Source organism: Triticum urartu, chromosome 7A, assembly GCF_056163025.1.
Source record: "Triticum urartu cultivar PI428250 chromosome 7A, HENAU_Tu73, whole genome shotgun sequence".
NCBI classification, from domain to species: Eukaryota; Viridiplantae; Streptophyta; class Magnoliopsida; order Poales; family Poaceae; genus Triticum; species Triticum urartu.
Window position 1 is genome coordinate 269,960,447 of NC_141879.1, and position 71,406 is coordinate 270,031,852.

Consider the following 71,406-nt stretch of genomic DNA (forward strand, 5'->3'; position numbering starts at 1 on the left):
CGTAATGTGATAGATAATGCATCGAGGGAGATGGGTATGAGACCCATAATATGAGTTGTTCACAGTGGTAACCTATTCTTTGTGATCGGAGATCCCGTGAATTAGATGTGGAAGACAAGCTGATGGTCAACTGAGAGGAGAGTATCCTTACTATTCACAATACCACTCCATGAAGATGCAATACTCTCCTAATCTGCATGGCAGGTTGATATATATCTTAATATGTTCTAAGTGGCTCATTAAAGCAGAGATGTTATCCTGCAGAACATCTTTTGAAGAACACACCTACATGAGTCTGATTGTCAAACGCCGCAATCTATGAGAGTAGGGTTCTCTCTAGTAAACTCATGAAAGGTCACGGAGTATGACGTATAAGCTCCACCCGCGGGGAAGACCCACGGTAGCCACGTATCGGTCAAGGCTTTACGTGAAGCTAGATTCGCAGAAAACTTGCAGTTCAAGGCTCAGTCCACTGTTCAAGTTGCTTACTAGTGTAGCATAGAGTTCTAGGTGGAAGTTCAACTTAACAGTCTCCACTGCAGTACCGGTATATAAAACAGTGTTTTGGAACCAAAGGCAATTTCTGTGTGCCTCTGGGATCTGGTGGGGGATTGCTGGAATTTTTGTCTATTTTGGGCCTAACCCAATAGCAGTTTCAGAAATTCCTAATAAATCCTAGAGGCCCACTTAGCCCATTTGTGCAAGGCAAGGGATACTACTAAAGTTTAGTCCCACATTGCTAGTTGAGTGGGAGTTGGACCTCCTTATAACGGAGGTTCTTTCCCCACTTGTATGAGCATGAGAACAAGAGGGATATCCACGCGCGCTCCTCCTCCGCCGCCCGCCTCGCCTCGTCACGACGCGCCGCGCCGCGGGAATGAGCCGAGCCGATATCTAAATTTTTGCCACGCACTACGGGTATACGAAAGGTCACACGAAAGCTGAAAAGATTTTTGCGAAAGTGGAGTTCGAATGCGAACGGTGCAGCCCTTCGACTGCTGGCTGTTCGCTTCGTCTCTGTCTCTTCGTTTCGCCTCCCGTCGTTGCCCTCTCGCCTCCTTCTCTTGCGCCTATAAAAGGGAGGTCGCTCCTCCCAGAGAGACGCACCAGAACCTCTTCCTCCTCTCGCCACAAGTTCCTGAGCACTGCGCTGCTGCTACAATCTTTCCCATCCCGGCTTGCGGCGTGCACTGCAGGTCGAGACAGTAGGCCTCCGAAACCTCACCTTTTGAGTCATGTACAGAAGAATAGTGATAAGGTTTTTGGGGAGCGCTCAGCGCGACTACTGGCTGCTTCATCACGGACGATCCGGTCGCCGACGACTACTTCCCCAACGTCCACGATCTCCTCGACGACATGGCAGGCGAGGACACCGACCCCAAGTCCAACACTTCCACTGCTGCTGTCCCGTACGTGTTCTTACTCTTTCTGTTAGATGTCATGACACAATTCTTTGCTCTACTTTCCGTCCTACATGCGTTAGGTTCTACTTTATATATACAACTTCATCTAGTGTCTGTTCTAGATGTGTTTAGTTCATTGAACATATAAAACACGCTAGGCAACCCGCCCTTCTAGCGCGTTTGCATCGTGCGAGCGATTGGGTTCGCACGATTGCCTGCCGTCTGTACCTTTTACAGCCGTGGCAACTGTTCAGCCGTTCTCTTTTCTTTACTTCTCTCTTTGCTTCTATGTGCATGACAGGTGGGCCTTATTTACCCACAGGCTCTAAAAGTGTAATTCATTTTTGTGTTTACTAGATGACCCATTGCGCCAATGGCGCGAAGGCCGAGAGCGAAACAAGTTTTCAAACCATGCAAGTTAGAATATTTATTATTTAGAGACCAACACCTACTTATATTGCCTTGTGAATGTTACTATACTACGGAATTAGGAGTGATAACATGGTGTATTCTTTGATAGCTATTTCCCCCATTCCCTCCTATTTATAGAACTGTAATACTTACAAAAGTACATTGGTTAACAGATCACACTTCTACACAAACAAGTAAATGCATAAGATGTTTATATCAGGGAATAACCTTTGCAACGTTAAGTAAAAAGTTTCATATGAGATATATTGATAAGCGGTAACATATGACCAATAAGCATGTGATGTGTTCCACTATTTAGTTTCAATCACAAGAAGTTCCAGGTACCCATCAATTTCATATAAGCATTTTATAATAGAATTTTGGACAGTCTCAAAAAATGTGCACCACTAATTAACACATGCAACCATTCTTACATAGCGAAGGCAAAGCTTCAATTACTTTCAGTAGCTTGAAACTCAGAAACTCAGAAAGCATAATTTGTTATCAGTCCTGTACAAGACTCATTTAATTTTGAAACCTTCTTATGCTTGAAACCATCTATGTAGAAACTGAAACATCACTGTGCACAGAGGTTATCGTTCTACTGAGTCACCGGACGAATAAACACATCACCATGATCAAGGCCTCGACCAAGCGACATGTCTTTTAGAAAATATATGTAGAATCTCCCGTCGTCGGACTTAGTCCCCCGAAATGCGGAGACCTAGAGACATAAAAACAAATTAGCACCACATAGTTAATGACAAAGTTTTAGGATGCCTTTTCTAATTGAAGACGTAAAATCCCCGCTTACATCATGGACTATAACAGTGTCCCTTTGACTAATATATATGTAATAATATAATGTATGAGCATGTATATCATACCAGTGTGCCTCTGCTAGTTAACTACCCTTTATTATAAGTGTGCAACAAGCATTACCCTTTGCATATATAAATAGTAAGCAGGCGATCTGTTGGATTCTATAACCCATATATTAAAAATAAAATCCTTTATCGTAAGCAGCTACCATTGGTTTGGGCATACGTAAACAATAAGCAGGTGGTATACACTGAATTCTGGAACACCCGCATTAATTATCTGTGCACTTAGCCTTCCCTTATCAGCAAGCAGCAAATATTCTCTCAAAGAAGTAATCTCATGTATTGCAAAAAGCTAAGATAACTGGGCACATCCCACACACGTTGATATTAACCAACATGCACATATTTGTCCTAAAGCAGTAAGCATGAAGCAAACCAATCATAAGCACTAACAGGAAAAACCTTCTCATGTCTCCCAACAGTTCAAAAAACCTTCAGGAATGCCTACTAATTAGCAAGGCCATGTTCTAGCGTACAAAAAAATTATTTCCATCCAGTATATAATGCAGAAGCAAGTATTCTCTGGAAGGATATATATATTCATATATACCAAATAGTCATACCTATAGCAGAGACATAGCCTCAAGAAACGCTATCCATAGTAAAAAAAACCATTGCAGCAGAAACCAGAAGCCAACATCAGTGTGGTTCGCAAGAAGAGGAAGCCATCCTGTTCATGCCTAGCACAACAGCAAATTGAAGAGAACCTACATTACATGGCATAAAATCCAGTTAAGAAGAAAATCTAATGTGATATGTAACCATATGGATACACTCGAGTTGTTATAATTACTTAGGAATTTTGAATGGAAAATTTAAGAAAATAATTCAAATTATTGCTTTTCCTATAGGGGGCCTATAACCAGAATATAGCTGCACAGAAGATCATCAGGTAAAAAAACTTTAGTAGATTCATGAAAAGCAAATGCCAAGATAAAAGGTCTGACATAACTGTCCAGATTTTGTATCAACCAGTCATATATATACAAGCATTTTACCTCTATAAACAACATTTTAATGGTGGAGTAATCAATCTAAACAATTTTAAATTAAAAACAAAATATCTAAAGACTAAGCTCTAGTTCATGTATTTTAGAGAAGTTCAGTTCGGCGAAACTACGGAAGCAAAGGTCTGAAGATATCGATACACGTCGAACTATGTATTTCCATCAGCCTAAAAATTCTGAGAATTACATGGTACCGATACACGTCGAACTCTGTTAAAGCGGTACAGTTACAAGGCCAGAAAGACGGTTCAAGTAACGATGCAGGGTGCTGAACAGACCTGCTTCAACTTCTTCAGAGATTCTTCTACATCTGCTAGCTTCTCTGAAACTGTTTTCTCAAGATCAGAAGAGTAACCTTTTCCTTCTTCCATGTTTCAGAGGTAGTATTTGAGTGTGAGCAAAGTGCCTTCCACACAGAATAACTGTTGAAAAGACAAGTAACAGCAAGATCTTTCCTACACAAGCAACAGCAAAGAATTGTTGAGAGTATCGTCAAATTTAAAATTTCTGAGCTTTTATGACAAATTTTGACCCAAAAAAAGTTATCGGAATTTTTAAAATTTTCACAGATCATCAACCATACCAGGTGTAGCAATCTGGGTAATTTTCACAAATATACCTACCAAATGTACTAACCTGGGAAATTTTACACAAAAAATATGAATAATTCCTAGAAGGAAGGCAGTGGTAAGCGAATAAATTTCAGTTCAAATCGGCATTGTTCCAAATACCGGCCAGTTAATTGGCATCTCGGTCAGTTAATCGCTACTCGGTTGGTCAGCGAATTCGCCTATTTATCCCTACTCAGCACCCGGCCAATATGGTACCAATTACCGATATCCTGAATGTTGCAAATCGGGTATCTAAACTATTCTCTCAGCAGTATAATTGCATTCTTATAGAAAGGAAAGCAAGTAAAAAGTAGGAGGTACTTTCTAGAAAGCAGCAAGATTGAAGTATACACTGATTTATTTGTAAGATGTATCTTTATTATATTCAGCATATAACATGGTTGACAACAATAGGGGGTAGAAATAAGTATTGCTAGAGCTTTGAACAAAAGCTAATTACTATAGCTCTGTATTGTTGCATGTTGTTATCTGAATTCAGTAAATCTACTATGCTTGTGCTCTTTAGGAAACATCTCCAAAGATTTGCAGCAATTTCAGTATAACATCTCCAGGTTTTTGAAGTCATGTTCATTATTATTCTTTCGTATAGAGTTGTTTACTAATTTCAGTTCTTCTTGAAACATCACACATCACTGATTTATTTGTAAGATGTATCTTTATTATATTCAGCATATAACATGGTTGACAACAATAGGGGGTAGAAATAAGTATTGCTAGAGCTTTGAACAAAAGCTAATTACTATAGCTCTGTATTGTTGCATGTTGTTATCTGAATTCAGTAAATCTACTATGCTTGTGCTCTTTAGGAAACATCTCCAAAGATTTGCAGCAATTTCAGTATAACATCTCCAGGTTTTTGAAGTCATGTTCATTATTATTCTTTCGTATAGAGTTGTTTACTAATTTCAGTTCTTCTTGAAACATCACACATCACTGATTTATTTGTAAGATGTATCTTTATTATATTCAGCATATAACATGGTTGACAACAATAGGGGGTAGAAATAAGTATTGCTAGAGCTTTGAACAAAAGCTAATTACTATAGCTCTGTATTGTTGCATGTTGTTATCTGAATTCAGTAAATCTACTATGCTTGTGCTCTTTAGGAAACATCTCCAAAGATTTGCAGCAATTTCAGTATAACATCTCCAGGTTTTTGAAGTCATGTTCATTATTATTCTTTCGTATAGAGTTGTTTACTAATTTCAGTTCTTCTTGAAACATCACACATCACTGGCTACTGCTTCTTTTCCAAAATGGGAATGCGGCAAAAATACATAGCCTAAAATTACATAATACAACCTTGATCGACAGTTTGCAAGAAGAACTTCAGAAAAGAAGGGAATATTAAGAAAAAAAGAAACAGAGAAATATTGTAATGGTTACGAAGTTGTCTTTCTGAATGTGATCAGCCCTTCTAAGGTAATATTGCAATATGCAAGGTGCACAACACCTTGTAAGTTGCAGAAACACATATAGGGATCTTAAAAAAACTCAAACCTTCGAAGCACTGTCACTATCTAAATAGTAAATTCTAATTCTTGGGAACTTAGAAAGATAAAATCAGTGCTGACATGCTAGTGGAGAGCATAGTGAACACAATAGTGCTTAAGAAATTTGTCTGCGATCTTCTCTAGATATGGTTATAACATCACCTTGCATGAATACATCATGGCATAGTTGAGGGCATTGGACAATCTCTACATGCACTGGGTGGTCTATTTAATATTCTTAAAGGATCCATGTCAAAAGATAAGAATTTGACGGTATAAGTAGAAGAACACATGTGTAGTTATTGACAGAAACAGAGAAGTAACTATAATCCAAACAATGCTTCAGCAAGAAAACATACTTGCTCTTAACTGGACAGCAGTCATTGCTCGCGAAGTGTTGTTGGCCATCTGAAGAGCAGGTGCAGGAGAGAGACGAGTGGCGGCCTAATTTTGGCTGTCATAAGGGTCGGGATCCGCCTCCCTTAGCTTCTTCACATCAAGGACTGGCCTGAACTTATTTGGGTGTCGGTACCCTGACTCTTGGAATGTAACAAAGGATCAATGGATTAGTAACAAAACTAACTGATTGTAGCTTGCATACGTTATATGTACTCACTATTTTACTGAGACATATCAACACTATAATGTAGAAAATGCATGCAGATCAACATAACTGCACAAAAACCACCCATGCATGACACTGAAAATTGTACGAGAGGCTAGAGCTATTTTGTGCTGATCGAAACAATATATATTCAAGGAAATCTGTATTTATACATGGATAATATCTAACTTGAAAGGCCAAATTAGATTTAGGACATCAAACTATGGCCTGTTTGAGAACACCAAACTGAACTCCTGCCTGTTCAATTCAGAAGACGAAAAAGCTTCAGCTGGTACAACATCAAAGCGATTTTTGCAGAGTTAGAGAATTTCATTGTCGTGAATTAGTGGACAGCGAGATTTAGGCATTTTTTCCATTGGAATTAACGGCACTCTTTAATCCTCACGGTCATCCAGATGTATATAGTACATACCAATCTAGCATACAACTGTATGGCCCAGCTTGAATCACATGGGATGATGAAATACATAGGCTATGGATATGACGAACCTGAAAAAGATAGGCAAATAACACAAATGATTACCTGCAGGCTGCATCGTCATTCATACTTGACCACTTAAATCTTGGAGGCCGTCGTCCATGCTGATGCTTGGCCCTTGCCATCCAAGCCGTCTCTATCTTGGATGGCCGACATGGAGAAAGGGGCTGGAGGAAGAAGATGGAGAAGCCGTGGATCCGAGGCCTAGATTGGGGACGAATTAGCCTTCCTATATTAGACACCAATTCATTGACTAAAAAGAAAGTGGCGAGAGAAATCCATACCTGATGGATAGTACAGAATGGGATGAAATCATATGTCCCCAGCAAAGCATCTCCATAGAAGAGGTAAAGAGAGTGGGGCGGGGGCAGATGGCCGTCGCTCCCGCTCCCGTGGTCTCGACCGCCACCTATTTAGGCTATTGCAGCCCGCATCGCTCGATTTCGCTGCGTCCCTTCTTCCTCCTTCAGACCACGGCCAGGCAGAGAGAGATCGAGGAGATGGATGACGAGGGTAGCCAAACCCTAGCCACATGAGCTCCTTCCTCCTCCACGGCCAACACAGCATGGCCAGCTGCTGCTCCCCTCCTCCTGCCGAGTCTGGATCGAGGCCGCGCTCGTGGAGGCAGAGCACGGGACGACCGCATCTGGGCCACCACGCGACACGGACGAGGCGCGGCTGGCTGTTGCCCCCTCCTGCCGAGCCGCTCCTCTGCTCGAGCTCAAGGTGGCTATGGCGACGAGGCGGAGAACAAGGGTTGGAGGTCGCCGGTGGCCAGTGAGGGCGAGGCGAGGCCCTGGCGCGGCGGTAGCGGGAGAGGAGGCGGCGGCGGGGGTCGCGAGGGAGCGGAAGGAATCGAGGATGACGTGAGAGGGGCTGACGAGGGAGATATTTTCATCTTCGTGGCTAATTCAATCGCACCGAAACAAGGCGAAACCCACCTCATGAGGCCCACCCGCCATCGACTCTTGAAGCAGCCCCCAACGTAAAAAAAGACCAACGGCTGACCAGACGCCAGCAGTCAAAAAAAAACACTGTTACTGCTCGAGTAACTCCATCGTGTGGTCAAAGACATCGTGCACGCTGCCTCCAGAACGGCGGGTTGTCTAGCGTCATTTATATGTTCAATGGGTGAAAGGTGAAAGAAGGATAAGCGTTGCGAGCAGCACGGTGAAAACCTAATCGCCAATCCCCTTCCGTCCTCGCATCTCGCCCACTTTCTCCTCCCTTCGCCGCCGCCTCCTCTCCTCGCCTCTTCCCATGCTCTACACCACCACCACCACCACCACCACGCCCCTGCTCCTACACCGCCTCGCCGCCGGCCGTCTCTGCGCCTGTTCGTCTGCCCCCTCGGAAGGCACCGAGTTGCGGCCAGCCCGTGCTCAGCCTCCGCCCATGCGCTCGAGAAGAGGGGAGGGGCAGCCGCAGGGTAGGAGCAGCCACAACAGTCGCCAGTGCTGCCTCATCTACCGCCCTTCACGCCACCATCCATCCACCCGGTGAACTGGAGAGGCAGATGATGAGCGTCGCCTCGTATCTTGGGGCTGGATCCCGATTCTGCCGCTCCACGGCATGCCGTCTGCCTTTTCCTCCACCTTGTGTGGCTGCTCTGGTCGACCTCTTCCTCATCGTAGGTGCTCAACAGGAGAAGCGCGAGCAGCCGGTGCAGCCGAGAGTTCGCCTGGTTGCAGCTCGACTTCAGGTCCCTTCTCTTCTTACTGATTTATTCTTCCCCCTTTCTTCCAGTCCCCTGCTCCGAGAGCTTCTCATTTTGTTTGTACAAATTTAGTTTCTCCGTGTCTACAAGTTGTTTGATGAAAATCCAAAAAGGCTAACAGGGGAGGATTAATCTATGTTAGTCATGTGATTTGATTTTTCTGTAATTTAGTTCCAGTAAAAGATAACAAGTTGAGTAGTTGCATTTTAAGTATTGAAGGAGATCAGGATGCTTTAATTTCTATTTACCTCATGGCCTTTATTGTACAATAATCATAGTCGAGAAGATTATCTCATTTCTTTTGGATGATTTGGTTTAGTAGGCTATTACGCATGTTGGAATGAATTAGCAAGTATAGAAATGAAAACCTGTAGCTCCTTCCTGATTAGGTCGGGTTAAATGCTTCCCAATGCAAATGATCTCAGGAAAAAGGAAAATATGTAACCATTTTGTGTTGGTTCATAGAGTGGGTTACTGCTAAACCCCATGAGTAGTAGTCATTATTTACTTCTGTAAATTGAAATCCATTTGTCTGTTATTATGTGTAGGCATAAAGTTGGATCTTGGATGCTTGGCATCGCCTTACTATGTTGTTTTCCTATTTATTTTATTTATTGTGCTTGCCTGTTTTGTACTATAATGTACTGGGAGGTGAGAAGAAGAGTTTGAACTATATATTTTCTTTTCAGGTATACTAGAAGCTGATGAGTCTCCAATACGTTGTTGTTCTTAATGATATGAAAGTGCAACCGTGTTTTTTGCTACAAGTTGATGCATAATACTTTGCTTGCAGCCAACATCAGCCTTTGTTGCTGTTACTGTCCCATTTTGAGAACCAAAGAAATACCGCCTTTCAGCTAGATGTGTGTTAGGTGAATGCTGCAGGCCATTTTGTTCATTGGCCCGGCATGATTTGGATTGCATCACCTACAGAGGTAGGTTTCATCACCTCATGGATTACTTAATTTCAGCTTCATTTGCAATTGTATACCAATTGCTTGATGAAATTTTCAAATGTCCACTTTTTTTGGTTGTAGGTCTGTGTGATTGATGAGCTGGCTTAGGAAGGCACAGTCGATTATTATTGCCTATTTCTCCATTGAAAGCTGCTACTTCTTTCATCTTGGAAGGTACTTGTGTGTACAATGGATACTTTTATTGTGATTTTTCTTCTTTGTCATGGAGAGTTTGAAACTACTATACATATTAGTCTTTTGCGATTTCACTTTCCTAAGCTCGAGCCGCAGCGTTGGTCCACGACGCCGGCACCATCGTCGTCCGTAGTAAGAGTGTGGGCTACAGAGACGTCCAGCTCCGTCCGGCTCTCGCGCCACCGTCTGTCCACCCGAGAGGTCAGTCCTCGCGTCCTAGCCTCCATCCTCTCTTGCTGTCACACACACCCTCTCCTCCATCCTCACGCATGCCCTCAACAGAAGAGAAGATGGAGCTGGCACGTTTTGCTGGTTCAGTTAAAAGAAGAAGGGCCTTTGTTGCCTGGAAAGCACTGCCGAGTCTTGCTGCCATGTTTTCCTCTGTTCTTCTAAATGGTTCATTCTGTCCAAAGAAATAATAAGTTGTGTACGGTATTAGTTCAAACTATCCAAAGAAAATGCTTATTTAGTGCATTCTGACCAAGGCTGGCATGTATACAGGGTTGGGGGCCATTTTACTTGGTCATCCATTTCCTTAAGTAAAAGCTGCTCTTTTCTGTCAGATATTTGCTGTGTGGATGACCGATCATGCAACTATATAGTAAGATAGTGTTCTTGTTTTCTGTGACTGTATAAATGACGAAATAAATTAGTAACTAAGTGATTCATTCTGACGTTTTAGTAAAATACACCATGTATGTCCTGTAAGTAAGTTAGGCTTCAATGCGATCTCGATTTTTTGTATTAGAATCTGATATTTTATCTGCATGTGTAGCACTCAAATTACGTTTTTCATTTCTGTTTTCTTTTCATTTAAGATGTTACTTTGAGTTGCTAAAGTTGATGTTTCTCATTTCCAGTAGGATATGCATTTGATCCAGTCCATGTCTTGGTCTCTTTTTGAAGTGTGTTTAGCCATGTTCTTCCTACATGTGTTCAATCCATCGGTAGCTAGCGGATGTTGTGCTGTGACAAAGGTTTGCTACCTTCCTCTTCTACTCCGTTTGGTTTTATGGGCAATTCTTACAGTAATATGTCCTTGCTCTGTTTGGCTGTGACATGTGAATCTGATGCTTACCAACTTGAGATATGCAGCTATTGTCTTTCTTATACTGGTCCATTATGTGATTTTTTATTAATTTCTTTGTATGGACTACAACTTTTGAATAGCATTTCCCAGTTCATTACTTTCCAGTTTTCGAATATCTATTGACACCAACAATCTAGCATTTTCTACAACAAACTTACAAGGATCAGCTGTTCATCTCTAAATTAAATGGAGAATAATTATTTTTACTTCAGAGCTGCAAGACCTTTTTTTGCTTGGAATATATGGTTTAATCTAAGACTGAATAAAAGATTTTTTTCTCTTCTTTAAGAAGTGCCATGTATTACCTGTTTACCGAAAGGAATTCATCTTCTGGCTTTCACTAGACATTGATTGCTATTTATGCTTCTTTAGCAGTGAGATCAGTCAGACACCAATAGAAATGATTCTGACCTTTCATCTCCCCAATTTTTATTGTGTTTTCTAGGTGCACTCCAGGAAAAAATTATTCTGCAAAGAATCTTTATCAACAAAGCGCATAGGGAAGATTGTCAGTGTCAGCGACCAATTATTTTGTTCAGCAGGTGTTCCCTTCAAATGAGGCTCCAGCAAGGGGATGCTAGCAGATATCAACCGGTTGGTTGAATGTGTGCACATTCTGTAAAGTCAACTTAAAGCTTCAGCAAGTGTGTTCATTGTCCTCTCCATTTCAAACAAACCATCAGCTGGTTCTTTAATATTTTATTACTTAATCATACTGTAGAATTTGTTTCTTGGTGATCTAAAACTTATAGCCATTAAGGGAAGCCCTTGGTTTGTATTAGGTAATTGTGCCATTGGGTGGAACTGTATGAAAAATAGTGAGAGAATGCTGGTAGAAATTAGCAGTAATGTAATTACATAGAGAGAAGGTACTCACATGTCACATCATATTTCCCCATGCTCCTCTTCAATTGCAACAACTATTGAATTTAGTTTTAGTTCAAGCATCTTTTTTATGCTGTCAACAGTGTGTCAGTTGGTGCAAGAGAAATCAGCCTAAGAAACCGAGATCCGCTAATATGTATTCTGTAACAACACTCAAGTCCTTGAAATAAATAAGATGATAATTTATTTAAACATGAAAGGATATTACCTACTTTAAATTCTCTGATATAATGGTCAACATTGATGGCGTAAACATTCGCTCATGGATAGTTTCAACAGAATTGTTTTGAGCTGCAAAGTAAATGGATAGAGCATCAAACCAGGCAAACTGCAAGTGCAAAATCTCCATGCAATAAATTTCATCATACAAGCAATTGAAATAAGTCAGACATTGCAGGCAAGATATAGACTTTCCCCAATGCTTCTCAACAAAAACAACAATTGGTTTTCCTTTCTTGGCTGCCCTATCCGCGGGTGCCATAGCATTGTATAGGATGTCCATAAATCCTACTCAGAACTAAACTGGAAGCCACCTTGACCCTACCTAACCAGAAGGTGCAGCTATCATCGTGAATCTCTAAGTGAGAAGTAATCTCTAAGCGATAAGTGATTCAGACGGCCACGCATGATTTGGAAGAAAAAATTTCAGTCAATCGCAGACTAACAAACCTTACCTCCCACCACCACAAGGCACAAGAACGTTCACAACAAGCACAGACAGAATGTAAACAGTAAAGGGAGACGAACAAACCGGATCCATCGGGACACATGGAAGATAGCCACCGAGCGAAGCCGAAGAAGCGCCACGCCGTCCCCAAATCGTCTCTCCCTTTGTACAGAGCCGCCACGCCGCGCACACCAGGTTGGGCCAGATGAAGACCACCGCTCCTTCCTCTGACCAACAACAACGGCCTGCAAATCACAACCAGACCCTACTCACAAAAACGACTAACAACAAAAACAATATCACCACCAAAACCCAATGACTGAATCGAAAGATGCCACCAGGCCCACCACAACCTACTGACCAAATTGAAACATCCCAATGAATGCCACAACATCACCACACAACAGCGGCGGATAAGTGAACCGCAGCCAGCAGCGACGGAGACCACCCGGACAGACAAGCCGCGCACTCTCGCACCCACCGGCCACGCTGCAGCAAGCCGCAGCAAACCCCAGCCCGGCGCAAACCAAATCCCTCCCCAACAGACCCCTTCTCCTCTGTAGACAGCATTGTTCAGGCAATGGAGCGACACGTGCTGGGTGCCATCCTCCTAGCCACCATGCCACCTCCAGGAGAAACATGGACCACTCGTTTCACAGTGACCGACAGCCGGGGCCTATCACACCAACCGCTGAAAGAAAGGGCCAAAGAAATGGGCCAGCTCACTTGGGAGGCTAAAAAAACTTGGGCCGCGCTTGGATTCCAATTTTCTAGCGGTTTACACGTGTAACATATACACCCTAAAACTAGCTCAAAAAATACACCCTAAAATTGGCTGGATTTGTTACTCAAAAGAAAAAAAAATGAAACCGACTTGATTTTATTCACCTGATTGGTTAGTAATTTTTGAAATGTATTTTTTTATTTCTATTTTGGATGCACTATTCAACACGTCGGTTTTGGACGAGTTGTAGCGTGGTCAGACGAGATGCCCCGTATGCGCGTTGCCGCGGCAGTGCCGGATGCGCGCCACCACGGCTGCCCCATACGCGTCGTCGCCACCATGCCGGAGTTGCGCCACCACGCGTGGTGCCGCTGCGGTGACACAGATGCGCATTGTCGCTGCAGCGTGGGAGGAGGTCCTCAGAAAGGCGCGCGCCACCCTCCCTCCTCATCTCCCCCGTGCCCTCCTCCTGATTCGTTGAAGTGCTTCCCGTGACCGTGACGGCCAACATCCGTCACCGTCAATGTGCTCCGACGGCCATCTATGGGAGGGGGTCTTGGACTACAACGGCTGGACACCGATTCGAAGCCAGGGCTAGCCATCAGCCGGTCATCATGGTCCCGCTAGCGCAGCAAGAAGGAATGGTGTGAAGCAGAGGCTTCTGTGCGGGTGCTGCCTGGTTGTCTGTATGTTCTATCAAAGCGGGGGATATAGCCTGACAAAAGGCACCCCTTAAAATACTAGCTTGTTCTCTGGGATGGTAAAACACACCTGTATATTTTGACATGCTTATCTGGTTACCAGGCTTCCAATGAGGGGCATGGGAGGAACGTCAAAATTGAAGTCGTAAATTGAATTCGCTGCGTGAATTGTTCCCAGGAGTTTTAACCCAGGGAACTTAGTGATTTAGGTGATTTTTTTACATGAAGGTTGAAGATAGTTAGTGAGGAAGACCTTTATGTTGGCTACATATGAACTTAGTGCTAATCTATTCGACTCTTTTTTAGTGCTTTACATATAATTTTTACTAGCTTCATTCCAGAATCAACTGAAGACAACGATCTTAACCATACTCTCATAAGAAATATATGTTGCAACACACCTTGACGAAACGCTTTACAATCCAAAGACATTACAGCAGGATCAACGTCCGAAGACAACAATCTAAACCATACTCTCTCGCAGATAAGATATGTTGCATACCATCTCAACGATAAGATTGTACAATTAGAAGATATTCTAAAACAAACATATAGGTATTATTGGGGGTTCGATGATGATATGGGAAGGTATTTCTGCTTTGGCAATGGCAGCCCACCAAACACACCCACCATGAAGAGATGCTTAGACGATGAATGACTCTACCAGATGTTCATGCGTACCCCCCCCCCCCGGTTAAGCTAAATGACCAGCGATATCTATATGATGCATCTCTGCCTATGTAGCTTACTTGCTAAAAGCAATGACGCTATGTATCAACATCATACCTAAGTATCTATTTCCTTATGTTCCAATCGGTGTCTAAATATTCTTACATGCATGGTTGGCTCTCGCCCTTTGCGCCATTGGCGCAACGGGTCATCTAGTATATGCAGATGCTCTTTACCTTCTCTCTGTCCGAACGCATGACTTGTTTTATCTCTACTATATTAGTCATGCTTTATCTAGTATTTCTGTTAATAAAATCATTCGGTAAATTGCTCATATTTCCAACTGTTACGGCATATCTCTCTCAAGGTAGTTTTGGTGATTGATGACAACATGGTTGCGGACTAATCTTGTGCTTTGAATAGTTCACAGATTCACCCCTGGCACGAGACGTTTTCTTCCCTTCGGAGTGTCTTTCAAGACGGTGTAGCTCTTTCATTTCTCTCTCGGTGGACTAGTTGCGTAGAGGGCACCGTACTATCAAGAGGGGGTCCGCTGGGGTATTGCATGGGTGGAATCAACACGTACACATCAGCTTCTCACCCTCCGAGCTTGTCCTTTCCATTGAAGAGATCTCGCCGCTTTTCTTTGTCCTGTCTGGGTCCCAGCGGTAGTACCACGCAACCCAGCCGTAGTACCGCTGAGGAGCCACAAGCAGCAGTATCGCTCCACAGCGGTAGTACCGCCCGTGACTCCACAGCAGTAGTACCGCTGGGGTGCCTGGCACCACCGCCTCGTCATCAGCCTCTTTGGAGAGATTCTTTCTCTCTCTTCAGTGTCCCAGCGGTAGTACCGCACTACCAGCGGTAGTACGGCCGAAGGGTCACAAGCGGCAGTTCCGCTCCACAGCGGTAGTACCGCCCGTGACCCCGCTGCCGTAGTACCGCTGGGCTGTCTGGCTCCTACCGCCTCGACTCGAGGGGTCTTTTTCTCGTGTCGGGTTTTGCGGCACTAGTTGCGGTTGTAGAGGCGGTAGTACCGCCCCTACCACCGCGGTAGTACCGTGTTGGGTCCTATTCCCTACTAGTCTCCTCTGCGCGGCAGTGCCGCTGGCTGGTGCGGCAGTACCGCTGACCTAGCGGTAGTACCGCCCTGTGCGGGGCTGGTTGGTGAGGGGCAACGGTTGGATTGTTGCCCCCACTATAAAAAGGGGTCCCCTTCTTCCCTTTGACCTACCTCTTCCCCCTCAAGCTCCATTAAATGCTCCAAGCTCCATTTTCGCCCGATCTATCTCTCTAGCCAATCAAACTTGTTGATTTGCTCGGGAGTGGTTGAGAAGGCCCCGATCTACACTTCCACCAAAGGATTTTCGATTCCCCCACTCATCCCTAGCGGATCTTATTACTCTTGGGTGTTTGAGCACCCTAGACGGTTGAGGTCACCAAGGAGCCATAGTCCATTGTGGTGAAGCTTCGTGGTTTTGTTGGGAGCCTCCGATTAAGTTGTGGAGATTGCCCCAACCTTGTTTGTAAAGGTTCGGTTGCCGCCTTCAAGGGCACCAATAGTGGAATCACGGCATCTCGCATTGTGTGAGGGCGTGAGGAGAATACGGTGGCCCTAGTGGCTTCTTGGGGAGCATTGTGCCTCCACACCACTCTAACGGAGACGTACTTCCCCTCAAAAGGAAGGAACTTCGGTAACACATCCTCGTCTTCACCGGATCCACTCTTGGTTATCTCTTACCTTTACTTGTGCAAGCTCTTTAGTGTTACTTCTCTTGCTTGCTTGTATGCTTGTTGTTATTGCATCATATAGGTTGCTCACCTAGTTGCACATCTAGACAACCTACTTTGATGCAAAGTTTAATTTGGTAAAGAAAAGTAAAAAATTGGTAGTTGCCTATTCACCCCCCCTGTAGTCAACCATATCGATCCTTTCACCAACAATATATAGTATCAATCCTGAAATAAGTTATGCCGTATATAAAAATAAAGTTAGTTATGGTGTAAGGTGGAAAGTTTGGCGAAAGACTAATGAATGCTCAATCAGTACAAGTAGAAAGTAATGATAGTTCTATAAGAGATGGATGTGAAGGAAAAAGAAATTTAGATAGAACTATGGTAAAAAATACATGCATGGATGAGTAATTGGAGGATTTGGTAGGTTGACATATATGAATCGATGAACGTCGCCAGTGATAGCGAGTCACATTTCTTTATCAACTCAGAGGTGGTATAGTTTCAAGAATTGTTTCCAAGACTTGCCAGTAAAATAGATTTTCTCTCGTTCGTTGGTGACATCCTCAACAAAAGTGCACCCTTCTTCTGTCTGAAGTAAAGTTGTAACTTGAGTGAAAGCAGATTTTGTAATGCCAATCTTTTTTGAGAAATCTTTTCTTGCAAAGCAGTGGATTTCCTGGCAAACATGAAACCAAAGAAAGAACTATTATAAGACATGGATATGAAGTCAGTATTCATAGAGAAAGTATAGTGTATCTCAGTGACATTATTATCTTCAAAGAATGTATTTGAAAGAAGGATCTGTAGCCTTAATTTTGCAATGGAAGAATAGTTACTATGCAATTGGTATAAAGAGCAGAATTAAGGTATCACTATATATGTACTGATGCATCAATAGTTAAAATGCCACTATGGGTTGAAAGGAAATGTGTGTTGGACACATCAGGGGAAGTCTACAATCATGAGGAAGAGCGAGTTGATTTGGACATAAGTTGGACCTATATTTTGTTTAATGAACATGTTGTTGAGTGAATAAGAATTGAATTGGAGATCTTGTTGACCCACATGTTTACGAATAATGTATAGTCCGGTAAAAGATAAAAAGGGTCATGCAGAAGATTTCAACTAGAATTGGAAACTTGACATCCTTTCTTTGTAGTCTGCTGGAGAAAAGAGGGACAAGCACTTGTTCCTAACAACATGGTCACCACTGCACAAGCCTCTGAGGTTGTAACAGATTGGGCACTAATGCATGAACAAGCAATTTAGCCGGAAATAAGATTGGGCGGCTGATTTGGAGCAGATTAAAGAGAGATAAGGTGGTAATTTACCTCCATTTCATGAACCCGATGGAGCTCCATTAGGGTTTTCTTGGATGGGGGAAGTTGGGGTAGAATAGAAAGAACCAACGCAATACTTGTAGTCCCTGTCGATGGTTGAGGCCGTTGAGTTCCGGCAACCGGTGGGAGGAACACTGAGTAGGAGCCTCAATAAAGTAGATATATAGGATCACAGTAGAAATGAAGTAGACGGGTGAAAAAGAGTAGACACAAAGAAGTTGAGACGTCGGTGCACTGCGCAACCCAAAATAGATGTTCAGTAACTTGGAATGACTTGTTTGGATCCGCTCAGGAATAAAATATTATCTCCATGCGCGCAGTCTAGGTAAGTTTCAGAAAGCAGAACGGAAACAAGTTCTGATGGACAGAATTGAATTGATGTTGTATGTTTCGTACAAAAGAATTTGACAGAACAAGAAGTAAAACTGTAGGAGTGAGATGAAATAAAATGTTAGGGAACTCACTGCAGTTGGATGAACGAAATATGGGAAAGATTTTATATAAGGAAACCATTGAACAACTCCCAAAAGTTCAGATTTGGCCGTACAAGGGTAGAATTGGCTAATCGAAAGGTAGATATTTGACAAACGATTCATGTATCGTAGGACAATAAAAAGTAGGAAAAAGAAGTGTGGGGAAAGGACATAACAACATGAACTGATGAGTTTAAATTAGGTAAAGGAAATAAATTAAATAAAAGGAAAATGAATAGAGAATGAAGACTGTTGAAGGTTGAAAGTAAGAACGCAGGTGACGCGAAAGAGAAGAACACAAAGACGTTGGACTGGAACAAGGGAACAAGGAAGAAGAAGGTGAATAGTGAGAAAGAATGGTCAGACAAGAACGGGAAGATGGAGCGTAATCGATAGGTACAGGGACATAGAAGTACACCTGGACAACCTATTTATACAGAATAAAATGTATATTGTCTCGTATTCATAGGGTTAAGAATTTGCATCCATTTTTCAACCAATTTTCGTCAAAACATCTGTTTGAACCACAACGCAAATCGCCGCAGGTGCGTGCCCCCGCGCATGCGTGTCTGAATTTTCATCTAGTTGAATTACGATAATTGTTCATTCATGTGACACATTTTTATTGATGTTTGCTTATGAGGTGCTCATGTTATTTAAAATATTACAAACAATTTGTTTAGTTAAACTTTAAATTCTACGATCATCGATATGTGCCATTGTAAAGTTAGCATGTCCGATTTAATATAGCATGTTTTTATGGTTTACTTCCACACAAACAACATTCAAGGTAACAAGATATGTAAATTCTGGTGTAAAACAAAACAAAATAGATGTCAACGGATTTTGTCTATATTTTAGTTATACTCCATTAGTTAAACATGCTTTGTACGTGAGTGGTCACTGTTGTAGCAGAAGTGCGCCTTGAGTAAGTGTGAACTGAGTTTTTACCGCAATAAAAGAAGTGAACTGAGTTCGGTAGAAATCAGTTTTTTCCTATCCAAGAACATAAAAAATGTTTCTTGGTGTGTTCAGTTGACGACCCAAATCATGGGTTCCGATCTCCAAGAATCAAACTCACACAAATATGTCTTCCCGTAGCACTCACCCATCAAATAGTTAATGTGGAACAAAGCGCACGACTACTCAAAAACAAAAATGGTTGCATGCTGGTGTCCAAAAACAAAAATGGTTGCATTCAAAAGAAAGTTGCATGCTGGTGTCCAAAAAGAAAAATGGTTTGCATCGGAAAAAAATAGTTCCATGCCGGTGTCAAAAACAAAAATGGTTGCATTAAAAAACAAAAATAGTTCCATAACGTGTTCCACGAGGTTAACACTAAAACATCGAGTAGTATGTGGTTACCAATTTTTAACATACTACCCCGTGCTTGAGGCGGCTACCGCTTTGGACTATAGTTAGTACATACGTATGCAATTACCAGTTTCAAAGGATATAATGATGAAATGTGTATGTGTGTAAAAATTTAGGATGAAATACCTTGAAATGCTGCATGTACCAAAAAAAAGATCATGGACTTTAAGAATGAATAGTATCATGTATTGAAAATGCTTTAGAATACGAACTTGTGGCCATCGGGGAAGGACTGTACTTGTTTTGCAATGGAGTGAGCTGCCTATAGTGATTGAGTCAGATTGCTTAGAGGCTAGAAATCTTGTGAAGAAGGGAGAAAGGGATAGATCAGCGCATAGCTTCATGGTTCAGCAGATCAAGGTACTCATGGATCAACGAAATACTAGTATTACTCATATTTATAGGAGTCAAAATAATGTAAGCCACTTGTTACCCGCAAAGAAGCAAAGAAATTCTAAGCCACTTGTTCGCATCTTATGGTAGAACTTCAGGCCGCACCATGGTGTGGCTCGGATCTAGACCGGAGGGGGTCGTGAAACTTTGTAATTCTGGTGGTAGCCCTATGTGAGTAATACAAGTAATTTCCCGCAAAAAAATGTAATGAAAAGCCCTAGATATTTTTTGCGCAACTCTCATTTCAATGTATTTCGTCCTAAAAAATTACGCACAGGTACATTATGCCTCAATGTATATCCGTATTTTTTCAGATTTTTTAAAAACACAGAAATATGAATTTAAAAATTTGCAAAAGGAGGCATCCATGAAGCTGGGCCTCCGGAAGCAATTTATGATTTTAAACATTACTCCCTCCGTACCAAAATATAAGACATTTTTGTAGTTCGATTTTGAAATGCAGAGGTAGTAGATATACTGTCACTTAGGCCATCTCTAGCTGATCCCCTAAAAGTTAACGGAGTAAAACCCTTAGTGGAGTATATATACTTCACTAATTTTTGGCCGTTTCTAGCCGGTCCGCTAAACTTAATAGAGATAAACTTCAATTTGATCAAATTCAAAGCAATTTGAACCGAAAGTAGTATGCATTCAAACATAAACATCGATAGTTTTGTACAACCGAACATAAAACATAAATTTAAACTAAAGTAAGCAACTAAAACTACTTTCGTTGAAGTGGAGGTCAAGTCAACCCCTCCTCGTCAGGTACGGTGTGCTGCGAGCCGGGTTCGGGCCGGTGCCGTCGTTGGGGTGGTTGGGAAAGACACTCATCCACTCGTCGACGTCGATCTCTTCGTCATCGCCGCCCACCATGCCGCCGTCCTTGCCACCTTCGACCTTGTTAGAGGAGGAGATAACGATAACCTCGCCGCCGGCATCGGCAAAGATCATCCGCTCTACCTCCACGAGCTTCGGGTGCTCCCGGCAGAGCTCTTCCATGTAGGCCTCATAGGCGGCCTCAGCCTCGAGGCGCTCCCTCGCCTCGCGGTCCTCCCGCGCCGTAGATGAGCTCACCACCCCTGGCTCCGGCGGGACGAGGTGGACAGGACGTGTGCCTGGGGACAATTGAGGCGAGCCGCCGCGCCATGGAAGCGGACCTGCCAACGGTCGTACTCCATGGCCGCGAGCTTTGCCGTGTGGAAGGTCCCGAGCCACCGCTTGTTGTGGGTCTCCCAATCCGTGATATTGGCCACCCACGTCCCCTAGTGCCGCTGCCGGACCCGGAGGTAGGTCCTCGTCGGTGGTCGGCGTGGAGGGAGGACGGGGAAGTCCTCGAACCGGCATAGGGGCGCGACGACGGGCAGATCGGGCAACAGCGGCTTGATGAAGATCCCGCGGAGGACGACCCACGTGCGTAGCGGCGTGGATCCACGCTGCGGATCGGCGGCGGGGACGGGCAGCCACCACGTCCGGCCATCGGAGGGGTGGGGTGGGGGCGGGGGGCACGCCGGTGATGATGCGGGGGGGGGGGGGAGAAGAGACACTGATTTTACTCGACCGCGTAAGGATGGAGTAAATATACTCGAATTTTTAGGGAAGGAGTAAAAAGTTTACTCCACTAAGCCGTATAGGGGATCGGCTAAGTCAAACTTAGTCAAGTAAAAAGCCAAATTTACTCTACTAAGAAGGCATAGGTGACCAGTTAGAAATGCTCTAAGAGCATCTCTAGCAGACCTGTATAAGTGGTCAAACCCGTAATTTTTTTACGTTTTACAGTTTTGGTTGAAAAAGGTGTCCACAACAGAAATCGTAAAAGTGGTCCAACCCGTAAAATTTTTAAGGGCCACCAAAAATGAACACCCGAAACCCTTATCTTTGGAGGTTGGAAGGCCGAATCTAGGGAGCCCCGTATACCGGTTAAACCTTGTCGGAGCAAACACGCCGCCGCGGAGTTTGTCAAAATCCGCCCTAAACTCACCGGAATTCATCACCGCACATAAGAAAAGGCCGCTAGACGCCGCACTCGATAGCCGCCGGTTCAAATTGGACAAGCTCGACATCGCCGTGGCCTCCCATGACCTCAGCCTGGCCGCCGAAATCCTCCCGGCGTGGCAGGCAAAGGGGCACGGCTCGGCTGGCAATAGAGCAAGGCACGGACGGCGGAGGCGCCGCGGCGTGGCCGACGAGGCTGGGCGCGGCCGGCGTGGTGATGGGGCGCGGTCGGCGTGATGATGGGGCGCGGCCGATGGGCGACGGGGCATAGCCGGCGGGCGACGAGGCGCGGCCGGCACGGCCGGCTAGGGGAAGGGGTGGCAGCGGCCAGACTGAAGGAAGAAGCTCTTTATCCCAATTTTACAGTTTATTTTACAGTCTGTTCGGCTGTAGCTAAAATGAACCTTTAAAATGTGTTAGAGTTGTGTCGAATATTATGTACAAGGTAGGTTACAGTTGGACTAGGAGTTGTATTGTGTTTACATAGGATGTGGAATCGTGTCCAAATAGGACACTTGTATCCTAGGCCTCTCATATATAGAGGGGATAGACACACGATGTAACCTATACCAACATAATAGCACAGGCGCGCAAGGGGGAGCCGGCGGCATGTGCCGGCGCCCGGGTGGCCGGTGTGCGGTATTGTGACGGTGTCACGGGGAGGAGCGCCCGTAGTCAAGCCCCGGGGATGTAGCCATATCGGTGAACCTCGTTAACAAATCTCGGTGTCGTGCTCGTGTGATTGCTTGGTCCTCGGATGATCAACGGTATGCCTTGAATTTATTCTAACAAGTGGTATCAGAGCAAAATCCAATCGGCAGAAGAGAAAAATCCACCAGATATAGTACAAGGGCTACGCATCCATTGGAAAGCAAGGGCTGAGGCAAAGCAAGTTCGCTAGCATCAGGGAAGTTGGGCCAAGACAGGAGCTACTTCACGTGAAGACCAGCTAGTTGAATCGCTAGTAGTACGCGGAGGTTCTGTTCGTGTACTTGGGGATCACGGGAAGACTGTTCGGTTATTTTTCACAGGGTCAGCCGTACAAAGAACTATGGCGCCATCGGGTACCAGGTTTGAGGTGGAGAAGTTCAACGAAACTGGAAGCTTTGGGTTATGGCAGACAAGGGTGAAAGATTTGTTGGTGCAACAGGGATGCTTGAAGGCGTTGTTGCAGGATGCCAAACCAGCTAAGATGGAGGCGGATGACTGGGAGGAGTTATAGTTGATGTTGGGGATTGTAGCAGAAATTAAAAAATTTCTACGCATCACCAAGATCAATCTATGGAGTATTCTAGCAACGAGGGGAATAGAGGTGCATCTACATACCCTTGTAGATCGTGAGCAGAAGCGTTCAAGTGAACGGGGATGATGGAGTCGTACTCGCCGTGATCCAAATCACCGATGACCAAGTGCCGAACGGATAGCACCTCCGCGTTCAACACACGTACGGTTGGGAAGACGTCTCCTCCTTCTTGATCCAGCAAGGGGTAAGGAGAGGTTGATGAAGATCCAGCAGCACGACGGCGTGGTGGTGGATGCAGCAGGATCCCGGCAGGGCTTCGCCAAGCACAAGCTGGGAGGAGAGGTGTTACGGAGGGAGAGGGAGGCACCAAGAGCAAGGTGCCGCTGCCCTCCCTCCCTTCCACTATATATAGGGGCTAGGGGGCGCATGCCCCCTTGGAGATCCCATCTAAAAGGGGCGGCGGCGGCCCCTGGGGGCAACGGCCCCCTTAGGGTTTCCAACCAAGGGGCGCATGCCCCCTCGGGGGGCAACGGCCCCCTAGGGTTTCCAACCCTAGGCGCCTTGGGCCCTTGGGTGGGGCGCACCAGCCCATCAGGGGCTGGTTCCCACGCCACTTCAGCCCATGGGGCCCTCCGGGATAGGTGGCCCCATCCGGTGGACCCCCGAGACCCTTCCGGTGGTCCCGGTACAATACCGGTAACCCCCGAAACCTTCCTGCTGGTCGAAACTGGACTTCCTATATATAAATCTTTACCTTCGGACCATTCCGGAACTCCTCGTGACGTCCGGGATCTCATTTGGGACTCCGAACAACTTTCGGGTTACTGCATACTAATATCTCTACAACCCTAGCATCACCGAACCTTAAGTGTGTAGACCCTACGGGTTCGGGAGACACGCAGACATGACCGAGACGCCACTCCAGTCAATAACCAACAGCGGGATCTGGATACCCATGTTGGCTCCCACATGCTCCTCGATGATCTCATCGGATGAACCACGATGTCAAGGACTTAATCAATCCCGTATTCAATTCCCTTTGTCAATCGGTACGTTGCTTACCCGAGACTCGATCGTCGGTATCCCAATACCTTGTTCAATCTCGTTACCGGCAAGTCACTTTACTCGTACCGTAATGCATGATCCCGTGACCAACCCCTTGGTCACATTGAGCTCATTATGATGATGCATTACCGAGTGGGCCCAGAGATACCTCTCCGTCATACGGAGTGACAAATCCCAGTCTCGATTCGTGCCAACCTAACAGACACTTTCGGAGATACCTGTAATGTACCTTTATAGTCACCCAGTTACGTTGTGACGTTTGGCACACCCAAGGCACTCCTACGGTATCCGGGAGTTGCACAATCTCATGGTCTAAGGAAATGATACTTGGCATTCAGAAAAGCTACAGCAAACGAACTACACGATCTTTGAGCTAAGCTTAGGATTGGGTCTTGTCCATCACATCATTCTCCTAATGATGTGATCCCATTATCAATGACATCCCCATGTCCATAGCCAGGAAACCATGACTATATGTTGATCAACGAGCTAGCCAACTAGAGGCTCACTAGGGACACATTGTGGTCTATGTATTCACACATGTATTACGATTTCCGGATAATACAATTCTAGCATGAATAATAGACAATTATCATGAACAAGGAAATATAATAATCATTTTATTATTGCCTCTAGGGCATATTTCCAACAGTCTCCCACTTGCACTAGAGTCAATCATCTAGTTACATTGTGATGAATCGAACACCCATGGAATTCTGGTGTTGATCATGTTTTGCTCTAGGGAGAGGTTTAGTCAACGGATCTGCTACATTCAGGTCCATATGTACTTTACAAATTTCTATGTCTCCATTTTGAACACTTTCACAAATGGATTTGAAGCGACGCTTGATATGCCTGGTCTTCCTGTGAAACCTGGGCTCCTTGGCAAGGGCAATAGCTCCAGTGTTGTCACAGAAGAGAGTCATCGGCCCCAACGCATTGGGTATGACTCCTGGGTCGGTGATGAACTCCTTCACCCAGATTGCTTCTTGTGCTGCCTCCGAGGCTGCCATGTATTCTGCTTCACATGTAGATCCCGCCACGACGCTTTGCTTGCAACTGCACCAGCTTACTGCCCCACCATTCAAAATATACACGTATCCGGTTTGTGACTTAGAGTCATCCAGATCTGTGTCGAAGCTAGCGTCGATGTAACCCTTTACGACGAGCTCTTCGCCACCTCCATAAACGAGAAACATATCCTTGGTCCTTTTCAGGTACTTCAGGGTGTTTTTGACCGCTGTTCAGTGTTCCTTGCCGGGATTACTTTGGTACCTACCTACCAAACTTACGGCAAGGTTTAGATCAGGTCTGGTACACAGCATGGCATACATAATAGACCCTATGGCTGAGGCATAGGGGATGACACTCATCTCTTCTATATCTTCTGCCGTGGTCGGGCATTGAGCCGTGCTCAATCGCACACCTTGCAATACAGGCAAGAACCCCTTCTTGGACTGATCCATATTGAACTTCTTCAATATCTTGTCAAGGTACGTACTTTGTGAAAGACCGATGAGGCGTCTCGATCTATCTCTATAGATCTTGATGCCTAATATATAAGCAGCTTCTCCAAGGTCCTTCATTGAAAAACACTTGTTCAAATAGGCCTTTATGCTTTCCAAGAATTCTATATCATTTCCCATCAACAGTATGTCATCCACATATAATATGAGAAATGCTACAGAGCTCCCACTCACTTTCTTGTAAACGCAGGCTTCTCCATAAGTCTGCATAAACCCAAACGCTTTGATCATCTCATCAAAGCGAATGTTCCAACTCCGAGATGCTTGCACCAGCCCATAGATTGAGCGTTGGAGCTTGCACACCTTGTTAGCATTCTTAGGATCGACAAAACCTTCCGGCTGCATCATATACAATTCTTCCTTAAGAAAGCCGTTAAGGAATGCCGTTTTGACGTCCATTTGCCATATCTCATAATCATAGAATGCGGCAATTGCTAACATGATTCGGACGGACTTCAGCTTCGCTACGGGTGAAAAAGTCTCATCGTAGCCAACCCCTTGAACTTGTCGATAACCCTTAGTGACAAGTCAAGCCTTATAGATGGTCACATTACCATCCGCGTCTGTCTTCTTCTTAAAGATCCATTTATTTTCTATGCCTTGCCGATCTTCGGGCAAGTCAGTCAAAGTCCATACTTTGTTTTCATACATGGATTCTATCTCGGATATCATGGCTTCTAGCCATTTGTCAGAATCTGGGCCCGCCATCGCTTCTTCATAGTTCAAAGGTTCACCGTTGTCTAACAACATGATTTCCAAGACAGGGTTGCCGTACCACTCTGGTGCGGAACGTGTCCTTGTGGACCTACGAAGTTCAGTAGGAGCTTGATCCGAAGTATCTTGATCATCATCATTAACTTCCTCTCTAATCGGTGCAGTCACCACAGGAACATTTTCCTGAGCTGCGCTACTCTCTGCTTCAAAGGCAGTACTTCATCAAGCTCTACTTTCCTCCCACTTACTTCTTTCGAGAGAAACTCCTTCTCTAGAAAGGATCCATTCTTGGCAACGAAGATCTTGCCTTCGGATCTGAGGTAGAAGGTATACCCAATGGTTTCCTTAGGGTATCCTATGAAGACGCATTTTTCCGACTTGGGTTCGAGCTTTTCAGGTTGAAGTTTCTTGACATAAGCATCACATCCCCAAACTTTTAGAAACGACAGCTTAGGTTTCTTCCCAAACCATAATTCATACGGTGTCGTCTCAACGGATTTTGACGGAGCCCTATTTAAAGTGAATGCGGCAGTCTCTAAAGCATAGCCCCAAAATGATAGCGGTAAATCGGTAAGAGACATCATAGATCGCACCATATCTAATAGAGTGCGATTACGACGTTCGGACACACCATTACGTTGAGGTGTTCCAGGCGGCGTGAGTTGTGAAACTATTCCACATTTTTTAAGTATGTGCCAAATTCGTGACTCAAGTATTCTCCCCCACGATCTGATCGCAAGAACTTGATTTTCCTGTCACGTTGATTCTCAACCTCACTCTGAAATTCCTTGAACTTTTCAAAGGTCTCAGACTTGTGTTTCATTAAGTAGACATACCCATATCTACTCAAGTCATCAGTGAGGGTGAGAACATAACGATAGCCACCGTGAGCCTCAACACTCATTGGACCGCACACATCAGTATGTATGATTTCCAATAAGTTGGTTGCTCGCTCCATTGTTCCTGAGAACGGAGTCTTGGTCATCTTACCCATGAGGCATGGTTCGCACGTGTCAAATGATTCGTAATCAAGAGACTCTAAGAGTCCATCTGCATGGAGCTTCTTCATGCGTTTGACACCTATGTGACCAAGGCGGCAGTGCCACAAGTATGTGGGACTATCATTATCATCCTTACATCTTTTGGTATTCACACTATGAATATGTGTAGCATTACGCTCGAGATTCATTAAGAATAAACCATTCACCATCGGAGCATGACCATAAAACATATCTCTTATATAAATAGAACAACCGTTATTCTTGGATTTAAATGAGTAGCCATCTCGTATTAAACGGGATCCTGATACAATGTTCATGCTCAAATCTGGCACTAAATAACAATTATTGAGGTTTAAAACTAATCCCGTAGGTAAATGTAGAGGTAGCGTGCCGACGGCGATCACATCGACCTTGGAACCATTCACGACGTGCATCGTCACCTCGTCCTTCGCCAGTCTCCGTTTATTCCGCAGCTCCTGCTTTGAGTTACAAATGTGAGCAACCGCACCGGTATCAAATACCCAGGAACTACTACGAGTACTGGTAAGGTACACATCAATTACATGTATATCACATATACCTTTAGTGATGCCGACCTTCTTGTCCACTAAGTATTTGGGGCAGTTCCGCTTCCAGTGACCACTTCCCTTGCAATAAAAACACTCAGTCTCGGGCTTGGGTCCATTCTTCGGCAGCTTGCTTACCGGGCGCGGCAACTCCCTTGCCGTCCTTCTTACCCTTTCCTTTCTTGAACTTAGTGGTTTTATTCACCATCAATACTTGATGTTCCTTTTTGACTTCTACCTCTGCTGATTTCAGCATTGCAAATACTTCAGGAATGGTCTTTTCCATCCCCTGCATATTGAAGTTCATCACAAAGCTCTTGTAGCTCGGTGGAAGCGACTGAAGGATTCTGTCAATGACCGCGTCATCCGGGAGATTAACTCCCAGCTGAGTCAAGCGGTTATGCAACCCAGACATTTTGAGTATGTGCTCACTGACAGAACTATTTTCCTCCATCTTACAGCTGAAGAACTTGTCGGAGACTTCATATCTCTCGACCCGGGCATGAGCGTGAAAAACTATTTTCAGCTCTTCGAACATCTCATATGCTCTGTGTCTCTCAAAACGCTTTTGGAGCCCCGGTTCTAACCTGTAAAGCATGCCGCACTGAATGAGGGAGTAATCATCAGCACGTGTCTGCCAAGCGTTCATAACGTCTTGGTTCTGTGGGACGGGTGTGTCACCTAGCGGTGCTTCTAGGACATAATCTTTCTTGGCAGCTATGAGGATGATCCTCAGGTTCCGGACCCAGTCCGTATAGTTGCTGCCATCGTCTTTCAGCTTGGTTTTCTCTAGGAACGCGTTGAAGTTGAGGACAACGTGGGCCATTTGATCTACAAGACATATTGTAAAGATTTTAGACTAAGTTCATGATAATTAAGTTCATCTAATCAAATTATTAAATGAACTCCCACTCAGATAGACATCCCTCCAGTCATCTAAGTATAACATGATCCGAGTTAACTAGGCCGTGTCCGATCATCACGTGAGACGGACTAGTCAACATCGATGAACATCTTCATGTTGATCGTATCTTCTATACGACTCATGCTCGACCTTTCGGTCTTCTGTGTTCCGAGGCCATGTCTGTACATGCTAGGCTCATCAAGTCAACCTAAGTGTATTGCGTGTGTAAATCTGTCTTACACCCGTTGTATTCGAATGTTAGAATCTATCACACCCGATCATCACGTGGTGCTTCGAAACAACGAACCTTCGCAACGGTGCACAGTTAGGGGGAACACTTTCTTGAAATTATTACGAGGGATCATCTTATTTAAGCTACCGTCGTTCTAAGCAAATAAGATGTAAAACATGATAAACATCACATGCAATCAAATAGTGACATGATATGGCCAATATCATTTGCTCCTTTGATCTCCATCTTCGGGGCTCCATGATCATCGTTGTCACTGGCATGACACCATGATCTCCATCATCATGATCTCCACCATCGTGTCTTCTTGAAGTTGTCTCGTCATCTATTACTTCTACTACTATGGCTAACGCTTTAGCAATAAAGTAAAGTAATTACATGACATTTATGTTGACACGCAGGTCATAAATAAATAAAGACAACTCCTATGGCTCCTGCCGGTTGTCATACTCATCGACATGCAAGTCGTGATTCCTATTACAAGAACATGATCAATCTCATACATCACATATACCATTCATCATTCATCACAACCTTTGGCCATATCACATCACAAAACACTTGCTGCAAAAACAAGTTAGACGTCCTCTAATTGTTGTTGCAAGTTTTTACGTGGCTGCTATAGGTTTCTAGCAAGAACGTTTCTTACCTATGCCAAAACCACAATGTGAATTGCCAATTTCTATTTACCCTTCATAAGGACCCTGTTCATCGAATCCGATCCGACTAAAGTGGGAGAGACAGACACCCGCCAGCCACCTTATGCAACTAGTGCATGTCAGTCGGTGGAACCGGTCTCACATAAGCGTACGTGTAAGGTTGGTCCGGGCCGCTTCATCCCACGATGCCGCCGAATCAAGATAAGACTAGTAACGGCAAGAAAATTGACAATATCGACGCACACAACTACTTTGTGTTCTACTCATGCATAGTAACTAAGCATAGACCTAGCTCATGATGCCACTGTTGGGGATCGTAGCAGAAATTAAAATTTTTTTACGCATCACCAAGATCAATCTATGGAGTATTCTAGCAATGAGGGGAATAGGAGTGCATCTACATACCCTTGTAGATCGCGAGCGGAAGCGTTCAAGTGAACGGGGATGATGGAGTCGTACTCGCCGTGATCCAAATCACCGATGACCAAGTACCGAACGGACAGCACCTCCGCGTTCAACACACGTACGGTTGGGAAGACGTCTCCTACTTCTTGATCCAGCAAGGGGAAAGGAGAGGTTGATGAAGATCCAGCAGCACGACGGCGTGGTGGTGGATGCAGCAGGATCCCGGCAGGGCTTCGCCAAGCACAAGCGGGGAGGAGAGGTGTTACGGAGGGAGAGGGAGGCGCCAAGAGCAAGGTGCCGCTGCCCTCCCTCCATTCCACTATATATAGGGGCTAGGGGGCGCATGCCCCCTTGGAGATCCCATCTAAAAGGGGGGGCGGCCCCTGGGGGCAACGGCCCCCTTAGGGTTTCCAACCAGGGGGGCACATGCCCCCTCGGGGGGCAACGGCCCCCTAGGGTTTCCAACCCTAGGCGCCTTGGGCCCTTGGGTGGGGTGCACCAGCCCATCAGGGGCTGGTTCCCACGCCACTTCAGCCCATGGGGCCCTCCGGGATAGATGGCCCCATCCGGTGGACCCCCGGGACCCTTCCCGTGGTCCCGGTACAATACCGGTAACCCCCGAAACCTTCCCGCTGGCCGAAACTGGACTTCCTATATATAAATCTTTACCTCCGGACCATTCCGGAACTCCTCGTGACGTCCGGGATCTCATCCGGGACTCCGAACAACTTTCGGGTTACTGCATACTAATATCTGTACAACCCTAGCGTCACCGAACCTTAAGTGTGTAGACCCTACGGGTTCAGGAGACACGCAGACATGACCGAGATGCCTCTCCGGTCAATAACCAACAGCGGGATCTGGATACCCATGTTGGCTCCCACATGCTCCGCGATGATCTCATCGGATGAACCACGATGTCGAGGACTTAATCAATCCCGTATTCAATTCCCTTTGTCAATCGGTACGTTACTTGCCCGAGACTCGATCGTCGGTATCCCAATACCTTGTTCAATCTCGTTACCGGCAAGTCACTTTACTCGTACCGTAATGCATGATCCCGTGACCAACCCCTTGGTCACATTGAGCTCATTATGATGATGCATTACTGAGTGGGCCCAGAGATACCTCTCCGTCATACGGAGTGACAAATCCCAGTCTCGATTCGTGCCAACCCAACAGACACTTTCGGAGATACCTGTAATGTACCTTTATAGTCACCCAGTAACTTTGTGACGTTTGGCACACCCAAGGCACTCCTACGGTATCCGGGAGTTGCACAATCTCATGGTCTAAGGAAATGATACTTGACATTCAGAAAAGCTACAGCAAACGAACTACACGATCTTTGAGCTAAGCTTAGGATTGGGTCTTGTCCATCACATCATTCTCCTAATGATGTGATCCCGTTATCAATGACATCCCCATGTCCATAGCCAGGAAACCATGACTATCTGTTGATCAACGAGCTAGTCAACTAGAGGCTCGCTAGGGACACATTGTGGTCTATGTATTCACACATGTATTACGATTTCCGGATAATACAATTCTAGCATGAATAATAGACAATTATCATGAACAAGGAAATATAATAATCATTTTATTATTGCCTCTAGGGCATATTTCCAATAGTTGAAAGCAGCCGGGACTATACGGTTGTGTCTGTCGGACCAGGTTATTTATCATGCGATGGATGAGAATTCGCCGAAGAAGATCTGGGAGAAGCTGGAAAGTCAGTTTATGTCCAAGACTGCGGTGACCAAAGTGTATTTGAAGCAAAAGTTGTATGGACAAAAGGCTACAGGACCACGTGTGTGTGCATGAGAGCAGTTTGGTTGGATCAAGTTCGGTCCCTTGTTCTGCTATATGGTACACGGAGAAGCAACAACAAATAGTGACAGAAAAAGAAGAAGAATTGTGCAGTTTGCATGGAAGTTTTTTTTCTGGGTCGGTTTGCTGTGATGGCTCGGAACACGTGGGCAGGTGGCGGAGGCGCGCGGGCAAGCGTGTCATGTGGATGTGCATACAAGGCTTGTGAAGTCTGGTGCATGTCGTGCAGCCGGACAGGTTCGGCTGGGTTGGACTAGATGGTCTGACGGATCGACGCAAGTCGGTTGTTACAGAAGACGGTGGTGGAATCAGCGACGACGACGTAGGAGCGTGATGTTGATGGTGACCGACTTCTGGGACGTGAAAACACGTGGCACAAGCCCGAGGCTTGTGTGACTTCGACAAGACTATGGCGTGTGGTTGATTCAAGATGGCGTACGCATGTGAGCTTGAAGTCGACGGGACGCGAGGGTGGACTGATCATCTACCATGGAGTCATGTTGAAGGTGGAGCTGGATTGAGGGGCTGCGATGTAGTGATCCAGGGAATCAAAGCCTATTCAATACGAGGGAAAAGCGAGTGGCACGCAGTTCAGACTGGAGCCCAGTATGATGGAAGCGTGAAACTCGTCATCGGTCGGTGATGATCGGTGATAATCTGCAGTGGGGGTTGAGTGGTGTGGGTTTCGTGACCCTTGAGACTCGACCGGGACAGCGGAGGCTCGACGCGGTAATAGCGGCGAGGCGTGCGGTATGCATGGGACATAGAGACGGGTCAGGGCTCTGGTGGTCATACATGTGGTGAGACAACTGCGAATTTGGCTCGGATGATTACAAGCAATGGTGAAATTCCTCTAAGTTCAGACAGACGGTCAAGAAAGGAGCGGTGATATTGAGTTCAGGTAACTCTTATGTGTGACACCCAATATGTGAGTTGTTCAATTTCACGCAGGTCAGTGATCAGTGTGTGATAGCGTTGGACTGATACTCTGGAAGTTGGGAGCACAAACTAGAGTAACAAGGAACTTAATTTTGCTCGAGTGTTGACTGTGGTCAAGAAAAGAAGGAACTACAAGTTGCAGGTGGAGTCATATGGAGTCTTTGGAGTAGCAGCGATACTCATGGGATAAGCTCAAGTCCAATGTACATGAAAGTTTGACGCATTGACAAATTCAGGGTGGTGGAGAATATTCGTCAAGGTGGAGTTTGTTAGAGTTGTGTCGAATATTGTGTACAAGGTAGGTTACAGTTGGACTAGGAGTTGTATTGTGTTTACATAGGATGTGGAGTCGTGTCCAAATATGACACTTGTATCCTAGGCCTCTCATATATAGCAGGGCTAGACACACGATGTAACCTATGCCAACATAATAGCACAGGCGCGCAAGGGGGAGCCGGCGGCGTGTGCCGGCGCCCGGGTGGCCGGTGTGCGGTATTGTGACGGTGTCATGGGGAGGAGCGCCCGTAGTCAAGCCCCGGGGATGTAGCCATATCGGTGAACCTCGTTAACAAATCTCGGTGTCGTGCTCGTGTGATTGCTTGGTTCTCGGATGATCAACGATATGCCTCGAATTTATTCTAACAAAATGCATTTTTTTTCGTCCCGTATCTTAGTTTTACGGTTTGTGATTTTAAGAGGTGTGTTAGAGATGCTCTAAATGTGTAATACTCGTGGACCCCTTCTCCTGCCGCCTGCCCTGCCATTTGGCTACATGCCTTTTCTTCTCTACTTTTTTATTTTTAAGTTGCTGATTGTTTTCTGAGATAGGTAACCGCTTTATTCCAAGCGGTTTCTTTTCTTCTCTACTAGAGTACTAGAATACGCATTGCATCCGTGTCTCTCTTGAATGCATATAGGCCGGCCAGCCATGGCGTACACTGGACACTCGCCAGCCTAGGAGCAGCTTCCAGCGCGCACGAGTTACAGCTGAAGCAGAGGCACGGGAATGGCGCATGTCCTCCTGGCGGCGGCGTTGGCCATGGTGGCCGCCGCGGCGACGGGGAGCGCGTCGCCGGCCGAGGGGATCCAGCCGCTGTCCAAGATCGCCATGAACAAGGCCACCGTTAACCTGCACGGCTCCGCGTACGTGCGGGCCACGCCGGCGCTGCTCGGCGACCAGGTATGTAAAGCTAATTGCCTAGCTATTTTATTAATTAATATTCCCCAGCTTAATTTGACCAGCAGGCAAAATCTCTCTCGGGCCTGCTGGCTTTGGATTTGGGGTTTGGAAAGCAAAATTTTGTATAGCAGAATAGTGTGCTAGTTGTATCTTGCATCGAAGGGCAGAGCAGTCAAAGTATTAATTCAGGGGGACATTATATACAAAGTGAACCAACAGCTCCAGGCGACGTTTTGCAGAATTACTTTTTTTTTCTTCGAAAAGGAGGGAGTTTTGCAGAATTACTAGTGCGGCTTTTGATTTGATTAGTACATACTTTTTACTGTCACCGCGAATATGCCGGATCACTTTTCCCAGGTAGCACTAAGCACCACTTTATCCTGATTCTGTGCTTCATATACTCATTGTTGCACTGGCTTCAGTGATTGAGTAAGCATTCAGTATATTCAGTGTTCCATTTTGGGACCCGGAGTTTTCGCAGATACTTTGTACGGAGTGATTAACAATTCTATTAGGCTGGTCATAGTGGAGAGTAATTTAGACTAGTGTCATATGCAAAGTAACATGATGGTAGTGTCATAGATGACTTTATTTATTAGCTTGTAGACTCATCTTGTCTTAGGAAGCGCTATGTTACCACCTCACATTAAATACTTGCCACATAAGTAAATTTTTTTAGAATGTGCTATGTTACTAGGTAAGTTACTCCCACTATGACTAGCCTTAGTTGACGTAATTTCTTCCGGTCTTGAGATGCACACAACGGGGTGCTTTCTGATGGTGCTTGTGCTTGGATATGAGAAATTGCCAACTGTTCTACTATGCCAAAATGAAAATAAAATATCTATGAAACTCAAACTGTTGAACTATCTCTGACAGGAAGAAGACACCGTATGGGTCACGGTGAAATACGGCTGGGAAAACCCCTCCGCCGATGACTGGATCGCCGTCTTCTCCCCCGCCGATTTCATGTAAGACCTTAATTAGGATTTATTTTTTCCATTAACATTTCAGTCGCAACAGATTCATTTCTGATCGCTGTTGAATCTCCTCTGACATTAATTCCAATATGCAGCTCGGGGTCGTGCCCTAACCCATCGAGGTACCCCGGCGAGCCGCTGCTCTGCACGGCGCCCATCAAGGTCAGTTGGTTAACTACTAACGAAGAATTTTATCTTCAAATTTGGTGACACCTGTCAACATGGATGCACATCACCATGGTCGAGCTTTTTCAATAGAGAGCGATTTTATTATTTCAAATGTAGTATCAAGCGGATACAAAACATTATGAGTAACATCCGGTCTCTGCATAACTAGGATGCACAAAGCCAAACGCCAAAAGTCTGACACTAGAAAATGTAAGAAAACTGACAAAAATTGGCAACAGTAGAGTCTTATGGACCGACACTTTGCCTATGTCGAACTAGGCGGTGGATCGACCCAGACCAACCATGTTGGGAAAAAACCTCCGTAGCCGGTTGCTCCAACCGCGTACACACCGGCTTGAACAACGGTTGGTGCTCCGCTCGTTATAGCGTAGACCACATATGAAGCGAGTGTACAACGGAAAATAACCTACAAAGGAGAAGCATTTTTGTCATTAAAATCAAATTATTTCTACATAGCCAAAGCGACCATAATAAGGCATACGCCCCCACCCTTATTAGCGTTTTGAAACTATTTGGAATTTCGTCTAGTCAATGACCAAATATATTGGCAATACTTGTTGACGGATACAAATTTGACGCTATTTGAATGACTGACCATGTAGAACGTGCACTTGCATTGAAAAAAGAGGTGTTTGATTGTCTCGTCATGAGCACAAAAGCAACACTTCTTACTCCTTGACTAGTTGCATCGTGCAAGAATCAGTGGCGGAGCCAGAAACTCAATATAGAGGGGGCCAAACATGTTATATAATGTTAGACGGGGCCAAATCATCTAAATTTTGCTAATTATGTTTGAAAATGAAGGATTAGGAGCACATATAGCTGTACTTGTGAGGGCATAGGGGGGGGGCCAAGGCCCCTGCTAGCACCCCCCTGCCTCCGCCACTGTGCAAGATTGTCTTTGGTTAGCACAACTCCCCCTACAAAGATACCACATAAATTTTTTAACTTTTAGTGAAATCTTTAACTTCTAAATTTTCACCATGGTCGAGCTGAACCTGAAATGATCTGTTGGTGTGTGGGGCTGCAGTATCAGTACGCCAACTACTCGGCCAACTACCTCTACGGGGGCAAGGGCGCCATCCGGTTCCAGCTCATCAACCAGCGCTCCGACTTCTCTTTCGCCCTCTTCACCGGCGGCCTCGAAAACGTAACCACTAGTTCTATTCTACCCTGTCCCGATCCCTTTTTTTTGCATGTGAAGGACGTTCTGTGATTACATTTTGGTTTTGCAGCCGGCGCTGGTGACGGTGTCGAAGCAGGTGGCGTTCAAGAACCCCAAGGCGCCGGTGTTCCCGCGCCTGGCGCAGGGCAAGACCCACGACGAGATGGCCGTGACGTGGACCAGCGGCTACGACATCGGCGAGGCCTACCCGTTCGTGGAGTGGGGCGTGGTCGCCTCCGGCGGCAACCCCACGCGCACGCCCGCCGGGACGCTCACCTTCACCCGCGGCAGCATGTGCGGTACGTCCTAGTACTTGTACACGGAGCGTCAACTGATGGGCTAGATAGATAGTAGATCACATCATCCTGCACAAGATTTCACGTACCAGCTGACGAGAGAGTGTGTGCTCTCTGGTTTATTAAGGCGAGCCGGCGCGGACGGTTGGGTGGAGAGATCCCGGGTTCATCCACACGGCGTTCATGAGGGGACTGTGGCCCAACAAAGAGTACGTACGCACATATATTGCCAAACCGATTTAAGGAATTAATTTGCCCTTGAAAAAAATACTACTATGCAGCAGCAGTTCCTTCCCGTCCATGTTGATATTGCCAGCGTTTGCTGAAGACCAGTTCGTTTGTGATTCAGGTACTTGTACAAGATTGGGCATGAGCTCTCTGACGGAACGGTGGTGTGGGGCAGGTCCTACACTTTCCGGGCGCCGCCGACCCCCGGGCAGAACTCGCTGCAGCGCATCATCGTCTTCGGTGACATGGGAAAGGTACAAGATAGCGTGCGTGTCTCTTGGTAGCCGAACAGCATGAAAAATGTATGGGTGCTGTTGCCTCTGGGTAGAAGAAAGGAAGTGAGCTGGAAGAGGATATCACTCTCACGGACGCTACATTGGTTTGGCCTTTTCAGGCGGAGAGGGACGGGTCAAATGAGTTTGCCAACTACCAGCCAGGGTCGCTTAACACAACGGACAAGCTTGTTGAAGATTTGGACAACTATGACATCGTCTTCCACATCGGCGACCTGCCCTACGCCAACGGGTACCTCTCCCAGTGGGACCAGTTCACCGCACAGGTCGCCCCCATCAGCGCCAACAAGCCCTACATGGTTGCAAGGTATGGTTTGGGCGTATACACACATCCTGTATGACATGACCATGTGGAGCAGTGTCAAGTAAGAAACGTCAGGGACAGAGTACTTATTCTCCTTGTCTTTTGTGTGCAGTGGCAACCACGAGAGAGACTGGCCCAACACCGGCGGATTCTTCGACGTCAAGGACTCCGGTGGCGAGTGCGGCGTGCCGGCCGAGACCATGTACTACTACCCGGCCGAAAACAGAGCAAATTTCTGGTACGCACGGTTTTCAGTCCCAACAGAAATCCGAGTCATTTCCTGCAAAGTTCATGGCAAACTACTATTGTGTTTCAAATGACTCACGAAATGACTGGACTGCCATCGATGAATCTCAAGGTACAAGGTGGACTACGGGATGTTCCGGTTCTGCGTGGCGGACTCGGAGCACGACTGGCGGGAGGGGACTCCGCAGTACAAGTTCATCGAGGAGTGCCTCTCCACGGTGGACCGGAAGCACCAGCCGTGGCTCATCTTCGCGGCGCACCGGGTGCTGGGTTACTCCTCCAACTCGTGGTACGCCGACCAGGGCTCGTTCGAGGAGCCCGAGGGCCGGGAGAGCCTGCAGAAGCTGTGGCAGCGGCACCGCGTCGACATTGCCTTCTTCGGCCACGTCCACAACTACGAGCGTACTTGCCCGCTCTATCAGAGCCAGTGCGTCACCAGCGAGCGGAGCAACTACTCGGGCACCATGAACGGGACCATCTTTGTCGTGGCAGGCGGCGGCGGCAGCCACCTCTCGGGCTACACCAGCGCGACCCCCAAGTGGAGTGTGTTCAGGGATAAAGACTACGGGTTCACCAAGCTCACTGCCTTCAACCACTCGTCGCTTTTGTTCGAGTACAAGAAGAGCAGCGACGGCAAGGTGTATGACTCCTTCACCATCCATAGGGACTACCGCGACGTGCTCGGATGCGTGCATGACAGTTGCTTCCCCACCACACTTGCTACCTAACCATCGAGCTGACATGGAGTTTTTCTGTGTAATAAAACTGCTCGGCTGCACAACTAATGTGTGCTAATGAAGTGTGGAAGGCTTTTTTTTTTTTGGAAAAAAGGGGTTGTCCTCCGATTTGAGAGGGGAGTTTTAGACCATGACCCACCAGTACCTATGCTCGACACCGATGGATACAACCCAGGGTTACATGCAGATCTGAGCCATGTTTTCTTGATAAAGGGTGTTTTTATTACTCACTCTGTTCCATAATGTAGTGCATCCATGTTTTTCGAGATCTAACTTTGACCGTAAATTTAACCAACGAGATCAGTGGTATAATTTTTGCTAAATTTATATCGAAAACACGAATTCAGTGGTATAATTTTTGCTCCCGCCGCAGTCGGTCTCGGTAGTTAAATTTACAGTCAAACTTGAATGTCGAGAAGCGCGGGCGTACTACATTGTGGAATGGAGGGAGTAACTCATAATATTGCCTCAAAGGGATACAAGGTATAGACCCAAGGTATACACCATCCACTAGATGTGTCATCCATATATGAAACCTGCAATCTGATTGTCATCAATATATTGTAGAATTGAGAGGCCCTCGTCCACTAGATGGGGCACAAAACCTGCAATCTAACCGTCCTATTGAGCATGCTCAAAGCTCAATCATAATAGTCAACGTATCTATGACAATATTAAATAACATTGGACATCAGATATATTGACAGAGTCCTTTATCCTTCTTGAATTAATGGACAATATGATCATTGACTTGTATAGCGACACTACGGCTAGAGACGGAATTATCAACCAATGCATGCCATTTCTTGGAGAAACTCTTCATTCTTAGGGTCTGCTAAAGAAATGACCATTTGACTTTGTCAAGTTTTTCAAAGTCAGTTTTGAATATTACCCCACTCATGGTTTTCATGTGCATCTCGTGTAATGTCTCATGAAGGATAACTACTCCACCAAGGATTTCTTCCTTGCATGAAGGTTGTTTGAGAGGGCCGCACCACATGGTCAATTGTTACATTAATTGAGCCTATTAATGGTTGCTTTAGTTAAATTTTCAAGCTAATATTAAGGATGAAAATCAGCCTATACTGTTGGATCCGTTCAACCTCCTTAATCTTTGTCAAGTTGGCCGACATGTAGAAAATTAGACAGCACCATGTGATCCAACTGGATGACCACTTAGAAGTTATGGTAGAGCTCTGCGAGGAAGCCATTTGGACCTGCTGCCTCTCTCAAAGTGCTCTAGCTTAAGATGTGAGCTCAAGAAATGAAGGAAATAGGAACACAAAGTACGAGAGTACAATAAATGTGATGGGGTGTCCACCCGATCTGGGAGGGGCCAGGTTCCTTATATAGTCTCACAGATAAAACTAGCCATCTTTCCTCAAGATTCTCACTTGGTAGCACCAGGATCCTAACCAATCAGTTTGAGTTCTTTAGAAACCAGACACCTATGAGGAATTATATGCACAACATAAAAACATATCCGTAGAAACCACATTCAGTGATGTAGATTTGAGAATCGAACTCATATTGTGAGGAAACCAAAAACACCGAATGAACACTCTCATCTTTGTTTCACCGGTAGAAATCTTGGGGCACTCTTTGAGGTTCTTGTTGGGGAACGTAGTATTTCAGAAAAATTCGTACGATCACGCAATATCTATCTAGGAGAAGCATAACAAAGAGCGGGGAGAGTGTGTCCACGTACCCTCGTAGACCGAAAGCGGAAGCGTTTAGTAACGCGGTTGATGTAGTCGAACGTCTTCACGATCCAACCGATCCAAGTACCGAACACACGGCACCTCCGTGATCTGCACACGTTCAGCTCGGTCACGTCCCTCAAACTCTTGATCCAGTTGAGGCCGAGGGAGAGTTTCGTCAGCATGATGGCGTGGTGACGGTGATGAAGTTACCGATGCAGGGCTTCGCCTAAGCACTACGACAATATGACCGAGGTGGAAAATTGTGGAGGGGGGCACCGCACATGGCTAAGACGAATCTTGTAGTGCCTTTGAGGTGCCCCCTGCCCACGTATATAAAGGAGGGGGGAAGAGGAGGCCGGCCTAGGAGGGGCGCGCCTATAGGGGGAGTCCAACTAGGATTCCCAATCCTAGTTGGAGTCCCTGTTGGGTGGTAGGTGCGACATATGCCAACGGGTGGCTTATCATTGTGGGAGCCAGTAAGACATCGCCGGTGCCTGGAAACGGGATAAGGCGAAGACATGCACGCCGGCGGATCTTACCCAGCTTCGGGGCTCTCCGTGGAGATAACACCCCTACTGCTGCTCTGCGGGGTCTCTGCATGATCACTAGATGGACAAGTAGCTACACAATGCTCCTTGAGCTGTTTGGTGGGAGGAGGAAGAAGGGCACGGCTAGCCTACTTCTTCTCCTTGTGTGGTGTCTAGGACTAGCAGGGGGTCGAACCCTTTGCATGGGTGCCCCGGGGGGTTTATATAGGCCCACCCCCTGGGGGTACAATGGTAATCCGACTGGGCACGGGGCCCAGCCGTCTGTGACTGCGCTCGCTGGCTTCTGCGCCGGCTGCTGGGGCCCGCCGACTGGTGGGTCCCGCCGGCTGCCGGCCCCTTGGTCGACAGGCAGGCCCCACTGTCCAGGGCCTGGTCGGCGGCTGGTTACTGTGGCTCCATCTTGGTGATGCGGGCTTCATCGTGGTAGGTGTGGCTACAGTGCCGCCGCCCGTCGGGCGATCGCTGTAGCCTCACCGCGTCTTGTCTCCTTAATGGGGCGTCTCCTTCGAGGGAGGTGGCAAGCCGGCTGCGGGAAGCCGGCTCTGTCTTGGGCCGACTGGGGGGAGGCGTAGCCGCCTTCGGGTGTCTCTCTGCCCGAAGGGGCCCACCGTCTGTGGGCCGCGCTGGCGGCTCGTCGTGGGTGACATCAGGGTCAACATGGCAACAGTGCCGCGCCGGATGGGTCATGGCCACTCCGTACGGCGCACTGTGCCAGGCGTGCTCCGGGATTCGGGGGTGGCAGGCTTCACTGTAGCCACGCCCCGTCGCACCGCCGTTAGGTGGGTGCAAACTTTGAGGGTATGGTCTCGACCGCTTTATGGGAGCCGGCTTCTTGGAGTCGGCCTTCTCATGGCTGGCTTCCCGAAGTCAGCCCTCCCGTGGCTTTCTTCATGAGGGCCAAAGTCGGGCCGCCTTCCGAAAGCCGGCCTGGATGACAGCCAGCAAGGGGAAGGCGGCCCATGTCTTGGGCTCTCGAGAGCCGGACGGGCTCGTAATTTTTTCAGAAGGGCCAGGGGAAGCCGTCTAGGCTACCCATGGCTATTTACTCCGACAGTAGTCCCCGAAGCTGATCGAGCTCCGAGGCGGACAAAGGGATGAGAAGCTTGGTCAGCTTCCCATCCTGAAGAGCCGGCTTTGCGGGTGTATGCCGACTTCAGAGAGCTCCGCGTCTTGCAGGCGGGAAAGGGGGCGACCTGCGTGCTGAGCGCGGGCCCTCCCGCGGCCACGTGGCAGCGAGATCCTGCCAGCGCACGCGCGCGATGGTACGCCGCCGCAGGCCCGGGCCCGCCACTCGCAGGCCTTGGTCCGAGCGCGGATCTTCCGTGGCCCACATGGGCCGCTCGCCTTCCTGCGGCGGTTTTATTTCGCCATTAAGGCACAATAAGCGCGGGACGTGGGGGAGTGGGCACGATCGATCCCCACGTTTCCCCACACCGCGCCTCCTCGGTTCCGCCACGCGAGCCTATAAGTAGGGGGAGGAGGGGGAGCGACAGAGGTTCGCACGCTCTCTCTCGCTCCGCCCCTTCTCATCCTTGTTTCTTCCTCTCGTTGCCGCCGCAGCCTCCCGTCTCAGCGCCGCCGTGCCTCCACATCGTCTCGCTCCCATGGCGCTGTCAAGCTCGTGGGACGGCTCCAACGTCCATGAGGACCATGTTGAGTTCCTCCGCCAGACTCGGCGCCTGCCCGACGCCAACCTTGTGCGGGTCCGCCTGGCGCTGGAGACGGAGATTTCGCCGGCGCCGGAGGAGGGCGAGCGGGTCGTCTTCCGCTCGCACTTCCTGCGCGGCTTCGGCCTTCCGGCGAGCGGATTTCTGCGCTCCTTCCTCGAGTTCTACAACCTTCAGCCGCATCATCTCACGCCCAATGCGGTGATGCTGCTGTCGGCCTTCGTCTCCCTCTGCGAAGGTTTTTCTTGGGGCTGCTCCCCACGCTGGAGCTCTGGGGGGAGTTCTTCCAGAGCAAACTCGGCACCGTCGTCGCGGGCGTGCCCGCCCCCTGCGGGGCCTTCATCGCCATGAGGAGGGCGAGCGAGAACAACCCATTCCCGCCCATCCCCCTGATCCAGTCGGTGAAGATCTGGCAGAAATCATACTTCTACGTGAAGAACGTCGCCGAGCAAGGAGACCACGTCAACCTGTCGGCTTACGTAGCCGGCCCACCGGCTGGGAGGCAGCCCTCATGGAGTTTCCGGTCCCGGTCACTGTCTCAGGCCGGGAACGCCGCCGTCTCCCGGCTTCGAGTGATGATCCAGTCGGAAAACCTGAGCGGGGCCGACTTGGTGGCCGCCTTCATGGAGCGCCGGATATCTCCTCTCCAAAGCCGGCCCCACATGATGTGCAGATGAGCGGCCGCTTCGACCCAAGCCGGCTGAGCACCAGGGAGATGCCTCATGCGGAGGTGTCTTACATGGTAAACTATATCTCCAACTGCAAGCTCGCCGAGGACTGGCGATACGGCAAGGTGCCGTATTCTCGCGCCAACCCTCCGCCCGTGGTAAGTTTTCTTCTCTTTCTTCTTTTCGTTGGTAGCCGGCTTTATGATGGCCGACTTCTAATCAGTCGGTCCTTCTTAGCAGAACCCCCTTCTCCCGCCGACGACCGGGATAGCGGGGATAGAACGCCAGTATGCCCCCGACCGCACGGCGGACGACGTCGACGATCCGGACTTGGGGGCGGCCGCCATGGAAGACGCCGTCGTGGGGGATGACGCTGAGCCCGGGGGCTCAAGGCTCACCGCGAGCTTCGAGGACTGGCCGGACGATGCTGAAGCCGAAGTCGCCCCGCGTCGCCAGCCGGCGGCCGACCATCAGGGCGCGGGCTCGTCCATCACGCCGGCTGCCGGTGGTGGCGCACAGAAGCGCCGAGCCGCTTCAGGCCTCTTCGGTAGTCGGCCGAAGAAGTCCAAAGCCTCCACCGCGGCGACCAAGCGAGACGAGGCGGCTGCGAAAGCGGCCCGCTTCCGCAAGGCGGTGAAGCAGCCTCAGGCGGTCTCAGCGTAAGTCATCAATTGCCTTGTCGCATGCTCTTCATCATTCTCTTCTTGTTCGAGCATTCTTCTTAATTTCTTCCGCTTGCTGGACAGGGCGCCGCTTTCCCTTGAGCGTGGTCCGGGCGGCTCCGTAGTTGGGCCGACTGGAGGTTCTTCAAGCTCCCGCCGCGTGGACCCCCGCGCCGACCTCAGGGAGGCCACAGAGCGGAACGCTCGTGAAGCGCGGGAGGAGCGCGAGGCGGCGGAGAAAACGGCCGCCCAGGCGGCGAGGGAGCAGGCCGACGCGGCAGCCAAGGCCCAGGCGGAGGCGGCGACCGCGGAGACGGAGGCGGAGGGTTCGCGCAACCAGCCTCCGCTGCTCGCCATTCCCCTCCGAGCCGTGGCCCCCGACACCCCATTGCCCTTGGCGGAGGAGATCGTCCAAGACCCGCCGCTGATGGAGAGGGGGGAGGACCCCATGGACTTTGCGAGGAGAGCGCCGCCAGCAGCGCCAACCGGAGCGGGCCAAGGCGGCCAATCGTCAGCGGCGCCAGAGGGGCCGGCCGGGGGTGAGCCGGAGGACAGAGCCGGCCTCGAGGTGCAGCCGGTGACGGGCCGGCGCGTAGGGGGAGGCGCCGCTCCGCCGGAGTTGCGCCGAGTCGCGGGCGCAGGCCAGTCGGCGGAAGATCTGGAGGCGGCCAGCACTGCCACGTCCGAGTGGACTCCCAGCGGGGGGACTGGCGGGCTGAATGTGGCGGCTCAAGGGGTCCGGAGCCGGCTGCAAGCTCAGGCCGCCCTGCTGCAACAGTTCACCCAGGAGTTCTTGTCGACGCGAGCTGCCATCCGGGTAAGTCCTTCTTTCTTGGCTGCTTTGCTCTCTTGATTTCTTCCGTGGGGGCGCGTCAGCGCACCCACTGGGTGTAGTCCCCGAGATTCGGGCCGACTGCTGCGCAGTCGGGTCGGATCTTTCTTGACGGCTACCTTATTTTTGCCTCTTGTCTGAACTTCCAGGAATATCACAACCTTCGTGCTGCCGCCTTCAACTCCCAGGCTCGAGAGTTGAGCCGGAGGACCGACGACCTGGCCGACAGCCGAAGTAAGTACTCGATCTTGTCTGTCTCCTATGGGGGCGCGTCAGCGCACCCACTGGGTGTAGTCCCCGAGATTCGAGCCGACTGCTGAGCAGTCGGGTCGGATCTTTCTTGATGACTCTTTCCTTATTGGTTTTTCCTTTTCTTTGTCTTCAGGGGCCAACGCCGACTTGAGGAAGGAGCTCGGTGAAGCGAAGGCCGCCCTTCATACCAAGGATGCCGAGTACGTTGCCTTGGTCCAGGAGCGTGATCGCCTGGCCAAGAAGCTGGCCGACCAAGAGAAGAGCCACAAGGCGGCCCTGCAGAAGGCGCAGGATAGCGAGGCCGCCCTGAAGGCAGAGTATGAGACCGAGGCGGCGAGCTGGGCTGAGACCCGGCGAGCACTGGATGAAGGCTTCGGCCGGATCGAGGACTTGATCGATGGTAAGCCACCTTCCTCGCCCCTCTCCTGCCCCTTGCCGCCTGGGTTTTGGCTTAACTTGTGCTGCTGCTTATTATATATATTTTTTGTGTGCAGACTACTTCCCCGGCTACTCCGCCTTCGCCGCCCAAAGCATCGAGGCCCATCGCGAGGCGCGCCGTCAGGCGGGTGCCAACATCGCGCCGGATGCGAACCGGACGCTTGAGGAGCAGCTCTTGGCTGTCCAGGTGCGGTTGCAGCCGGCTCATCGAATGCTTCGCCGGCTCCAACGTGCCGGTGCGCAAGTGTTGGCCGCCCTCTGGCCCGGCGAGACGATCCCCCGCACCCCAAGCCGGACTGCCGACTGGCTGGAGGTCACAGTCGGTCGCTTTGAGGCTTGGAAGGCATCGGCGGCCCGCCTCGGAGCCGGGCGGGCGTTGGAGTTCGTTCGGGCTTGGTACCCAGGGCTGAGCCTGGACCAGCTGCGCACTTGGCGGATGGAGGCCGACGCGGAGCTGGAGGAGGTGAGGCCGGCTATTGCCCAGCGGGCTTCGACGATGGCCGAGTGCACCGACATTAGCGTTTTCGCACCCGAAATCGATGATGACGGTGTTGCTCAGCCGGAGGAGTGGTTCGGGCTGAACCCGGCAGTGGGCGAGGACTCAGCAGAGGAGATCGCCTCCAGCGACGAGGGCGAGGATGACGAAGAGGAGGACAGCGAAGACGTCGAGCCGGCTGGTGGAACAACCGGCCGACCCCAGACTGACCGTGCCTCCAGCAACGAGGCGTGTGGAAGTGCGCCCTCTGCGGGAGGCGGTGACCAAGCCAAGGTTCGCCAGCCGGCCGCTCCTTCATCCGGCACAACCGTCTCCGCCAACCAGCCCGGCTCGTCGGTCGCTCCGCCAGCTTGACCTGCCGTCTTTATTTTTCCTGCTTGTTGTCTTTTGAACAATCTTCATTAAGTTTTCGCAGTTCCACCCACTGGGGGTGTATCCAAACTATGTTGAATGCTGGCCTCTCGGAGGTCTTTTATGTAAATATTGTTATGTGCATGTTTGGTTTCCATTCGCGTATGCTTTTTATCCTTATGCCTTTTCCTTTGCCGCCTTCCCTCTTTAGGGAGGCAAGTACTTGAGCTTTCTTGGATTGAAGTGAAGTGAATGGAAACCGGCTGGCCGACTACTCTGGTAGCCAGTCGGCGGTGGGAGAAAAACCAGCTTTTGTTATATTAGTCCGTTAGTCCCTAGCCGTTTTTCGTGTGGGCTCCCGTTCCTGCCTTTAACTCTTGCCAGCCGGACAGCCGGTTCTTCGAACTGTGACTTTTGGCAAGAGAAGGCTTGGGAGTCGGCACACTACTTGTCTGACTGCGGGTAGGACTTCTAATATAACTCCAGTCGGCCAGTCCCCGAGCCGACTAGTCGAACCCGGTGCCGGACGGAACAAGTAAATGAAATGTCAAGGTCATAAGCATGATACTTTTCATTTATAGATAAGAGATGGAAGTCCCCGAGCCCTCCTCGGGGGGCCTATTGTCTCGTACTTAATACAAAAGTTAGCGTGATACATACTGCATTTCAACTGTAAAATCTTCGAAGGAGGTTGGCGTTCCATGGTCGTTCCGACTCCTTGCCGGAGTCGTCTCTCTTGCGTTCCTTCGGCTTCTGTGCGTCGATCAGGTAGTAGGAGTCATTGCCTAGAGCTCTGCTGATGACGAAGGGGCCTTCCCAAGGGGCCGAGAGCTTGTGCTGGCCGGCTGTTCGCTGGATCAGCCGGAGCACAAGATCGCCCTCTTGGAAAGATCTTGGCCTGACCTTCTGGCTGTGGTAGCGACGCAAACCCTGCTGGTAGATGGCAGACCAGCTGAGGGCTAACAGCCGGCTTTCTTCCAGCAGGTCGACGCCGTCTTCTTGTGCTTCCTTGGCCTCCGCTTCCGTGTACATGGTTACTCGAGGCGAGTCGAACTCGATGTTAGTTGGGATGACCGCCTCGACACCATACACAAGGAAGAAAGGGGTGAAGCCGGTTGACTTGTTTGGTGTAGTGCGCAGACTCCAGAGGACAGCCGGCAGCTCATCGAGCCAACAGCCGGCTGAGCGCTCCAGAGGTACGACCAGTCGGGGCTTGATGCCGGAGAGGATGAGGCCGTTGGCTCGCTCGACCTGGCCATTTGACTGCGGGTGGGCGACGGATGCTAAGTCCAGTCGGATACCTTGGGCTGCGCAGAAACGTGCCAAGGCTCCTTTGGCAAAATTCGTGCCATTGTCGGTGATGATGCTGTGTGGCACACCGTACCGAGTTGTTATGTCTGCGATGAACGTCAGAGCAGTCGGCCCATTCAGCTTCTTGATCGGCTTTGCCTCAATCCACTTGGTGAATTTGTCCACGGCGACGAGCAAATGCGTCATGCCGCCGCGCGGCGTCTTGAATGGGCCCACCATGTCCAGTCCCCAAACGGCGAAGGGCCAAGTGAGGGGAATGGTCTTGAGTGCCGAAGCCGGCATGTGTTGCTTGGAGCTGAAGAGTTGGCACTCCTTGCAATGTTTAACTAATTCTTTGGCGTCATCCAAAGCAGTCGGCCAGAAGAATCCATGGCGGAAGGCTTTGGCGACAAGTGATCTTGAGGCCGCATGGTGGCCGCATTCTCCTTGGTGAATGTCTCTGAGGATTGCAATGCCCTTCTCTTGCTCGACGCACCGTTAGAGGATTCCAGTGACACTGCGCTTGACTAGTTCTCTGTTGACGATTGTGTATGCTCCGACTCGACGTTGGACCTGTCTTGCTTCTGTTTCGTCAGCCGGCAGATCTTGGTTTACTAGGAAGTTGAGGATAGACTGAGCCCATGACGGAGCCGCGACTTCTTCTACTGCCAATGTGGCTACTGCCACCAGGGTGGGCGGGCTGGGTGGTGAGATGCTGGAGTCGGCCGCCGGATGTTGTGCTGGTGCAGTCCCCGGGCCGGCTACCGCAGTCCCCGAGCCGGGTGTGGCAGTCCCCGAGCCGGTTGCCGAAGTCCCCGGGCCGGCTGCGGGAGTCTCGGGGTCGCCTGCTTGGTTCTTCGAGCCAGACCCGGCCGCATCGGGGTCAGGCGGCACGAAGATGGAGTCGGACTCTGGAGACGGCTTGATAGATGGCTTGAGGAGGCGTTGTAGAGCGACGCCGGTTGGTATTGCTTGCCGAGTAGAGCCTATTCGAGCCAGGGCATCGACTGGCTCGTTGTCGGCTCGCGGTACGTGGAGGAACTCGCATCCTTCAAAGTATCCGCTAAGTTGTTGGACCAGGAAGCGGTAGCTCGCCATATTTGCGTCCTTGGCGTCCCAGTCGCCAGATGATTGCTGGACCACCAAGTCCGAGTCGCCATAACATAGGATCCGGCGAATGCCGAGTTCTTTGGCAAGCCGGAGCCCGTGTATGAGCGCCTCGTACTCGGCCATGTTGTTGGAGGCTGCAAAGTGGATCCGTAGTGTGTATCTGAGCTTGTCGCCTTTGGGGGAGGTAAGGACGACGCCGGCTCCCAAGCTGGTGCGCATCTTGGACCCGTCGAAGTGCATGCGCCAATGGGTGGAGTCGGGAGCCGGCGGCAGGTACTGGGTCTCGGCCCAGTCGACGAGGAAGTCGGCCAGTTCTTGGGACTTGATGGCGGTGCGGGGCTGGTAGAAGATCGTGTAGGGGGCTAGCTCGATGGCCCATTTCGCCACCCGGCAGGATGCGTCCCGGCTGCCTATGATCTCGGCCAGCGGGGAGGTGCATACGACCGTGACGGGATGCTCTTGAAAGTAGGGCTTCAGCTTCTTGGCGGTGAAGTACACGCCGTAACACATCTTCTGGTAGTGCGGGTAGTTCTGCTTTGAGGCGGACAACACCTCGCTCAAATAATACACCGGCCTCTGGACCGGCTGGGCTCGGCCTTCTTCTGGGCGTTGGACTATGATGACGGTGCTGACCACCCGGCTGGTTGCGGCGATGTAGAGGAGCATGGGCTCTTTCTCAGTCAGCGCCGCTAGAACGGGCGGCGTGGCTAGCATCTTCTTCAGCTCGTGAAAAGCTTGGTCGGCCTGGTCGTTCCACTCGAAGTGAGTGCTCTTCTTCATGAGGCGGTAGAGGGGGAGAGCTTTCTCTCCGAGCCGGCTGATGAAGCGGTTCAAGGAGGCCAAGCACCTGGTGAACTTTTGAATGTCTCGAAGCTTGGTGGGGATCGCCATTCTCTCGATGGCCTTGATCTTCACCGGGTTGCATTCGATGCCGCGTTCGGAGACCAGGAAGCCTAGGAGCTGGCCGGCTGGCACTCCGAACACGCATTTCTCGGGGTTGAGCTTGATTTGGAACCGGCGTAGGTTCTCAAACGTTTCCTTGAGGTCTCCCAGCAAGGTGCCGCGCTTCTCCGTCTTCACCACGATGTCGTCCACGTAAACGTGAGCGTTTCAGCCGAGCTGCTTGAGGAGGCACTTCTGCATGCAACGTTGAAAAGTGGCACCGGCATTTCTCAAGCCGAATGTCATAGTCAGGTAGCAGAAGACTCCAAATGGCGTGATGAAGGCGGTCTTCAGGCGGTCGTCCGGATCCAGCTTTATCTGGTGATATCCTGAGTAAGCATCCAAGAAGCTCAACAGCTCGCATCTGGCTGTGGAGTCTATCACTTGGTCAATCCTTGGCAGGGCAAAGGGATCTTTGGGGCAGGCCTTGTTGAGGCTTGTGTAGTCTATGCACATGCGCCACTTGTTGTTCTTCTTTAGCACGAGGACCGGGTTGGCGAGCCACTCTGGAAAGAAAAGTTCCATAATAAAGCCGGCTGCCAGAAGCCGGGCTATCTCCTCCCCTACAATCCTGCGTTTCTCCTCCGACAGTCGGTGAAGAGGTTGTTTGACTGGCTTTGCGTCTTCTCGAACGTGTAGTTTGTGCTCGGCGAATTTCCTCGGAACACCCGGCATATCCTTGGGGGACCATGCAAAGATGTCCCGATTCTCACGGAGGAAATCGGCGAGCTCGCCTTCCTATTTGCTGTTTAGGTTTGCCCCGATGACGGCAAACCTCTCTGGGTGCTCAGGGTCAAGAGGTATCTTCTTCGTCTCCTTGGCCGGCTGGAAAGATCCTTGAGCATCATGCTCCTTGGGGTCGGGGGACACGGCCGACTGCTTGCCGGCTATGGCCACGACTCGGTCCAACATCTTATTTTCTTCGGCAATCACAAGGGACTCGGCCAGCCGGCTGCTGGCTGCTGCGCACTCAGAGGACTTCTTGTAATTGCCGGCTACGGTGATGACGCCTTTGGTGCTTGGTATCTTCATCTTGAGGTATGCATAGTGGGGAACTGCCATGAATTTGGCCAAGCAATGCATGGTAAGGGCTCTCCAGGTCCACCACTTCAAACCAGATCGCTTCCCGGCGGAAATGCTCCTTGTCCCCAAAAAGTACATCAATCTTGATCTTGCCAATGGGGGCGCAGGACAGGCCGGGTACGATGCCATGAAACACTGTCCGAGTAGGCATGAGCTGCTTCGTCTTGACGTTTAGCTTCTCCAGGGTGTCACGGTACAGGATGTTGATGCTGCTCCCGCCGTCTATCAATACACGGGAGAAGCGGGCGACGCATCTGTCTGTTGCAAGGGTGGCTTCCAGGACCAAGGCATAAGAGCCTGGAGACGGCATCACCTCTGGATGGTCGGCCCGGCTCCAGCTGATGGGCTTTTCTGACCAATGCATGTGTCCAGTGGGGTTGGCAGCGACCACGCTGACTTCCTGGTGCTCTCGGCGTCTACTACGCCGGTCTTCGGGCTGGCTTGTAAAGACGATGTAGGTTGCTTGCTCGTCGGGGAATTCATCGTGCACGGCTCCGACTGCGGGCCGAGCGGCCGGAGGCGGCGGGGCCGGAGGCGGCGGGCCGGCAGGCAGAGGCGGCGTGAGCTCCTCGCCTTTGGAGATTCGGGTGAGCCAATGGCACTTCCGAGTTGTGTGGTTGGACGGCTTCGCGCCGCTGTGGAACTTGCACGGGGCGTCGAGAGTTTGCTCGTAGGAGAAGGCCGGCTGCCAAGCCGCCCTGCGGCCCTTGGGCTTCTTGGGCGCGGGTCGCCCTTCAAGCGGCGCGTCTTCAACTGTGGCCACCTGCCGGCTGGCGGGAGGCGGCGTGGGGCCCTTGCGCTTGTGGTCGTTCGAGTGTGGGCGTCGGCCGGAATCCCCAGCCGGCGTCTTGGGCGCCGGGTTAAGTACTTTCCCGGACGCGTCTACCCGAAGCTCGGTCTTCATCGAGGAGTCGGCGGTGGCGTACTTGTCCGCTATGTCCAGAAGCTCGTCGAGGGTAGTCGGCTCGTCGCAGAGGAGCTTGTGCTTGAGGAGGGTGCCTTCTCGGCATCCGGCTGTGAAGTATTCTATGGCTTGCACCTCGTGCACCCCTTCGCAAGAGTTGCGGAGCTCGGCCCAACGCGTGAGGTAGTCACGAGTGGACTCGGCGGGGCCTTGTACGCACAAGGAGAGCTGTCTGGGCTTGGGAGCCCGCTTGTAGGTGCTGGTGAAGTTGTGGATGAAGGCTTCTGTGAAGTCCAGCCAGCTATTGATGCTGCGCGGCTTGAGGCTGTTGAGCCAGGTCCGCGCCGTGCCTTGCAGCATGAGGGGCACGTACTTCACGGCAACGCGCCGGTTGCCGTTGGCTATGCTAACCACCGTGGAGTAGTCGATCAACCAATCTTCCGGCTTCACGGAGCCGTTGTATTTGGGCGTGTCTCTTGGGAGCGAGAACCCTTTGGGGAAGGGCTCGTCGCGGATGCGGGGGCCGAAACAAGGCGGGCCGACATCGTCTTCTTCTTCCAACGCCAGGGATCGCGCCAGGCGGTCGATCCGATGGCGGGCGTCGTTCTCGCCGACTCCTTCGCGGCGGCCTAGCCGGCCGCTGAGAGTCGGGTGCGCCACTGGCGGCGGGGCGGGATATCTCTCTCCACGGGGTGGAGGCGGAGGCGGGTTGCCCCGCCATTCCATGGCTCGGGGATGGCCGTCCGCGTCTCGCTCGATGGAGATTCGGGTCCGGCTGCGACTGGCAGCCGGCTCTTTCTCGCGCCGCGCGCGGGTGTTGCTCGTAGTCGGTGTCCGGGACGTCGCGTCGTGATCTCGGCACGGGGGAGGGCTTTCCGCGCGGGCATCGGCTTCATGTCGCTGCGCGGCTGCGTCAATCAGTTGCTGGATGCGCCGGGTCATGTGGGGGAGGTCTTCGGCCTCCAAGCCGTCCAAGTCGTCTATGGCCGCCTGGGCGGCACGCAAGTTCTCGAGCGGAGTGGCATAGACCCGGTGGTCGACTCCCAGCGTGTCGGCGATGACGGCGCCGCGTTGCTTGACAAGGCCGGCCCGGCTTGGCCCGCCTGGGGCCGGCGTGCCGAAGGTGGTGCGGTCGGCTTCGCGCTGGTAGGCCTCAGTGAGGCGTCTTACGGAAGCCAGCCTCCGGCCCTCTGCAAGGAGGGCGAGGCGGCGTGCCTCCAGTGCTTCGTCGTCGGCATTAGCCGGGAGGGGGGTGGACAAGTCGTGGGCCGCCGCGTGTGGGGCGTCGTGGGCGCTCTCGTCGGCCGGGCCGCCGTGGCCGACAACCATCACTTCGGTGGTGACAGCGTCGCAGCCACCGGCTCGGGGAAGCGGGTCGTTGTAGATCGTGACGTTGGTGGGGAAGGTGTCGAACGAGGCCGTGTCGGAGTCGACAGGCATCGGGTCGGTGGAGCCAACCGACTCCAGGTCCACAGCAGGCTCGCTGGAGACATGGAGCTGGCCGAGAAGGTTGGCGAGGTGGTCGGTGCCCGCATCGAAGGCGAGCTCGTCGGAGATGAGGGTTTCGTCGAGGAGATCGGCGAGGCTGCCCGCCGCGCAGACACTGGTGATGCCTTGCAGCGCGTCGTGGCAAGCGCCATCGGGCGTGCCGGGCTGGCTACGCTCGTGAGGGAGGAAGAAGGTTCCCGTCCAGAACAGGTCTCCGGACGACGGTGCACCTGGCCCCACGGTGGGCGCCAAATGTCGGGTGGTAGGTGCGACATATGCCAACGGGTGGTTGATCATTGTGGGAGCCAGTAAGACAACGCCGGTGCCTGGAAACGGGATAAGGCGAAGACATGCACGCCAGCGGATCTTACCCAGCTTCGGGGCTTTCCATGGAGATAACACCCCTACTGCTGCTCTACGGGGTCTCCGCATGATCACTAGATGGACAAGTAGCTACACAATGCTCCTTGAGCTGTTTGGTGGGAGGAGGAAGAAGGGCACGGCTAGCCTACTTCTTCTCCTTGTGTGGTGTCTAGGACTAGCAGGGGGTCGAACCCTTTGCATGGGAGCCCCGGGGGGTTTATATAGGCCCACCCCCCGGGGGTACAATGGTAATCCGACTGGGCGCGGGGCCCAGCCGTCTGTGACTGCGCTCGCCGGCTTCTGCGCCGGCTGCTGGGGCCCGCCGACTGGTGGGTCCCGCCGGCTGCCGGCCCCTTGGTCGACAGGCAGGCCCCACTATCCAGGGCCTGGTCGGCGGCTGGTTACTGTGGCTCCATCTTGGTGACGTGGGCTTCATCGTGGTAGGCGTGGCTACAGTGCCGCCGCCCGTCGGGCGATCGCTGTAGCCTCACCGCGTCTTGTCTCCTTAATGGGGCGTCTCCTTCGAGGGAGGTTGCAGGCCGGCTGCGGGAAGCCGGCTCTGTCTTGGGCCGACTGGGGGGGAGGCGTAGCCGCCTTCGGGTGTCTCTCTGCCCGAAGGGGCTCACCGTCTGTGGGCCGCGCTGGCGGCCCGTCGTGGGTGACATCAGGGTCAACATGGCAACAGTGCCGCGCCGGACGGGTCATGGCCACTCCGTACGGTGCACTGTGCCAGGCGTGCTCCGGGATTCGGGGGTGGCAGGCTTCACTGTAGCCACGCCTCGTCGCACCGCCGTTAGGTGGGTGCAAACTTTGAGGGTATGGTCTCAACCGTTTTATGGGAGCCGGCTTCTTGGAGTCGGCCTTCTCATGACCGGCTTCCCGAAGTCGGCCCTCCCGTGGCTTTCTTCATGAGGGCCAAAGTCGGGCCGCCTTCCGAAAGCCGGCCTGGATGACAGCCAGCAAGGGGAAGGCGGCCCCATGTCTTGGGCTCTCAAGAGCCGGACGGGCTCGTAATTTTTTCAGAAGGGCCAGGGGAAGCCGGCTAGGCTACCCATGGCTATTTACTCCGACAGTCCCCTTCTTTTTCCAAGAGGGGAGAGAGGGAAGGAGTAGGAGAGGGAGAAGGAAAGAGAGGGGGGCGCCGCCCCCTCCCTAGTCCAATTCGGACTTGCCATGGGTGGCGCGCAGCCACCCCTTGAGGCCCTTCTCTTCTTTCCCGTATGGCCCATTAAGGCCCACTACTTCCCCTGGCGAATTCCAGTAACTCTCCGGTACTCCAAAAAATACCCGAATCACTCGGAACCTTTCCGATGTCCGAATATAGCCTTCCAATATATCGATCTTTACGTCTTGACCGTTTCAAGATTCCTCATCATGTCTGTGATCTCACCCGGGACTCCAAACAACCTTCGATACATCAAATCACATAACTCATAATACAAATCGTCATCAAATGTTAAGCGTGCAGACCCTACGGGTTCGAGAACTATGTAGAGATGACCGAGACACATCTTCGGTCAATAACAAATAGCGGAACATGGATGCTCATATTGGCTCCTACATATTCTACGAAGATCTTTATCGGACAAACCGCATAACAACATACGTTATTCCCTTTGTCATCGGCATGTTACTTGCCCAAAATTCGATAGTCGGTATCCTCATACCTAGTTCAATCTTGTTATCGGCAAGTCTCTTTACTTGTTCCGTAATGCATCATCCTATAACTAACTCTTTCGTCACATTGCTTGCAAGGCTTATAGTGATGAGCATTACCGAGAGGGCCTAGAGATACCTCTTCGACAATCGGAGTGACAAATCCTAATCTTGATCTATGCAAACTCAACAAACACCATCGGAGACACCTGTAGAGCATCTTTATAATCACCCAGTTATGTTGTGATGTTTGATAGCACACTAAGTGTTCCTCCGGTAGTCGGGAGTTGCATAATCTCATAGTCACAGGAACATGTATAAGTCATGAAGAAAGCAATAACAACAAACTAAACGATCATAGTGCTAAGCTAACGGATGGGTCTAGTCCATCACATCATTCTCTAATGATGTGATCCCGTTCATCAAATGACAACACATGTCCATGGCTAGGAAACTTAACCATCTTTGATTAACGAGCTAGTCAAGTAGAGGCAGACTAGGGACACTCTGTTTGTCTATGTATTCACACATGTACTAAGTTTCCGGTTAATACAATTCTAGCATGAATAATAAACATTTATCATGATATAAGGAAATATAAATAACAACTATATTATTGCCTCTAGGGCATATTTCCTTCAGTCTCCCACTTGCACTAGAGTCAATAATCTAGTTCACATCGTCATGTGATTTCACACCAATAGTTCACATCTTTATGTGATTAGTTCACATCTTCAGGTGACTAATACCCAAAGGGTTTACTAGAGTCAATAATCTAGTTCACATCGCTATGTGATTAACACCCGAAGTGTGATCATGTTTTGCTTGTGAGAGAAGTTTAGTCTATGGGTCTGCAACCTTCAGATCCGTATGTATTTTGCAAATTTCTATGTCTACAATACTCTGCACGGAGCTACTCTAGCTAATTTCTCCCACTTTCAATATGTATCTAGATAGAGACTTAGAGTCACCTAGATCAGTGTAAAAAGCTTGCATTGACGTAACTCTTTACGACGAACTCTTTTATCACCTCCATGACCGAGAAATATTTCCTTAGTCCTCTAAGGATAATTTTGACTGTTGTCCAGTGATCTACTCCTAGATCACTATTGTACTCCCTTGCAAAAATCATGCTAAGGTATACAATAGGTCTGGTATACAGCACTCTGCGATCAGATCGTAGAAACTTTATTTTCTTGTTACGATGATTATTAACTTCACTCTGAATTTCTTTAAACTTATCAAATATTTCAGACTTGTGTTTCATTAAGTAGATATACCCATATCTGCTTAAATCATCTGTGAAGGTCAGAAAATAACGATACCCGCCACGAGCCTCAACACTCATCAGATCGCATACATCAGTATGTATTATTTCCAATAAGTCAATGGTTCGCTCCATTGTTCCGGAGAACGGAGTCTTAGTCATCTTGCCCATGAGGCATGGTTCGCAAGCATCAAATGATACATAATCATGTGATTCCAAAAGTCCATCCACATGGAGTTTCTTCACGCGCTTTACACCAATATGACCTAAACGGCAGTGCCACTAGTATGTTGCACTATCATTATCAACTTTGCATCTTTTGGCATCAATTTTATGAATATGTGTATTACTATGACCGAGATTCAATAAACCATTCACCTTGGGTGTATGACCATAGAAGGTTTTATTCATGTAAACAGAATAACAATTATTCTTTGACTTAAATGAATAACTATATTGCAATAAACATGATCCAATCATATTATGCTCAACGCAAACACCAAATAACATTTATTTGAGGTTCAACACTAAACCCGAAGGTAAAGGGAGTGTGCGATGGTGATCTTATCAACCTTGGAATTACTTCCACAACACATCGTCACCTCGCCCTCAACTAGTCTCTGTTCATTTTGTAACTCCTGTTTCAAGTTACTAATCATAGCAACTGAACCAGTATCAAATACCTGGGGGCTACTATGAACACTAGTAAAGTACACATCAATAACATGTATATCATATATACTTTTATTCACTTTGCCATCCTTCTTATCCGCCAAGTGTTTAGGGCAGTTCCGCTTCCAGTGACCATTTCCTTTGCAGTAGAAGCACTCAGTTTCAGGTTTGGGTCCAGCTTTGGGCTTCTTCATGGGAGTGGCAACTTGCTTGGCATTCTTCAAGTTCCCTTTCTTTCCCTTGCCCTTTTACTTGAAACTAGTGGTCTTGTCAACCATCAACACTTGATGCTTTTCTTGATTTCTACCTTCGCCAATTTCAGCATCACGAAGAGCTCAGGAATCGTTTTACGTCATCCCTTGCATATTATAGTTCATCACTAAGTTCCAGTAACTTGGCGATAGTGACTAGAGAACTCTGTCAATCACTATCTTATATGGAAGATTAACTCCCACTTGATTCAAGAAATTGTAGTACCCAGACAATCTGAGCACATGCTCACTGGTTGAGCTATTCTCCTCCATCTTGTAGGCAAAGTACTGTCAGAGGTCTCATACTCTCGACACGGGCATGAGTGTGAAATACTAATTTCAACTCTTGGAACATCTTATATGCTCTGTGGCGTTCAAAATGTTTTTGAAGTCCCAGTTCTAAGCCATAAAGCATGGCGCACTAAACTATCAAGTAGTCATCATACCGAGCTTGCCAAACGTTCATAACGTCTGCATATGCTCCTACAATAGGTCCGTCACCTAGCGGTGCATCAAGGACATAATTCTTCTATGCAGCAATGATGTTAATACTCAGATCATGGATCTAGTACGCATCATTGCTACTATCATCTTTCAACATAGTTTTTCTCTAGGAACATATCAAAAAAAAAGCGGGGAGCGACATCACGAGCTATTGATCTACAACATAATTATGCGAATACTACCGGTACTAAGTTCATGATAAATTAAAGTTCAATTAATCATATTACTTAAGTGAATGAAATATGCCCTAGAGGCAATAATAAAGTTATTATTTATTTCCTTTTATCATGATAAATGTTTATTATTCATGCTAGAATTGTATTAACCGGAAACATGATACATGTGTGAATACATAGACAAAATAGAGTGTCACTATTATGCCTCTACTTGACTAGCTCGTTGATCAGATGGTTATGTTTCCTAGCTATAGACAAAGAGTTTTCATTTGATTAACGGGATCACATCATTAGGAGAATGATGTGATTGACTTGACCCATTCCGTTAGCTTAGCACTTGATTGTTTAGTATGTTATATTGCTTTCTTCATGACTTATACATGTTCCTATGACTATGAGATTATGCAACTCCCGTTTACCGGAGGAACAATTTGTGTGCTACCAAACATCACAACGTAAATGGGTGATTATAAAGGTGCTCTACAGGTGTCTCCGAAGGTACTTGTTGGGATGGCGTATTTCGAGATTAGGATTTGTCACTCCTATTGTCGGAGAGGTATCTCTTGGCCCACTCGGTAATGCACATCACTTAAGCCTTGCAAGCATTGCAACTAATGAGTTAGTTGCGGGATGATGTATTACGGAATGAGTAAAGAGACTTGCCGGTAGCGAGATTGAACTAGGTATTGAGATACCGACGATCGAATCTCGGGCAAGTAACATACCGATGACAAAGGGAACAACGTATGTTGTTATGCGGTTTGACCGATAAAGATCTTCGTAGAATATGTAGGAGCCGATATGAGCATCCAGGTTCCGCTATTGGTTATTGACCGGAGACATGTCTCGGTCATGTCTACATAGTTCTCGAACCCATAGGGTCCGCACGCTTAAAGTTCAATGACAGTTATATTATGAGTTTATGTATTTTGATGTACCGAGGGTAGTTCGGAGTCCCGGATGTGATCATGGACATGACGAGGAGTCTCGAAATGGTAGAGACGTAAATATCGATATATTGGACGATTATATTTGGATACCGGAATGGTTCCGGGTGAGATCGGGATAATATCGGAGCACCGGGAGGTTATCGAAACCCCTCGGGAGGTATATGGGCCTTAATGGGCTTTAGTGGAAAGGAGGGGAAAGGAGCAGGAGAGGCCCCCCAAGCCCAATCCGAATTGGGAAGGGGGCCGGCCCCCCTTTCCTTCCTCCCTCCTTCCTCTTCCTTCCCTCTCCCTCTCCAAATAGGAAAAAGGAGGAGTCCTACAACCGGTGGGAGTAGGACTCCCCCCTTGGGCGCGCCTCCTCCCCTTGGCCGGCCCTCTCCTCCCCCCTTTATATACGGAGGAGAGGGGCATCCCATAGACACAACAATTGATCTCTTGGATCTTTTAGCCGTGTGCGGTGCCCCTCTCCACCATAGTCCACCTCGATAATATCATAGCAGTGCTTAGGCGAAGCCCAACGACGATAGAACATCATCATCGTCACCACGCTGTCATGCTAACAGAACTCTCCCTCAAAGCTCGGCTGGATCAGAGTTTGAGGGTCGTCATCGAGTTGAACGTGTGTAGAACTTAGAGGTGCCGTGTGTTCGGTACTTGATCGGTCGGATCGTGAAGACGTACGACTACATCAACCGCGTTGTGCTAAGCTTTCGCTTTCGATCTACGAGGGTACGTGGACACACTCTCCCCTCTCGTTGCTATGGATCACCATGATCTTGCGTGTGCGTAGGAAAATTTTGAAATTACTACGTTCCCCAACAGTGGTATCAGAGCCAGGTTTTATGCGTTGATGTTATATGCACGAGTAGAACACAAGTGAGTTGTGGGCGGTACAAGTCATACTGCTTACCAGCATGTCATACTTTGGTTCGGCGGTATTGTTGGATGAAGCGGCCCGGACCGACATTACGCGTACGCTTACGCGAGACTGGTTCTACCGACGTGCTTTGCACACAAGTGGCTGGCGGGTGTCAGTTTCTCCAACTTTAGTTGAACCGAGTGTGGCTATGCCCGGTCCTTGAGAAGGTTAAAACAGCACTAACTTGACGAACTATCGTTGTGGTTTTGATGCGTAGGTAAGAACGGTTCTTGCTCAGCCCATAGTAGCCACGTAAAACTTGCAACAACAAAGTAGAGGACGTCTAACTTGTTTTTGCAGGGCATGTTGTGATGTGATATGGTCAAGACATGATGCAATATTTTATTGTATGAGATGATCATGTTTTGTAACTGAGTTATCGGCAACTGGCAGGAGGCATATGGTTGTCGCTTTATTGTATGCAATGCAATCTCCCTGTAATTGCTTTACTTTATCACTTAGAGATAGTCGTAGAAGCAATAGTTGGCGAGACGACAACGATGCTACGATGGAGATCAAGGTGTCACGCCGGTGACGATGGTGATCATGACGGTGCTTCGGAGATGGAGATCACAAGCACAAGATGATGATGGCCATATCATATCACTTATATTGATTGCATGTGATGTTTATCTTTTATGCATCTTATTTTGCTTTGATTGATGGTAGCATTATAAGATGATCTCGCACTGAATTTCAAGATAAAAGTGTTCTCCCTGAGTATGCACCGTTGCCAAAGTTCGTCGTGCCCAGACACCACGTGACGATCGGGTGTGATAAGCTATACGTCCATCTACAACGGGTGCAAGCCAGTTTTGCACACACAGAATACTCAGGTTAAACTTGACGAGCCTAGCATATGCAGATATGGCCTCGGAACACTGAGACCAAAAGGTTGAGTGTGAATCATATAGTAGATATGATCAACATAGTGATGTTCACCATTGAAAACTACTCCATTTCACGTGATGATCGTTTATGGTTTAGTTGATTTGGATCACGTGATCACTTAGATGATTAGAGGGATGTCTATCTAAGTGTGAGTTCTTAAGTAATATGATTAATTGAAATTAAATATATCATGAACTTAGAACCTAATAGTATTTTGCATGTCTATGTTTCTTGTAGATAGATGGCTCGTGTTGTTGTTCCATTGAATTTTAATGCGTTCCTTGAGAAAGCAAAGTTGAAAGATGATGGTAGCAATTACAAAGACTGGGTCCGTAACCTAAGAATTATCCTCATTGCTGCACAGAAGAATTACGTCCTGGAAGCACCTCTAGGTGCCAAACCTGCTGCAAGAGCAACACCAGATGTTATGAACGTCTAGCAGAGCAAAGCTGATGACTACTCGATAGTTCAGTGTGCCATGCTTTACGGCTTAGAACCGAAACTTCAATGACGTTTTGAACGTCATGGAGCATATGCGATGTTCCAGGAGTTGAAGTTAATATTTCAAGCAAATGCCCGGATTGAGAGATATGAAGTCTCCAATAAGTTCTACAGTTGCAAGATGGAGGAGAATAGTTCTGTCAGTGAGCATATACTCAAAATGTCTGGGTATAACAATCACTTGATTCAACTGGGAGTTAATCTTCCGGATGATAGCATCATTGACAGAATTCTTCAATCACTACCACCAAGCTACAAGAGCTTCGTGATGAACTATAACATGCAAGGGATGGATAAGACGATTCCCGAGCTCTTTGCAATGCTAAAGGCTGCGGAGGTAGAAATCAAGAAGGAGCATCAAGTGTTGATGGTTAATAAGACCACCAGTTTCAAGAAAAAGGGCAAAGGGAAGAAGAAGGGGAACTTCAAGAAGAACAACAAACAAGTTGCTGCTCAAGAGAAGAAACCCAAGTCTAGACCTAAGCCCGAGACTGAGTGCTTCTACTGCAAGCAGACTGGTCACTAGAAGCGGAACTGCCCCAAGTATTTGGCGGATAAGAAATATGGCAGGGTGAACAAAGGTATATGTGATATAGATGTTATTGATGTGTACCTTACCAGAGCTCACAGTAGCACCTGTGTATTTGATACTAGTTCTGTTGCTAATATTTGCAACTCAAAACAGGGACTACGGATTAAGCGAACACTGGCTAAGGACGAGGTGACGATGCGCGTGGGAAATGGTTCCAAAGTCAATGTGATCGCCGTCAGCACACTACCTCTACATCTACCTTCGGGATTAGTTTTAGACCCAAATAATTGTTATTTGGTGCCAGCGTTGAGCATGAACATTATATCTGGATCTTGTTTGATGCGAGACGGTTATTCATTTAAATCTGAGAATAATGGTTGTTCTATTTATATGAGTAATATCTTTTATGGTCATGCACCCTTGAAGAGTGGTCTATTTTTTACGAATCTCGATAGTAGTGATACACATATTCATAATGTTGAAGCCAAAAGATACAGAGTTGATAATGATAGTGCAACTTATTTGTGGCACTGCCGTTTAGGTCATATTGGTGTAAAGCGCATGAAGAAACTCCATACTGATGGACTTTTGGAATCACTTGATTATGAATCACTTGATTATGAATCACTTGGTACTTGCGAACCATGCCTCATGGGCAAGATGACTAAAACGTCGTTCTTCGGAACTATATGGAGCAAGCAACTGATTTGTTGGAGATCATACATACTGATGTATGTGGTCCAATGAATGTTGAGGCTCGCGACGGGTATCGTTATTTTCTCACCTTCACAGATGATTTAAGCAGATATGGGTATATCTACTTAATGAAACATAAGTCTGAAACATTTGAAAAGTTCAAAGAATTTCAGAGTGAAGTTGAAAATCATCATAACAGGAAAATAAAGTTTCTACGATCTGATCGTGCAGGAGAATATTTGACTTACGAGTTTGGTCTACATTTGAAACAATGCGGAATAGTTTCGCAACTCATGCCACCCGGAACACCACAGTGTAATGGTGTGTCCGAACGTCATAATCATACTTTACTAGATATAGTGCGATCTATGATGTCTCTTACCGATTTACCGCTATCGTTTTCGGGTTATGTTTTAGAGACGGCTGCATTCACGTTAAATAGGGCACCATCAAAATCCGTTGAGACGACTCCTTATGAACTGTGGTTTGGCAAGAAACCAAAGTTGTCATTTCTTAAAGTTTGGGGCTGCGATGCTTATGCAAAAAAGCTTCAACCTGATAAGCTCGAACCCAAATCGGAGAAATGTGTCTTTACCGAAAGGAAACTGTTGGGCACACCTTCTATCACAGATCCGAAGGCAAGACATTCGTTGCTAAGAATGGATCCTTTCTAGAGAAGGAGTTTCTCTCGAAAGAAGTGAGTGGGAGGAAAGTAGAACTTGATGAGGTATCACTACCTGCTCCCTTATTGGAAACTAGTTCATCACAGAAACCAGTTCCTGTGACGTCTACACCAATTAGTGAGGACGTTAATGATGATGATCATGAAACTTCAGATCAAGTTGTTACTGAACCTCGTAGGTCAACCGGAGTAAGGTCCGCACCAGAGTGGTATGGTAATCCTGTTCTGGAGGTTATGTTACTAGACCATGACGAACCTGTGAACTATGAAGAAGCGAAGGTGAGCCCAGGTTCCGCAAAATGGCTTGAGGCCATGAAATCTGAGATGGGATCCATGTATGAGAACAAAGTGTGGACTTTGGTTGACTTGCCTGATGATCGGCAAGCCATCAAGAATAAATGGATCTTCAAGAAGAAGACTGACGCTGACGGTAATGTTACTATCTATAAAGCTCGTCTTGTTGTAAAAGGTTTTTGACAAGTTCAAGGGATTGACTATGATGAGACCTTCTCACCCGTAGCGATGCTTAAGTCTGTCCGAATCATGTTAGCAATTGCCGCATTTTATGATTATGAAATTTGGCAAATGGATGTCAAAATTGCATTCCTGAATGGATTTTTGGAAGAAGAGTTGTATATGATGCAACCGGAAGGTTTTATTGATCCAAAAGGAGCTAGCAAAGTGTGCAAGCTCCAGCGATCTATTTATGGACTGGTGCAAGCCTCTCGGAGTTGGAATAAACATTTTGATAGTGTGATCAAATCATATTGTTTTATAGAGACTTTTGGAGAAGCCTATATTTACAAGAAAGTGAGTGGGAGATCTGTAGCATTTCTGATATTATATGTGGATGACATATTATTGATTGGAAACGATATAGAATTTCTGGATAGCATAAAAGGATATTTGAATAAGAGTTTTTCAATGAAGGACCTCGGTGAAGCTGCTTATATATTGGGCATCAAGATCTATAGAGATAGATCGAGACACTTAATTGGACTTTCACAAAGCACATATGAGGGAGTCCTGGATTAGGGGGTGTCCGGATAGCCGGACTATACCTTCGGCCGGACTCCTGGACTATGAAGATACAAGATTGAAGACTTTGTCCCATGTCCGGAAGGGACTTTCCTTGGCGTGGAAGGCAAGCTTGGCGATACGGATATGTAGATCTCCTACCATTGTAACCGACTCTGTGTAACCCTAACCCTCTCCGGTGTCTATATAAACCAAAGGGTTTTAGTCCGTAGGACAACAATCACAACGTACAATCATACCATAGGCTAGCTTCTAGGGTTTAGCCTCCTTGATCTTGTGGTAAATCTACTCTTGTACTACCCATATCATCAATATTAATCAAGCAGGAGTAGGGTTTTACCTCCATCGAGAGGGCCCGAACCTGGGTAAAAACATCGTGTCCCTTGTCTCCTGTTACCATCCGCCTAGATGCTCAGTTCGGGACCCCCTACCCGAGATCCGCCAGTTTTGACACCGACATTGGTGCTTTCATTGAGAGCTCCTCTATGTCGTCACTTTTAGGCCCGATGGCTTCTCCGATCATCAACAACGATGCAATCCAGGGTGAGACCTTTCTCCCCAGGCAGATCTTCGTATTCGGCGGCTTTGCACTGTGGGCCAATTCGCTTGGTCATCTGGAGCAGATCGAAAGCTACGCCCCTGGCCATCAGGTCAGATTTGGAAGTTTGAGCTACACGGCCGACCTCCGCGGAGACTTGATCTTTGACGGATTTGAGCCACAGCCGAGCGCGCCGCACTGTCACGATGGGCATGATCTAGCTCTGCCGCCGAACAGTGCCCTGGAGGCCGCACCCGCATCAGCTCCGACCCTTAATTCAGAGCCAACTGCGCCAATCGAGGATGGGTGGTTGGACACCGCCTCGGGGGCTGCAATCTCTATGGCAATCGAGCCGAACACCAGATCTATTCTCTGCGAAGCCCGTGACTCCAAGGAGTCGGACTCCTCTCCAGACTCCGAGTCCTCCGCGCCCCTACCGATCGAACCCGATTGGGCGCCGATCATGGAGTTCACCGCCGCGGACATCTTTCAGCACTCGCCCTTCGGCGATATTCTGAATTCACTAAAGTCTCTCTCTTTATCAGGAGAGCCCTGGCCGGACTATGGTCAGCAAGGTTGGGATGCGGATGATGAAGAAATTCAAAGCCCACTCACCACCCACTTTGTAGCCACTGTCGATGATTTAACCGACATGCTCGACTTCGACTCCGAATACATCGACGGTATGGACGCCGATGCAGGAGACGATCAAGAACTAGCGCCTATAGGGCACTGGAAAGCCACCTCGTAGTATGATATATGGTGTACACCCCAAAAGAAGGCAATGGCGATGGAACAACGGAGGATGACCCCTCCAAGAAGCAGCCTAAGCGCCGGCGTCAGTGGCGCCGCTCTAAATCCCGCCAAAGCAAAAACGGTGATTCCGGCACGGGAGATAATAACACCCCGGACAGTGCCGAAGACAACCACCTCCAGCAAGATTCAGCACAGGAGGATGGAGAAGCCATCCCTCATGAGAGAGCGGCAGACAGAGAGGTCGAGGACGATAATTATATGCCTCCCTCCGAAAACGAGGCAAGCCTCGACGACAACGAATTTGTCATGTCGGAGGATCCCGTCGAACAAGAGTGTTTCAAACGCAGGCTTATGGCCACGGCGAGCAGCCTCAAGAAAAAACAGCAACAACTTAGAGCTGATCAAGATTTGCTAGCCGACAGATGGACTGAAGTCCTTGCGGCCGAAGAGTATGAACTCGAACGCCCCTCCAAGAGCTACCCAAAGCGCAGGTTGCTACCCCGATTAGAGGAGGAAGCACCTAAACCTACATCACCAGCGCATGATGTGGCCGACCAGCCACCCCGTGGCCGCGACAGAGAGGCCTCTCGGCCCTCCACTCAAGCCGCACCCCGGCGCCGCTCAAAAAATACCAAGGCACGGGAAAATGCGCCAGACCTGCAAGATATATTGGAGGACAAGGCAAGGCAAACAAGATCAATCTACGGATCGCGTGGGCGCCCCACGGCACGAGACGGTAATTATCACTCCGGATACAGTAAATCCGGCCGGGCCGAACACAGTAGACAAAGCTCGTTTGAGCTGCATCGTGATATAGCCCAATACAGAGGCGCCGCACACCCACTATGCTTCACAGATGAAGTAATGGATCATAAAATCCCCGAGGGTTTCAAACCTGTGAACATCGAATCATACGATGGCACAACAGATCCTGCGGTATGGATCGAGGACTATCTCCTTCATATCCACATGGCCCGCGGTGATAACCTACACGCCATCAAATACCTCCCACTCAAGCTTAAAGGACCAGCTCGGCATTGGCTTAACAGCTTGCCGGCAGAATCAATTGGTTGTTGGGAGGACCTGGAAACCGCATTCCTCGACAATTTCCAGGGCACTTATGTGCGACCACCAGACGCCGATGACCTTAGCCACATAATTCAGCAGCCAGAGGAATCGGCTAGACAATTCTGGACATGGTTCCTAACCAAGAAAAATCAAATCGTCGACTGTCCGGACGCAGAGGCCCTAGCAGCCTTCAAGCATAACATCCACGATGAGTGGCTTGCACGGCACCTAGGACAGGAAAAGCCGAAATCAATGGCAGCCCTCACCACACTTATGACCTACTTTTGCGCGGGAGAAGACAGCTGGCTAGCTCAAAGCAATAACATGACTAAGAGCCCTGGTAATTCGGATACCAAGGACAGCAGTGGCAGGTCGCGTCGCAACAAGCAAAAGCGTCGCATTAACGGCAACAATATTGAGGATACGGCAGTTAATGCCGGATTCAGAGGCTCTAAACCCGGTCAACGGAAAAAGCCATTCAAAAGAAATACTCCGGGCCCATCCAGTTTGGACCGAATACTCGACCGCTCATGCCAGATACATGGCACCCCTGAAAAACCAGCCAATCACACCAACAGGGATTGTTGGGTGTTCAAGCAGGCAGGCAAGTTAAATGTCGAAAGCAGAGACAAGGGGCTGCATAGCGATGACGAGGAGGAGCCCCGGCCGCCAAACAACAGTGGACAGAAAGGTTTTCCCCCACAAGTGCGGATGGTGAACATGATATACACAACCCACGTCCCCAAGAGGGAGCGGAAGCGTGCGCTAAGGGACATATACGCGATGGAGCCAGTCGTCCCAAAGTTCAACCCATGGTCTTCCTGCCCAATCACTTTTGATTGAAGGGACCACCCCACTAGCATCCATCATGGCGGATTCGCCGCATTGGTTCTAGACCCAATTATTGACGGATTTCACCTCACTAGAGTCCTTATGGACGGCGGCAGCAGCCTGAACCTGCTTTACCAGGATACAGTGCGGAAAATGGGCATCGATCCCTCGAGGATTAAACCCACTAAAACGACCTTTAAAGGCATCATACCAGGTGTAGAGGCCAACTGTACAGGCTCAGTTACACTTGAAGTGGTCTTCGGATCTCCGGATAATTTCGAAGCGAGGAGTTAATCTTCGACATAGTCCCGTTCCGCAGTGGCTATCACGCACTGCTCGGGCGAACCGCATTTGCCAAGTTTAATGCGATGCCGCACTACGCATACCTCAAGCTCAAAATGCCAGGCCCTCGAGGAGTCATCACGGTCAATGGAAACACCGAACGCTCTCTCCGAATGGAGGAGCATACGACGGCTATCGCAGCGGAAGTACAAAACAACCTTTCAAGGCAATTCTCCAGTCCGGCCATTAAACGTCTGGACACCATCAAGCGCGCCTGGAGTAACGTACAACAAGACCGCCTGGCATGTTCCGAGCAAGCATAGCAATGCGGCCCCAACCCCAGCCCTCGCGAACATGCGAAACCAGTGTTGCGCGTACACAACTATGCTCTGGAAATACCATGGGCATAGGGGGAGGGGCACCATCACGGCACGCCCGAAACGCGGCTTAAACCGCACTAGGGGCTGCCGATTTCTTAATTTTCTCTTATTTTCAGGACTCCATTCTTCGGAAGGCTTGTCCGGCAGTACAATTGCCGCACAAACGATACAACCAGGGAAGCAGAAGGCTATGCCGCACTATGGAACTCTAAGGTGGTCTCTATAACGAGCAGTATACTTGTTTCACATACCATTCCACAGCTCGCCCCTGGAAAGGACATGCTAAATAGTCCCATCTTTTGCTTATTGCACTATTTGTATCGTTCTGCTTTGATCGCAGCTTTTTTAAATAAACAATGCATAGCTTCCGTCTATTATTTCATTACTCTTTTTTATGAATATATGTTCATTAATGACATGTTGCACCCATACACTTTGGTACGGCCAATACGCCAGGGGCTTAAGTACCCCACAATACGGTGTGAGAAGTCCGAACACTTTCACAAGTGCGGCACCCCGAACTTATAGCATTATATGCATCAGCTCTGAATCATGTCTTGGGTCAATAGTTGGGTTTGCCCGGCTCCTATGTTTTGGTACCTTATGTTCCGTTATATCGGCTAAGGTAGCACTAGTAGAACTACTGTGATTGTGCCCCAGTTGAGCTGGGCTCAGCACCTCAGTAGAGAAAGCTAAAACTGACCGTCATGATGAGGCGAGAGCTGGTCGCTGTTCAAGAGGTTTTCGAGTCCCTAAAGACTTATGCCGCTTAGAGCGAGGAGTCGGCTTTGTCCGGCCTAGGCATGGATAGCGCCCCGAACTCGGTCTTTCAAACACTAGGGGCTTCGCCGAAATTTAAAATTATAGAATTCTATGGCTAAGTGAGAGTGTTCAAGAATTATAGTCCGATTGCCTTGTTCGTTGTGTTGAGCGCCTCCCTCGAAGGACCCAAGAATGGGAAAAAGAGCGCTCATGTTTATCCCGAACACCCCAGCACTCGTGGCATGGGGGCAGAAGCCGACGACTCGCCATCTCTCAAATTTGATAAACGGCCGCACAGAAGGTAATATTTTAAATTCAAAAGCGTTGCTTAGCGCATATGAACAAGTTTTCAATGTACATGATCACAAATGCGAGTTTACTCAAAAATTACATCTTTGGAGCATTCATCCGCTATAAGGCGGGACCCTTCAGGACGCCCTCATAATACGCTTCCGGGACGCGATGCTCCTTGCCTGGCAGCGGCCCGTCCTTCACCAGCTTCTCCGCATCCATATTGCCCCAGTGCACTTTAGCACGGGCAAGCGCCCTACGGGCACCTTCGATGCAGACGGAGCGCTTGATTACTTCAAGCCATGGACAGGCATCCACCAGCCGCCTCACCAGCCCGAAGTAGCTCCCAGGCAGAGCCTCTCCAGGACAAAGCCGAGCTATGAGGCCCTTTATGGCCTGTTCGGCCACCTTGTGGAGCTCCACCATTTGCTTCAGCTGGTCGCTCAAAGGCACCAGGTGTCCGGCCTCAGCATACTGAGACCAGAACACCTTCTCCGTCGAGCTCCCCTCCTCGGCTCGGTAGTAGGCGGCGGCATCGGACGCACTGCGGGGCAAATCTGCGAATGCTCGTGGAGAGCTCCGGACTCGGGTAAGTAACAAGTAATTCACTTTCATGTGCTTGCTTTGCATAATGAATGCCTTACCCACCGCTATCTTCTTCATCGCTTCAATTTCTTGGAGGGCTTTCTGGGCTTCGGCCTTGGCAGACTTCGCACTTTCGAGGGCTGCCGCAAGCTTGGACGCTTGCATCTTTGAGTCAAGCTCCAAACTCTCGTGTTTTTTCATGAGAGCCTGGAGCTCTTTATGCACCTCCTCCACCCGCGCCTCCTGCTTCCCTCTCTCTGTGCGCTCCGCGGCCACTCTGTTTTCGCCCTCGGACAGTGCTTTCTTAAGGGTTTCCACCTCGGTCGTGACCCCTATAATAGCACGTTGATCCTGTCATTTTTTGCAACCACATCTTCTCTATATACTTGCGCAAGGTATTACTTACCTTCCTTCTCCTCGAGTTGCCTCTTGGCATGGCCGAGCTCGTTCTCGGACCGCGCGAGGTTTTGCTTCAGTGTATCCACCTCCACAGTCAGTGCGGCAGAGGCCAGCAGCGAAGCCTGCATACGCTTATCGACTTGATTATGTTAGACTCCTGCGAATGTTATTAGATCCTCTATTCGGCTTTTCTTTCCGAACACCGAATAGAGCATCAGGGGCTACTGTCTATGCGGTAATATTTTTACATATTCTTTACTTACCTCAAAGCCTGTTAGAAGGCTGGCACAGGCTTCAGTCAGTCCGCTCTTGGCGGACTGAACCTTCTGGATCACCGCACTCATAATAGTGCGGTGCTCCTCGTCAATGGAAGCGCCGTTAAGCACCTCCAGCAAATTGTCCGGTGCCTCCGGTTGGACGGAGGTCGCCGGCTCGGTAGGCTTGCTCCTCTTGGAAGGAGGCTGCCTACCAGAGTCCGGAACCGTTGAAGGTTCCGGTGCGGTGTCTAGCTCAAGGCCGGACTTGGAGCCCTTGGGGGTTCTATCCCCTTTACGCCTGGAGTCCGGGAGGTCGCCTTGCGGCGCCTCCAGGACCACCTCCTCCTGGCTTGGAACCTGTTGGGACGCCACCTCGGCGTCATCCGTAGGGTGGGCGGAGGTAGCCGTCGGAAGCAAATTCACATCCGACGAATCCAGGGAGCCGCTCGACGACTCGTCGAGCCCGGCCTTGGGCGGACTGCATAGTCATATTCGGCGTAAGGAGGAGCTGTGCAAGAAAGGAACACTATGAATTGCTCTGGTGTCTGAATACTTACAATCTCGCCAGGGGCTTGGCCCTGTGCGGCCACTCCTCTTCGCCGTCGTCGGTGTTGGTGGAGTAGTCCGGAGGAAGGGTCTTCCCCTTCTTGGACCCTTCGGCCTCCCCAGTTGGGGCGGCCTTCCTTTTCTTCCCTCCCCCTGCTGGAGGGGAAGAGGTCTCTTCTTCCTCCTCCTCGTCTTCACGGGAGGAGTGCGTCTTGGAGTCGTCGGATGATGAATCTGACACCTCCAGGCACCGGGCACTCTTTCGAGTCCCCGTGGCCTTCTTCTTGGCCTTCTTCTCTGGCACCACGTAGGGTGCCGGAACCAGCAGCTTCGCCAAGCGAGCGTCCGCTGGGCCTTCGGGCAAAGGAGCCGGACAGTTGATCTGTTCGGACGTCTCCTGCCAATCCTGTCAAAGGTAAGGGAGCTTAGATCCCACATGGAGTCAAACTATGAAAAACTAATACCCTGTAAAAGGTAAAAACAGCTTACCGCACTAGCGTGACGCTGCGTGCTGAATCCGCGATCCTCGGTAGCGGATGCGGGGGCCTCAGCGCCCTTGAAAAGCACCTTCCAGGCATCTTCGTACGTCATGTCAAAGAGCCTGCTCAG

At 48.9% G+C, this 71,406-nt stretch overlaps 2 protein-coding genes across 4 annotated transcripts; one reads left to right on the top strand and one right to left on the bottom strand.

The window, feature by feature from the left end:
- Positions 1-2,166: 2,166 nt before the first annotated feature.
- LOC125518894 (uncharacterized) lies at positions 2,167-13,068 on the bottom strand. Of its 3 annotated transcripts, XM_087535398.1 has the most exons (9): positions 12,798-13,068; positions 12,529-12,689; positions 11,990-12,068; positions 7,219-11,918; positions 6,980-7,138; positions 6,191-6,370; positions 3,984-4,160; positions 3,262-3,405; positions 2,167-2,538 (listed from the first exon to the last, which is right to left on the bottom strand). In XM_087535398.1, exons 1-4 carry the CDS (start codon positions 12,836-12,838, stop codon positions 11,846-11,848), a joined length of 354 nt encoding a protein of 117 aa, XP_087391524.1. In that variant the 5' UTR covers positions 12,839-13,068; the 3' UTR covers positions 2,167-2,538; positions 3,262-3,405; positions 3,984-4,160; positions 6,191-6,370; positions 6,980-7,138; positions 7,219-11,845. The 3 variants fall into 3 exon arrangements, 1 of the variants encoding a protein (XP_087391524.1); XR_015610755.1 differs by lacking the exons at positions 11,990-12,068; positions 12,529-12,689; positions 12,798-13,068 and having other exon boundaries at positions 7,219-10,205; positions 11,770-11,884; XR_007288173.2 differs by lacking the exons at positions 11,990-12,068; positions 12,529-12,689; positions 12,798-13,068 and having other exon boundaries at positions 7,219-10,205; positions 11,198-11,342.
- Positions 13,069-33,796: 20,728 nt separating this feature from the next.
- On the top strand, positions 33,797-38,803 carry LOC125523343 (nucleotide pyrophosphatase/phosphodiesterase). Its single transcript, XM_048688390.2, has 10 exons — positions 33,797-34,132; positions 35,012-35,103; positions 35,208-35,274; positions 36,332-36,451; positions 36,537-36,765; positions 36,890-36,971; positions 37,112-37,244; positions 37,385-37,590; positions 37,700-37,825; positions 37,946-38,803. The coding sequence occupies exons 1-10, from the start codon at positions 33,959-33,961 to the stop codon at positions 38,559-38,561; spliced, it is 1,845 nt and encodes a 614-aa protein (XP_048544347.1). The 5' UTR covers positions 33,797-33,958; the 3' UTR covers positions 38,562-38,803.
- Positions 38,804-71,406: the final 32,603 nt, after the last annotated feature.

Bases quoted from the DNA above. Each gene is read 5' to 3' on its own strand.
- LOC125518894 (XM_087535398.1), bottom strand. From the start codon at position 12,838: ATGTTGTGGCATTCATTGGGATGTTTCAATTTGGTCAGTAG. The intron at 12,690-12,797 runs GTTGTGGTGGGC...TGTGATTTGCAG, and splicing joins TGTTTCAATTTGGTCAGTAG to GCCGTTGTTGTTGGTCAGAG. The intron at 12,069-12,528 runs GTTTGTTCGTCT...TTTACTTTGCAG, and splicing joins CATGTGTCCCGATGGATCCG to CTCAAAACAATTCTGTTGAA.
- LOC125523343 (XM_048688390.2), top strand. From the start codon at position 33,959: ATGGCGCATGTCCTCCTGGCGGCGGCGTTGGCCATGGTGGCCGCCGCG. The intron at 36,972-37,111 runs GTACGTACGCAC...TTTGTGATTCAG, and splicing joins GGACTGTGGCCCAACAAAGA to GTACTTGTACAAGATTGGGC. The intron at 37,591-37,699 runs GTATGGTTTGGG...TTTTGTGTGCAG, and splicing joins AAGCCCTACATGGTTGCAAG to TGGCAACCACGAGAGAGACT.